This window comes from Lampetra planeri, chromosome 5 (genome assembly GCF_965212315.1).
Source record: "Lampetra planeri chromosome 5, kcLamPlan1.2.h2, whole genome shotgun sequence".
In the NCBI taxonomy this organism is placed as follows: domain Eukaryota; kingdom Metazoa; phylum Chordata; class Hyperoartia; order Petromyzontiformes; family Petromyzontidae; genus Lampetra; species Lampetra planeri.
In genome coordinates, this window is record NC_136111.1 from 1,526,341 (window position 1) to 1,597,470 (window position 71,130).

At 51.0% G+C, this 71,130-nt stretch overlaps 2 protein-coding genes, 2 long non-coding RNA genes and 2 other non-coding genes across 10 annotated transcripts; 1 reads left to right on the plus strand and 5 right to left on the minus strand.

Moving 5' to 3' along the window:
• Positions 1–25,212: 25,212 nt before the first annotated feature.
• On the plus strand, positions 25,213–44,805 carry LOC144718622 (uncharacterized). The gene is made up of 6 exons (XR_013585466.1): positions 25,213–25,371; positions 33,198–33,334; positions 33,830–33,891; positions 34,024–34,159; positions 36,990–43,103; positions 43,457–44,805. It is a non-coding gene; the product is annotated as an uncharacterized LOC144718622 (long non-coding RNA).
• Positions 37,679–47,038, minus strand: LOC144718621 (protein LTV1 homolog). The gene is made up of 11 exons (XM_078594015.1): positions 46,724–47,038; positions 45,638–45,769; positions 44,237–44,404; positions 43,709–43,796; positions 42,919–43,048; positions 42,335–42,551; positions 41,904–42,031; positions 41,018–41,187; positions 40,548–40,600; positions 38,977–39,171; positions 37,679–38,623 (listed from the first exon to the last, which is right to left on the minus strand). The coding sequence occupies exons 1-11, from the start codon at positions 46,724–46,726 to the stop codon at positions 38,510–38,512; spliced, it is 1,398 nt and encodes a 465-aa protein (XP_078450141.1). The 5' UTR covers positions 46,727–47,038; the 3' UTR covers positions 37,679–38,509.
• An 8,823-nt stretch (positions 47,039–55,861) lies between these two features.
• On the minus strand, positions 55,862–65,469 carry LOC144718623 (mitochondrial fission regulator 1-like). 5 transcript variants are annotated; one of them, XM_078594019.1, is made up of 8 exons: positions 65,393–65,469; positions 63,347–63,438; positions 61,970–62,059; positions 61,399–61,496; positions 60,537–60,892; positions 59,689–59,938; positions 59,096–59,282; positions 55,862–58,263 (listed from the first exon to the last, which is right to left on the minus strand). In XM_078594019.1, exons 2-8 carry the CDS (start codon positions 63,359–63,361, stop codon positions 58,189–58,191), a joined length of 1,071 nt encoding a protein of 356 aa, XP_078450145.1. In that variant the 5' UTR covers positions 63,362–63,438; positions 65,393–65,469; the 3' UTR covers positions 55,862–58,188. The 5 variants fall into 5 exon arrangements, with proteins under 5 accessions (XP_078450145.1, XP_078450142.1, XP_078450144.1 ...); XM_078594016.1 differs by having other exon boundaries at positions 65,337–65,440; XM_078594018.1 differs by having other exon boundaries at positions 65,323–65,437.
• Positions 65,470–66,487: 1,018 nt separating this feature from the next.
• Positions 66,488–69,511, minus strand: LOC144718624 (uncharacterized). The gene is made up of 4 exons (XR_013585467.1): positions 69,192–69,511; positions 68,555–68,716; positions 67,831–67,943; positions 66,488–67,275 (listed from the first exon to the last, which is right to left on the minus strand). It is a non-coding gene; the product is annotated as an uncharacterized LOC144718624 (long non-coding RNA).
• Positions 67,687–67,770, minus strand: LOC144719219 (small nucleolar RNA SNORD100). The gene has a single exon (XR_013585568.1). It is a non-coding gene; the product is annotated as a small nucleolar RNA SNORD100 (small nucleolar RNA).
• LOC144719220 (small nucleolar RNA SNORD100) lies at positions 68,399–68,486 on the minus strand. Its single transcript, XR_013585569.1, has one exon. It is a non-coding gene; the product is annotated as a small nucleolar RNA SNORD100 (small nucleolar RNA).
• Positions 69,512–71,130: the final 1,619 nt, after the last annotated feature.

Below are 71,130 nucleotides of genomic sequence, written 5' to 3' on the forward strand. Positions count from 1 at the left end.
TTATAGACTCACAGTGGACATCAGCTCACGATGTGATTCGCTGTTGTGCTGTGCCTCAGTCACATTTGAGCGATTGGTTCCTTGTCCAGCTGCCGTGGCGGTCGTGAGTGCGATGTGCGGGGGCCACGGCTCGCAGGAAGGGCGGGGGGGCAGCTGAGCCCCCTGATGGCTGGGGATGGTGGTGGGGGGATCCACAATAGAGGGGCTCACTCGGGATGGCGCTTTACTTTCTCCCAGTTGATAATTCGACTGTCTCTGACAGCATCAGTTAGCTACGGCCCTTCTTTCATACGAAAGAATAAGAATGAGTGAATTTCGGGATAAATGATGTCGGCGCGCGATGAAAACATGGGAACAATTCCGCAGAAGAGGCCCAATGAAACGAGGCGAGTCGCGCGTGACTCGATTCGTTTCGAAGACGCGGCCAGACAAGTCCATTACCTCTCGCACGGTTGGCTATGTACGGCGCGAGATAAGTTCAACAGACAGGCAGACAGACAGACATTGCGTGTGCACCCTTTGACCGTGCGCGCTTCCACCGCGGGGCCCGCGGATGTGGCCGGGTGGAGACTCCCGCGTGGCCCTGCCGCGTACGGGGGGCGGTCAGTGGGCGAATCGTCGCCCTGCGCGTGTGGGCACGCCGGGCAGCGGTGGCGCTGCTGCCCGCGCTCACGCCGACCAACGCAGGGTGGCCCTTCCCTGCTCTGCATGCCGGGGGGAGGGGGGGGGTAATTACACGCCGGCGCAGGAATGGATCGTCGGCACTTTCGCTGCCTTCTGCTGCCCCCTGCTGCTCCACGCTGCCCAACAAAAAGAGGCCACAAAACCCTGGCGGTCCGGGGGCGTCGTTTGCTCCCCGCGGATTACCACGCGGCGTCTTGCTCGGCGATGGCGGTGTCGTCGTCGTCGTCGAGATGCCACTCTGTGACGTCACACGTCCCATTCATCACCCTCACCATCGTCACGCACGCGCCTCCGTAGCCTCGCCACGCAGGGAAATGAAGAGACGCGCAGAACGTGCGCCCATGTGGTTCGTGATGAAATGACGTCCGTGGGAAAATCACGAAATGCAGCCTCCACAAAGCAGCTCGGGCAACGGACGTGGCTGTATTGGGGGTGGGGGGGAGGGGGGGCGCTGGCACCAGTGGTTATCGCGCCGTGATTTAAGCCTGGCGACCTCAGCATGAGTTTGATTCTCGACCATGGCTGACGCCGCACCGCTGAGAGTAACTCGGCCCTGCGCCTCCCCCCACTCTACCAGCTCACACTGCGGGCAGAGTTCTGCTCGAACGATCCCCGCGACCAGGAGGCGGTGTGGAGGCGGCACTCGCTACTGCACACCTGTGAGGAAAGAGCTTCACAGCTCATCGGGTTTCTCCAGTGTCGATATAAATATTCCGATTCTGATCGAGCAGCGGAATGATACATTGCCAAAGCGGCGTACGTTGTTATTTATTACTTTGATAGATCGATGCAGCGCTTGGCTCGGAACGAGAAGGTTGGGAGTTGAATCCGAAGGAGCTGGACCCGTCTCGGTACCTCCGTCAAAGTAGTTCTGTGCAGAGGGGGCCGAGAGGCTCGCGGGCGGCTCTCGTGTCCGGGGATACTAAAACTAAAACCAGCAGCACGCTTGGAGGGCATGGGTCCAGGCCCTGGGTGAGAGAGGCCGACCCAGGCCCTGGGGGAGGGGGGTCAGCTGTGTGTGCCGGAGTTTGACGGCACCAAGGCTTGCTGCTGCTGCTGCTGATTGCCCAGAATGTGTTTGTGTAAAAGCTGTGGTCTGGTGCGGAGAAGCATGAGCTCGTGTCGAGGTGGCTTAATATGATTCTGCTCAGAGTAGACAATTCCTGAGTTCACGTGATGCGTGGAGTCGTGGTGGTGGTGGTGGTGGTGTGCGCACAAGAGCAGCCCTGCTGCTAGGAGGAGTCTCCACTCGAGCGGGCTCAAGAGGGTCCATCGACACAACGTGCTGGCCAACTCTCCCACGCTGGCCAGACGTCTTGGAAGGCCGGGGAGTCCACACACTTTACCCCAACAAACGTAATCTACCCCTCCGCCGGCGTGCGTGCATACGGACACAGTAAAGTGAACATGCCTGTACAATAGACGTATAAAACGCATCGATTGATCGATTAAAATGAAATATGTTGTTCTCGACGCATATTTTACACTGTGCGTCTGAGAATCTATTATTTGCAATTCATGCAATTGAAGTGCTGGTGTTACGTTCGGTGAAATGAGCGTGCACAACTGTACAGACATAACAAATGGGCACGAACACAAACGAGACAACATAATCAATTAACGACCCTGAATCGTGACAGTTCATCGAATCGCTGCGGTATTGAATGCTTGTGGAATTCTTATCGCGGACGGTGAATCTAGTGATCATGCAACGTTCGGCATCAGGTGAAAAAGAGCTTGAGAGCTCATCGGATTCCTCCAGTCTAAATTTAAAAAAATCAGATTTTAAAAAAACGTGCACCGAGTGAAGAAATGCGTCGCTACAAATCGCCGAAGCAGATCGATGCTTGTGAGTTGGATCTGTCTCGACTGCGAGCAAGCCGCGGCACAACTGCTCGCAACTGGTTGCAGAGACGTCCACATGTAAGCGATTCAGTTGCATGCAACCTCGTTGAGAGGCTCCTCCACTTGGTCTATAAACTTTGGACTGGTCTCTGCCTCGAGCTGGTTGGATGTACATTTCAGTGGTGGTCGGTTGAGAATTATTTGTGGGGCGCGCAAGTCTGTGGGGGTGGAGGATGGGGAGTTGAGTGTGCAGGATCAAAGTAACGCGCGCAGTCTGTGACACGACGCGCGGAGTTGTGGTGCAAGTTCAAAACACATCCTGTTGTGTACACAAATACCCAAGTTCGATTCCGGGCCACGGCGAGACACCAGCGGTGAGCGAAGTGTGAGACTGATCAGGCGCTCATTCAGCGGTGGATTGATTGATCGAGGATTAGTGCCGGTCAATCATGCAAAATGAGACAGACGATCCCTAGTCTCTTGAGTTCACACCTGGTTAAGCAAATAAGTTCGACTGAACTAAAAAGGGCCATCAATCATTACGATGATTATCATTATCGTGATTAGCATCGTGATCGTGATGCCGGGTGGCGTTTCTCGCGTTCGGCGCGGCTTTGCGCTCTCTGCACGGCAGCGGCGCGCGAACTGCAAAGTGATGATATTACGGAAGCCTTCAGTCTCGTTAAATATGAATCCTGGAAATCCCTCAAACGTGTGACGGTTTTCTTTCACAAAACAGAAACCAATCTCGTGCTACTTAGCGAGCACATTACTCTTATCGGCCCTGCGATCCGTCACGCGTCCGTGAAGTGTGCGGCCCCAACGTGGAGAGGTTTCTCTCGTTTTTTTTGGATGCGGCGCGCGCCTGGCCCGGCCGCGGTGCCGCGTTTCGCCGGAGTAGATTCCACATCAGGAGAGGTCAAATGTAATATTGTCTTCTTCTCCTTTTTTTAGGGAAATAAAATAGACTGCCCGGGATAAACCCTCAACATCTCATCACGCCGCTCCCCTTCTAATTTCCATTGGATGAATGGCGCTCGGTGGGAATATCGCGCGCTTACAGCTGCAAATGGACAGTGTGGAAATGAGAAAAGCCTGGAATGGCAGCTCATCTCCCTGGGGGGTGTGGAGGTTTAAAAAGGCGATGGGTTGGCGGGGGCTCCGTGACAGCGGTGAGATACAGCCCGGGCTGTCACCACCCCGTCCTAGCAGCCCCCCCCACCCCCCCCCCCTTACCCCCGGCCTCTGCCATCACCTCGCCGGCGTGCCCCGATCCGGCAAAGACGCAGAGCCTGGGCACGGCGCTGCGACCCTTCCCGTAATACACACAAACTCGCCTGGCCCCATCACCCTAATATCCTCCTTCAATAATTCATGGGAGCGGAGCTGTCTGGCGGCCGCTGATCCGATGCCCATCACCGCTCGGGGTGCGCGGCCACGAGCCCGCGCGTAATTGAGGCGCGGAGCGGTCGCCAATCGCCGCTCCTCGCTGCACCAACATCTGTCCGACAACTGGCACCAGCGCCCTCTCTCTCTCTCGCCTCACCCCCCACCCCAGCCCCATCCCATCCCCCCACCAACCCTGACTCCCCCTCTACCACCACCACCACCATCAGCAGCAGCAGCAGAAGCAGCCGTCCAGAGCTGGGAGCAATCCCAGCTCGCATCGACCAACAAACACGGCGCCCGGGATCAGCTCAGACACCACACCCACCCTCACTCACAGCCGCCTCCTTCGCGGTTAGAATCAATCGCTGAGTTTTCATTTCAATTTTTGTGGTGGGGGGTGGAGGGGCGAGAAAAAAAGCAACAATCGAGCCTCCCTACCGATGTCAGGAGAGAAATAATAATATAAAATATAATATCATAAAAAAGAAGCGATGCTTCTTTGAACCTCATCACCGCCACCACCGCCACCGCCTGGCGGGGCCGGCCCTCCTCGCCAATCTCACGCGGGCAGCCCTGGCCGAGACAGGCGGCCGCGGGCGAGTCGCCTTCAATCAGCTTCGCCGAAGAGCCAGTGGCAGCGGCAGCAGCAGCAGCGGCAGCAGCAGCAGTGGCAGTGGCAGCGGCAGTGGCAGCAGCAGCAGTGGCAGTGGCAGCAGCAGCAGCGGCAGCAACAGCAGCAGCAGCAGCGGCAGCAGCAGCAGTGGCAGTGGCAGCGGCAGTGGCAGCAGCAGCAGTGGCAGTGGCAGCAGCAGCAGCGGCAGCAACAGCAGCAGCAGCAGCAGCAGCGGCAGCAGCAGCAGTGGCAGTGGCAGCGGCAGTGGCAGCAGCAGCAGTGGCAGTGGCAGCAGCAGCAGCGGCAGCAACAGCAGCAGCAGCAGCAGCAGCGGCAGCAACAGCAGCAGCAGCGGCAGTGGCAGCAGCAGTGGCCCTTGTGCGGAACGGCCGCTCCGCTGCTGGCCCCTGGGCCCACGTGGCCTTCCTCCGCCTCGTCGTAGCGGAGCCGCGAGACTTCTCCTGTATCGTGGGATACCCGTTTTGTTGTTGTTGCCGATATCACAGTATCAAAAATAAGAATTGTTTGTACTCGTTCTGGCAATGAAACACGGCGTGTTAAGATGTTCAAACACCTTGCAAAAGATACATTCATCAATGAATCGAGTTCTGCATTAACCACACACAGCACTTGTGAACATGCAAACAAAACATGCTCTGCTATGCGCGTTGTCTTTGAAGCTGATTTCCCTACACCAGAGAAAGCCTTGCTGATGGCCTCGTCTCACCAGCGTCAGACCAAGGAACAACGCCGAAAGGCGAACGGAGAATCCTCTCCCTCAGCCACGTCGAGCGGAGCGCAGCTGCAGAGACGCACGCTGACACCGGTTTGCGCTCCGATGTATTTGCAGTGTTGAAGGCCCTTTGCCCGAAACGTCGCCTATCGTTGTAGATTTGTTTGCGCCTGTTGAGGCCGCATTATTATTATTGATGGATGTGTCGAGTTGTCTGCTTGTTAGTTTGTGCTGCGTTCACCACTGCCAATTCGGCAGCAGCAGCAGCAGCATCGACAAATAATGATTTCCTCCGGTTTGGATGACCGGGTGAGCGGCACTTGGGCCTGCGCTGGCCTCGGGCGCTGCACCACCTAATACCCGCTCTGGTCCCAGCCAGGTTCACTCTCCTTCGCGATACAATTGATGTCACTGTACGTTGAACTTCTTTCACACCGTACGTAGCCCACCCTTCTAAAGGGAGGTGCGTGGGAAGGACAACACGCTAAGCGCAAAAAGCAGCTTTAATGAATACCGTATTCGTTTCCAATGTAAAGTGAGTTTTCAAAGAGTTCCACCAAAACTCCGCCATGATGTATGTAGTTGAACTTCTTTCGCACCGTATGTAGCCAACCGTGATAATAATGGAAGACTTTCCAACATTGGAATCTAGCCCGTAACATATAGATTCTGTGGCAGTATTAGTACTAGTATAAAAACCTGTTTGCCTGCCACTTCAAGTAATAAGGAGTACCACTACCTGCGATGGCATAGAGTCCATAAACACCGTGGTCATTCATAAAAACAAAACATGAAACCAAAACTGAACAGTGCGCAAAGAAACACGGAGAGAGAGAGAGGTGCACGCTTGGAAGAACACATCGAGAATAGGAGCGCGTGACTTAGAGACCACACGCAGTCGAACAACTTTTAATTCAAACTGTTAAGGCAAAGGCTGCGTCACGCCTTGAAGGGACAACGTTCTAGAATAATAACGGAGCGGCAGCCGAGGATTGGATCGCGTCCGGGAGGCACCTTCATCGAGGAGATGGAGCGATGAAATCAGTCTGTGTTCAGGTCATGGGTGGCGTGTTACATCACGGGATCGTGGGAGATGGAGCGGCATGGGGAATCCAACATCCAACAGTGGATTGACCGTGGCTGATGACGATATCATGGTACATTAACGTCGCTGGAGAATAACGTGATTTTTTTCAGCCATTTAAAAACAACGTTTCGAACTTTTTTAATGAGTTAATTAAAAGATATATTTATGTAAAATATGAGCCATGAATATATAGTAACATATTTTTACGGCTTTCAGAAACTGCTCCCATTCCTGCTTGGCTCGATCCCCAGTGTTCAATTATGTCCAGAAATGTTCTCATTTGCCAGTTAAGTGCCTAATAATGTAATTAAATACACATTATATTGGCGTGCATTTAAACTCAAGGTTTTAGCCCCCTGGGGAAAAATCATACGCGGGGGGGGGGGTCTTACATCAGCGCGCGTGGCATGGGGAGGGGGGGGGCTCATAGAACCTTCGTGCGTGTAAACATTCTGAAGTGTAAATACACCGACAGAGGAGTCGGTTGACGAACGCACGTGGCCGGGCCGGTCGCAAGTATTCACACACACGACGCTCACATGCATCATCACGTGCCATGCTGCCGCCGTGTAATGGTCGGCAGCGCGCTGGACTTGCAAATCCAGAACTCGCCGGTTCGATTGGTGCTGCGAGTTTCTTAAATCATCCCGCCTCTGTCCGCCCTAATGCGTGTATGTATGCTGAACTTCTTTCGCAACGTACATAGCCAAACGTGCTACTCGTAAGGTAGGCTCCGGTTGCGGTGGTGGAGTAAAATATGGATACACCCCCACCTCTTACAACACATCTGAACAACGTGAAACAGTCGGCCAAATGCTCTCTCTCTCTCTCTCGAGGGGCTTGCTAGAGCTCCCGTTAGTGGAAAGCCTTCGAGAGTAATTGTCTCACGACAAGCAACGCGTTCACGACGTGCAGTACTCCACGCGTGTGGCTCGGTGCATGTGGCATCACACGTCTCCAGCTCTCTGAGCCGTGTCCTGATTTGGAATAACTCCCGTCCGGTTGTCAGATAAGCTGCAGAGCGGTGAGAGATCCCAGCGAGATCAGCCTGGTCACGGGGCGCGTGCCACTCCAGTCCGGCGAGAGTGACAGTCGTCTTTCTGTAGCCCAGACAGGCATGCTGGTCACTACAGCCGGGTGAGGTATCTGTCCAATATACCCCCTCTGAGACAGCCTGGCCACATGGCATTCAACCCTAGCTCACTGAGACGCGTGTCCAATCTAGCCCGGAGAGAGAGAGAGAGACGGCAAGATGAGATAACCCTTCATCACAGCCCAGTCAGATAGGCATAGCCGTCCAATCTATCCCTCTGAGATAGCCCGGTCGGATGGGTCTGTGAAGCAGCTCTAGCCGTCTCGGTGGGGGTTGCTTTTTTTGGTGCTCAAGCGGACACCAGCTGCTGTTATTACCACTCATAATGTCTCCTTTTTTTTGTTAAGGCTCCCATCACCGGCGCCGGGCTAGAACCCTGCAGGCCTCCCCGGGCGTCTCTGGATGGACAGCCGCGCTTTGCCTTAACTGCCCCGCTGATGTTTGGAAGGAAGCGCCTGTACATTGATGACATTTCACGGGACATTCAGGGGGTTAATGAGCCAGCGTGCCATAAAGCAGACGTGTACGGCGGATTGTAATTTAATAACAAAACTTAAACGCTCGGAGAATAACCCGGGGAGACAGGTTCGATGTCGTTAATACAAAAAATGGTGAGCTCGTTCGTGAACCGCACAGACGTAAATCTCCGTGTGTAACCCTCCTGCCCCCTCCCCTCCGCCGTCCGTGCCTCGTGTCGCACCCGCCGCGCCGCCGACTCGATGATGTCATTCTTACAGCCGCCGCAGCAGTGGCAGTAGCAGCAGCAGCAGCCGACGAAATTGTGATCAGAAGGGGAAAAAAATCCCGCAGCTGTATCCATGGTAAAGCAAAAGATGGGGGCATCTCTAGCCAGCACCACCACTCCCCGCAATCCCCCCCCCTCCCCGATTTTCGTGTTACAGCGGTGCCTCCCCAGACGCCACCACATTGATCACACATCTTGAGGCCTTGTTGCGTACGAAATTTAATACGGGCACCGTTGGTGCTGATGCAATGCCACCCCCTCTAAAATCACCAAATCCCACCGCATGCCCTATCTTATAATACTGATGATGTCATGACGCCTCGCCATATTAAACACCCCCCTTCCCCCCCTACTTCCCATGTCCCATACCCCTTACATTTCCGTACGTGGGGCCAGATTGTCAATTTGACAAAGGTTCAAGTCTGTCAGATATCTCTTCACTTGAACGTGCCACCGTCTCCGTGACCAACAACGGGCTAAATCGCCGGCACGGTGCCGTGCGTTCTCAACGTTGTTGGCGACATCGTGGGACTCTGGGCCACGAACTGTGCTCCCAACGCCCGGCAGTTGTTTGTCTCTCACTGCTCAGCACGTCCCGCATACACAGAGGACTCTGTGAGGCCACGTGACGGCCCACACCACGGCAGAAGAACGGAGGGACAAACCCAGCCATGACCGTATCACCCAGGATGAGCCCAATCTCAGTTTGGAAGCTGATCAGACTGTGTGGAGAGTCTGGTCTGTCGTGTTTGTAGGAGACACTGTCCAGGAATTCCTGGCTATGTAGACGTGAGACGCGAGATGGCTAGGAGATGGCAATACAGAAATGGATTCTTGAATTCTAGATTTGAAGCTTTCGTGACTGCAAGGATTCATATTCTTAGGGTTTTTTCGGTAAAGTCACGTAGGTAAAACATCAAAATTAATAAAAAAAAAATAAAAAAAAATAAAGATCACAACCTAATGACAGAGACTTGTGTTGCCTGCGAAACGTCGTGATCTTTATTTTATTTTATTTTTATTAATTTTGATGTTTTACCTACGTGACTTTACCGAGAAAACCTAAGAATATGGATTCTTGAATCCATCTATGCAGAGCTCAAAATGTTATTCCAACGTACGCATGGGTTTTCTCTGCGTACATTTTCTTCTCCCATTAACTCATTTATTGATTGTGCCAGACATCCCAGTGCAGCAGGAACCCTCCCGGAAATGAATCCTGAGACTCCGACTTTCCCAGGTACATTCTGTATTATCATTACACCGGCCGTGGCTTCTGTAGTGTGGGTGGCCGGCTGGCGTCGTGAGAATCACAGTCGTGGACGGCTGCACGCGGAGAGGAACCAAGCTCACCCCATGCAGGGGGACAACACTTACAGTGGGGTTTTTAAATCGTTTTACAGGGGGGTGGGTGGGGGAGGAGGAGGGTTGTTGTTTTTTCAAGGAAGAGGGTCGGCTGGGCCGGCTCCAGGAAGTCTGGCACGGGAGCTGACGGCATTCGTGTGAACGATTCACGGAGCTCACCCCGGGGAGCATCTCTGGGAAATGAGAGGAGGCCTGCGTATTGATACATGTCCCGCTACGGGTGACCCCCCCCCCCACCACCCCCCTCCAAAAAAACAGTGTGCGATATTGTTCTTGTTATAACTAAGAGTAAGCAGCGCTGTGGATGCTTATATGGAATCTGGTGTAAAGAAAAAAGTTAAAATAATGATAACAAATAATCTAAATAATGGGACCAACCTGCAGCCAAACACGTGCTAATTGTCGCTCGAGCACATTTTGTTTCGGTTTCGGTATGTATATATTTTTAACAAATCAATATTTCAAGAGCCGCGATGCAACGCGGTGAATACGAGACGGGTGGTGGTCCGTGGCAGACAACGCCACGGAGCACCACCGACCCCGAGCGCGCCGGACGCCGCTGCCGCCCTTGCTCCCCCCCCCCCACGCGCGGCGTTCCTTGTCGCGAGATTTCGCCGCGCGCCACTTGCGGACCATTGCCAGCAGTTGAATTAGAACGAAATTTAAACCCCCCACACCCCCGAGTTCAACTCTTGACCGCGTGCCAGGAGAACAGGGCGAAAGCTGGAGAGAGAAACCAATGCTCAACACCAGGACCGAGGGTGAGGCTGGGGTGGGCCCTGCACCACCGCATCTCCCTCGGCCCCCCCCATGTGGGTGCACTCTGTCCCTAGGCGGGACTTGGTTGGCAGGGTGCGACTGTGGTCATCCTAAACAGGCCCTAGCACAGCGGAGTACGATCCACAAATACGACGAAGGAGACATCGCAGCGACACACTCCGCTGCTGCTCCTGGCGCGGTTACCTGCTCTTGACCACCTGAATGTGACCTCGTAAATCGTTGCTCTGCATCTGCATCAGCAGCCGTACGAAAGAATAAGAAGATTGTTAGGGTGCCCCCCCCCCTCGCCCCACTACCACCCACCCCAACCCGAGAGGAGCCGGGTCTGCTCGACACGCAGCTCGACGCGGAGTGCCACGATGTGGACACGCGACGCAGCGCCGCCGATCATCTCCGCGTGGCGCCGTCGAGGGCTGCGTGACAGTGACGGAGGCGGCGCTGGGGACATCAGCGCCAGCGGCACGAATGGGGAAGATCTTTGGGGAGGAGGCGCGCGCCGCGGATCGCGATGTCACCGACGCCGAGACCTCGTCCGCCTCTCTGCGATTTGGAATGCCTGCTTAGCGGAGACGAAGCGGGGCTGACAGCTTCAAAAGAACAATTTTACAAAATCGCTATGGCATCTGCTGTGAAACCGAAATGGGGGTGGGGGGAAGATGATTGTGTGTGTGCTGTGTATACGTATGATGAGCGGTGGCGTAGTGGTTAGCGCACTGTGCTACGATGCCGACTTGAGTTTGCTTCGAGGCCACCGGGTAACATCCGTGGTGAGTGATGGCCGGACTTGTCCTGAGTTTCCCCTCGATTGATTGCTCGTGCGCTTTGTAAACATGAGCACCACGGAGACAACGGCAGCTACGGCATGGCGCTGAGTCGCTGCAGCGTCTCTTGGTGTGCTGCTGTGCCATCAACAGCACGTGCCCCAACAGTCTGCGTCGGCCATACAAGAAAAAAACCGTGTAAATATTTTCTTGATTAATTTTCAAAGCGGACCAGAATGGAATGTTTGCTGTTGTTGTTGGTATTTTGTGTGCAACTCTGGTTCACAAGTCCAACTCATTGCACCGAAGGTAGCGCGTGCGGACGATGATTAATCTTTTATTTTTAAAACAATCCCAGCCCTCGTTGGGTGTCGGGGATTCCGATTGGCGGAGAGGCGGCAGCGCACGCGCGCGCCGCGCGTCCCCGTCGCGCTGCGAGCGCGGTGTTCGCGGGCCCCACCGCGCGCCTGACATTTCGCATTCCCACCGTCCGGAAAGTCCTCCTCCTCCCCTCCACAGTCATCCCAACGCCCCACCTCCCTGTCTCCTCTCTCTATCTCTATCGCCACGCTCCAGAGAGAGAGAGAGATGGGGAGGAGGGCGGTACGGCGGGGAAAGAGTTAACGTTTTCTCTCCCCTATGCGGCGGCAGTCACCTGCTGGTAATAGTTCCCAAATCACCAGCCCCCCCCCCCTGCTGTTTAATGATAATAATTGGAGGATTAACATGTCTGTAGTGGCATGATGGATTCAGTCTAGACTGCACAAGTTGACAATTGTGGGCCGTAAAACAGGCAATTGATGTAACATTTTGCATGTTTGCCTGTCGGAAATAAAATAAAAATAAAATCTAGTGAAAAGCCACAGCACGCTGCGGCTGCTGTTGATCGGTGCAGTGCTGAGTGAGTGCCGCGCTGCTGCTAGGAACGGAGAGAGTGACCCCCCCCTCCTCCTCTTCCCAATCACAGTTCTGTGATTTGGGATTTCAGGGTCATTATTCTATTCCAGAATTGCGTCTTTGATTAACATTGTCGTGAAGAGTAGCACCGCCAGTGGCTGCAAACAACATTTAGGATTTTAAAAAAACAGATGCTTTTTTACGCGCGTGATGCTATGCGCGTACCGAGAGCTTAATAATTAATGTTAAGTTATTAATCAATTACTAATATATTCCCTAGTTATTGCAGTGAGAGAAATTACATTATTTTCTGATTCAAAAACTAATTCTTACATTTAGTCTTTACAGTGCAAGACGCTTATAATTGGAGCGATATCTTTGAGCATAATCACTCATTCGCACGACCACTTACTTCAGTTGTGAAGATTTTAGTCCCTGCCATTGTAATGTGGAATTTCCACCATCAAGGTAGACAAGGGGCCACAAAATAATAGAGTAAACATCTCGGCAAGTGGTCCAAACATCTGACATCATTAACCGTGACATTCATACTAATTTCGCGCAATGATCGTGAAACAACAGTGAGAAATATATAAGAAGAGTAGTGCTGTCATACGTCCAACAGTACATCCAGCTGAGAGACGGAGCGATGCAATCATCTCGCGGGCAGGTGCTGGGTGGATTACGACACCACGGGATCGTGAGAGGTGGCAACGGCTTGGGGAGGGCTTCATCGAGCAGTAGATTCATCTTGGCCAATGATGATAATGATAAAAAAGGCACTACATTTTTTTTATGTAACATTACTTCCAGCAAGAAACACATTTTAGCCGTGGAATATTAGTGTATAGTTCAAAAGCAATTACATTCATACTGGCCGAGGCAAGGAGTCCAATTTTAAATTAAAAACTGGGGTGGGAAGGAATAATTTTTAAACCTAACAGAGGTGCAATATAACAGTGAATAATAGTATATATATGGAGTACATATTTCATACTGGTTTGTGCACACGTGTACAAAACAGAGATGGTTGGGGGAGGGGGTGAAATTACAAACTTTAATTTACAGCGTATCGCAGCGAAGGGCTCACTCGCAAGACCACGACGAGTCCAGCGGGCTCCGGGCGAGACGGCCTTTACAGATGCTGCCCGCTTTAGTGCCACGAATTTGCAGCACCAGCAAAGATGTTTCTGCAATATCACCTCTTTCACAATAAATACCGCGCGTTCTCCGCAACAGGGCATTCATCAAAAACACGTATCCCCGTGCAGGTGTTTGAGAGGAAGGAGGGTCGGAGGAGGAGGAGGAGAGTGGGGGAGCCTCCAGCCACGCGGTTGAGTAATGGGCAATTATATCGCGCGGCGTTTGAACGCCCCTACAGTTGAGAGATGCTTCGTTGGTCGAATTTGTTTGGTTGTGTGACGATCGATATAAACATCGCGGAAATATAACACAGAGATCACTTGCTGGCGCCAACGTAAACAGCAACACAATATGCTGCGCACTCATTCGCAAGCGCGTTTGTGAAACCATCTGTGCGGTCACACAGCTGTTCGTGGCCCCCGCACAGCGAATGTAGAACTTCTTTCGCAACCAGCCGTGCTCATCGGTGAGAAGGGAACAACAAACTTAGCCAAGACCAAATCTCCATGATGAGTGCGTGCGCTTGATCTCCGCGGCTGAGCAGGCTTGAGCCTGGTTCAAATTCGGATCACTGCCTGAGGTTGAAAGCTGTTAGAGGGCTTAGGTTGAGAGATTGCAGGAGAATACCGCAAATGATTCTTGAATCCATCTGTGTGACACCCACCGCCCTCGTTGTCATGATGATTTATCCGGGGTACTGCAGTTTCCTCCGACGATGACGTCAAACGCGAAATCGTGAGTGGGATCGGTTAAACGTCCCAATTGCAGGACCCTCCCGAAAACAGTTTTGAGACTCACTCGATGCAATACGTAGCACACTTGTGATGTATTGAGGCTAATATGGGTACATATAACGGGCATTATTATTATTAAATTACGTAAATTGTGATAATCGACCACTCGACCAAAACATTTCGATCCATCGCAATGAAAACAACCTGCGGAATTTTGCCCGTGAAATGTAGTGAAGGGACCGTGAGATTACTCATAATCGTATTTGCGGATGTGAGGTAGATGTGCCGATCACAGCTGAAACAAACCCACGCAGACCACATACCTCTGGCAGTCCGACTGCTGAATGCGTCGCCTGCGTTCACATTGTTCTTAGCAGGCTGCCAGCATTTTAACAGGAGCTCTTTAAGTCTCTGCACCAATGGTTAAACCCATTACTGCACGGGATAATGTCTTCAAATTCGGGGCGTTAACGATGCACTGAGATGTCAATAAGTGTCTTTCCCAAAGCTTGCGATGCGCGCGCGTAATCGTGAAGGCACGAATACTACAACGCTTCTCGATTCGCCTGCTGTAGGTTCGACGTGACCCCTGCAGCCACTGGAGGCAACCAGCATTCACCGGAGTGTCAACACAATCCATTCTTGAATCGAGTTGTGGGTCGTGAATCAGGAGGAGCATCCGATGAGTTGGTAATTAATAGTTCCACTCTTACCACATGTAAACTTTGAAACGTAAAATTATACATATACATTGTCGTTTAGTTCTCATCTAAACTCACACCGTAACGTTTTATATATAACATTAATATCTAATGGTTTAAGAATTGAATTATCCAAATATTAAATGGTGTTCGCTGGGTTTACAAAATGATAATGATCACGCCATTTATTCATACAGAATACCCTCATTGAGTCGTTAGACTATTATTCAGGAGGGCCCTGCATTGTTTAATAACTGTATCATTATGACTTAATTTTAATTTATTTAAATATATTCCGCTGGGAAATCCCTTGAGATGCGAATCTCGTTAGCACGGGAGTCCAGGGTGACGTCACGTTGTTCAACACGAAGCTCGCTCATCGGGGGAGTTGTCGTCCAATCGTCTTCGTGTGTTTGACTTGCACCACTCCACTCGGAGAGCGGATGCATAAGTATGCGTTCTTCTCATGCAGATGTCCTACGTGTAATTATAGACGTGCACGTTTTAGGCGGTGTAAATAATGTCTGCCGGCCCTGTTTGTCTGAATAATCGATGTTTTACTCACAGAATAGATGCGATCATATTGGCGAGTGTGTGTGTGTATGTGTGCACGCTCACACACACCGTGTGTACACACACACACACACACTGTATGTACACACACACACACCGTGTGTACTCACACATACACCCTGCACCACCGTGTGTGTGTGTGCACTCTCACACACATACCGTGTGTACTCACACATACACCCTGCACCACCGTCTGTGTGTACTCACACACGCACACACTGTGTGTACTCACACACACACACACTGTGTGTACTCACACACGCACACACTGTGTGTACTCACACACACATGGCGCTGTAGTATGCGGAACGGCAGTGTAGCGGTTAGCGCACTGCGCTACGAACCCGGGAACTCGAGTTCGATTCCCACTCACGGTCAACACCAGTAACACTTATCTGAACCTGTCCTTGGGCATCCCCAAGGTTGACTCAGCTCAAATGAGTACCTGGTGCCTTGCGGTGTGTTAACATTGCCACGAGGGAGACAAAGGCGGCCGGACGGGGTTCTGGCCATCCACTCCATCGTGTGTCGTGGCAGTCTTCATAAGTGCTCGCTAACGGCGCTTGCACAAAGAGTCTGTAAAGCCTATACGGGGGATCTTTGTCTTGTGTGGACTGCGCTCACAAAAGTGTGCACATCACCACCCCAACATCGCGCGCACAACACAATTCCATCACACAGCATGGCATTACATTTCACTTTGCCACTTTGCGTCACTTAGTGTCAAATTTTTACTTAGTTTAGATTCTGCATGCTCTGTAAAGTGAAACCTCTATGAAATTAATAAACCTGAGTGACGGTTACGCTGAACGCTTTGTACAAGGCTACCGTGGACATGAATCAAAAGCGCCGTTGGTGAATACATAACATCCTTTATTATCTTGAAAATACATTACACGTCTATTTTTTATAGACAGAAAAGTGTTTTATTCTTGCGAGTGGCAATATTCACAATGTCGAGATGTGCTGGCTACGACGAGAGGGCTTCGGGAGTTAGAGTTCGTGCAGTTTGACTCTCTCCTTCTCCCTCGACCGGTGAAGGAGCGTGGTCCGTAGTTTGAGTTGCATGGCCACGACCGCACTGCTGTGGCTCATGTTTTTATAATTTTCAATTCATGAAGGAGATGTGCGCATCTACCTGTTGATGTTCTGATGCTGTCACGAGTATTTTCAATGAACGTCAAAGCCACGAGGCGCGATGTTTGGGTCTCGAATGGGGAGTTTATTCTGGACCTCTGCGTTGTTCCACTCTGTTTGCAGGCGTTCTTCCGGATCTGAGTGAGATTCTCGGATGGAGCGAGGAAATCAGTTCGTGTTTAGGTGCCAGATTCATTATTTCATCTTGGGTCTTCATCATCCAGCAGTGGATTGAGCGTGGCTGAGGATGATGATGAGACGTTTTAATTGGATGTTGTGCTATCGCTGAGAGAAAAAAAAACGTGAAACACAAATGAAAAAATATAAACGCGGTATAGGACAGACGAGGTAGAAATACATGACGGAGCAAAAAAAAAAACATTTACAAATTCACAAACGTGGTGATATTTTTTATTTAAACCCCTTCTCCACCTCTTTGCTGTTTTCTATTGCGAAAATCGTCTCTATGAATGGCTCCGCGCAATTTGCGGCACGGCGCGAGGGAGGGCCGAGTCACGGAGGGCATCGACAGCCAGCCGAGTGCGCAGTGGCCACGATGCTGCTCTCACCTCTTCTTCTCGTTGATTGGCCTCCAGACAAGAGAATCTGTCTGCCTCCGCATTCCCGTGCCCGACAAACATTCCGTGCTGTCAGCGGATATAATTTTTCATTCTTTAAACCTCGCTTACAATTTGTTGCTCATACCAAATGTTTTGTTGTTGTTATGTTTTTTAAAGGGCAAAGTGCCGCGGCGAGGTCTGGGGGGCCTTGCTCTGGAAGTGGAGGTCCCACCCTTGTTACCTGCGCGTTGAACAAACCCCAGGAGGAAAGGATGTTGTGTTGGGTGACAGGTGCTCACTTCGGGGTTCGTCCCGGAGGTGATGGCGGGAGGCAGTGCTGGCCTTCCGAGATGTAGCCCCGGTCCCCTGCCGGTCCGTTCCTGGGCGGTGTGTGAGCTGCTGTATCGCTGAGGCAGCCGTGGCCAAACTCTACTCTGCTGCGGAAGCACTTTTTGGAGATGCTGTTCATTAAATACGACTCTCAGAATGTTTGAGTATAAAAACATTTAGGTGGGTTGTTATTCTTCTTCTTCTGCTGTCCGCTTAAAAATACTGTCAGAACAACCCAGGTAATGTGTCCTCAATTCCCTGGCTGGACCACCTCTGAACTATTGTTTCGCTATAAACACTGTCTCATAATCAGGTGTATAACCAGGGCCTAATATCTAATTGGATATTTTCCCGGTTGCTGGTAGACTGCAGAAGATGGCCCGTGCCTCCTAGTAGCCACGTCGATAGAGAGATGTGTTCCTGGATGTGGTGGTGCCGGGTGCGGACATCTTTTCTCGAGCAACGACCAAAATAAATCTGGACATACGTATGTACTGTATGTTGAACAAACTAAACAAAAAAGTACGTTATTGAACCAAAACACAAGCAGCTCTTATCGTCTAGCTACATGTGTCTGCGGGGAAGGATTTGATTCACGGACAGCCGGTCATCTCGACAGCTGGACGTGAGTGACAGCACGTGTATTGTGTGCTGTGCTTGTGCACTGTGGTGACATTGCACGGGTACACGTGGGGGGACTTCACCGCTAGCGAGCCGAGTGAGTGACGGTGTCGACTTACTCCCACAAACACTCCTCACCCCGTGCTGCTGTGCATTCTGGGCAAGAATATTAAACCCATTCAGGCTGGTGTTCACATACCAGGCAGACTTTAATCAAAGCCCAAAAAACATAAACGTTTGTTTTACGATGGCGACGCGCCTGAGTATGACTATAACGTCTTTCTTTTCTCATTTAACGAAGATTAACAGCCTGAGACAAATATCCCAGGTACGTGTCTACCAGACTCGAGCCATTTGTGTTTTGGGCTGCATAGCCATCTCGGTAGTGACTCGGCCAGCGGTAGGTAGCGCATTCGCCGTTTGTTGCAGAGGATCACGGTCCGAATGCAGCGGCTGCCCCGGTTATTACTGCGGGCGATTTAACCGTAAAATATCACTACATTTGAGGACTGGTTCAGATAATCGTAAATTCGCGTTGGCCGTGCGCGGGAAGCAAGGTTCGCCGGGTTCGATGCGCAGCGCACAAAGATCCCCCGTATAGCGTGAACAGACTGTTGGGGCAAGTGCTGTTAGCGAGCACCTATGAAGGCCAGGACGGCACACGAGGGAGTGGGTGGCCAGCACCACGCCCGAACGTCTTTGTCTCCCCAGTGGCGATGTTTACACACCGAATCATTTGAGGCTGAGTCGACCTAGGGGAGGCCCAAAACCGGTTCAAATAATCCTCACTGGTGTTGGCCGTGAGCGGGAATCGAACCCGCGTCGCCAGGTTCGTAGCGCAGCGCGCTAACCACTACAATACTGCTCACAAACACACACACACATTTGCACACCCAGACGTACACAATTACACAGATGCACAATGCGTACTAACGCACTCCTCTGTTGAGCAATACACTCCATTGATGCGGATGTGTGAACAATATTTTGCTCCGCGAATGTGGCCGTTTTTTGTTGTTGTTCGATTCAAAGCGTGCGATCGGGTGTCATGTGCCCAGCGAGTGGGGAGTGTAACGCGATACCTGGACGAGTTGTGATTACCAAGCAAGTGCGACTCGGTGAGGTGTCACGAATGAGTGCTTGGTCTGGGTGGGCGGGGGATGAGCGGGAGATGCACCGCAAATTAAACGTCACGCGCGCGAGACCACTCCACGGCCTCAAGCCCCCGGCGATGACACGAGGTGCGTGCGTGCCGCGAGCCTGCACGCACCTCCCTGATCCTCATCCTCTCTGTCTAGACCCCGAGAGGCGAAGCAGCGCTGAACTTGGTTCCTACTTGGATCGGAGACTACCTGGGAATTCCAAGTAGCGTAAGGGCGAGAGGGCATGGCAGCACAGTGGATTCTTGAAGGCATCCGTGCGGAGCTTTCAGTGATTGCTCCTTCGTACGCATTGTGGGTTATTTTTCCGGGTTCTCCGGAATAATAAATAAAGATTCTGATTCGGCCGTCTCCCCGCATGAGGCAACACTTCTGGTGAATGGAATTGGCCAAACACCCTCACTTCTGAAAAAAAATATTGAAGCTCAACGAGGCTTTGTGGGAAAAGAGCACGATTATTATTATGACCATGACTGCATGAACACCCAAACACAATTATACAGCGGCAGCAGCATTACTGTGGCACGTATAATTGTCTCCGAAACTAGAACTCAGTGTGCGCATGAGCGTCCCTGCGAGAGGCAGCAGTATGACAATAGGCAACAGCAACCGCCGCGACTTTCAGCGCCAGTCTCTCATCGCCGAGTGGCAGTGCCAGGCTAGGTGCACGTTGAGACCGGGTAACGAAAGGTGGCGAACGCTCGCTGCTGGCGAGAGGTCACGGGAGAGGCCCATTTGTTACGAGTTCACAAATATCTCCCGTAAATCATTAACAGACTATCGGGGCAAGTGTGGTTAGCGAGCACCTATTAAGGACGGAATGGCGCACCAGCGTGGCCAACACCACGCCTGGCCGCCTTTGTCTCCCGAGTGGCGATGTTGTCACACACCGCACCAGGTACTCATTTCAGGCTGAGTCGATCAAGAGGTAGCCCAGAATCAATTCAAATAATCGTCACTGGTGTTGGCCGTGAGCGGGAATCGAACTCAGGTCACCGGGTTCGTAGTGCAGCGCGTCACCGTTCCCCACACACACATACGCACACACACCCACACACACCCCCACACACACACACCCACACACACCCCCACACACACACACCCACACACACACCCACACACACACCCACACCCACACACCCACACACCCACACACACCCACACACCCACACACACACACCCACACACACCCCCACAAACACACACCCCCACACACACACCCACACACACCCGCACACACACCCCCACACACACACACCCCCACACACACACCCACAGACACCCCCACACCCACACACACACACCCACACACACCCACACACACCCCCACAAACACACACCCCCACACACACACCCACACACACCCCCACACACACCCCCACACACACACACCCCCACACACACACCCACACCCACCCACACACACCCCCACACACACACCCACACACACCCCCACACACACACCCACACACACACCCACACACACCCCCACACACACACCCCCACACACACACCCACACACACCCCCACACACACACCCCCACACACACACCCACACACACACCCACACACACCCCCACACACACACCCCCACAAACACACACCCCCACACACACACCCCCACACACGTGCGCGGTGATTGTTATGGGATTGGAAGCGCTTTCTTGTTTTTCCGCTCCGATGACTTCAGCAGCCTGCACATTAATTCCGGCTCAGCGGGGGGGGGGGGCTGCTTCGGGGGATCGTGGGGAGGGAGTGGGGGGGGGTAGTTGGAAATATAAAGACGGGGGGGAAGGGGGTGGGGGGGAAGGGGGGGGGAGCGGGAGGGGGGCGGGGGGGGAGCGGGAGGGGGGCGGGGGGGGAAGCGGGAGGGGGGCGGGGGGGAAGCGGGAGGGGGGGCGGGGGGGAGGGAAGGGGGCGGGGGGGGAAGGGGGCGGGGGGGGGAAGGGGGGGCGGGGGGGGGGGAAGGGGGCGGGGGGGGGGGGAAGGGGGCGGGGGGGGGAAGGGGGCGGGGGGGGGGAAGGGGGCGGGGGGGGAAGGGGGCGGGGGGGAGGGGGAAGGGGGCGGGGGGGGGAAGGGGGCGGGGGGGGGGAAGGAGGCGGGGGGGGGAAGGGGGCGGGGGGGGGAAGGGGGCGGGGGGGGGAAGGGGGCGGGGGGGGAAGGGGGCGGGGGAAGGGGGAAGGGGGCGGGGGGGGGGAAGGGGGAAGGGGGCGGGGGGGGGGAAGGGGGCGGGGGGGGGGGGAAGGGGGCGGGGGGGGGAAAGGGGGCGGGGGGGGGGAAAGGGGGCGGGGGGGGGGGAAAGGGGGCGGGGGGGGGGGAAAGGGGGCGGGGGGGGGGGGGGAAAGGGGGCGGGGGGGAGTCCGTGGACTGCGCTTTCAACCTGACGAACGGAGTTCGATTCCCCGGCTACAACTAACATCGGTGGCGAGTGGTATCTCGATTTCGGCCTTGGTGCAGATACCCCATCATCTTCACCAGGCCCCGACCTTTGGGGGGCCCCAGGCCCCACAACCCCCCCCCCCCCCCTCATGGAAGGCTCTGCTTGCCATTGTCCAGAACCGAATCCCTGCACATGAACATCCCCACTGCCCACTGTGAGGGGAGGCGATGGTGTGGGGAGGCATTCATACAGCAGTGGATAGACCACGGTTCACGGTGATCGATGACGATGATCAGGCCACTCGTCATCATTCGCCACGTAGCGCAGTTCTCCTTGTAGCTTTAATCACGATCTCACCCAACAACAGACACTGTGAATCTAAACATTGGCCGTGAAAACCTCGACGTATACAATTATATCTCGCCTCATTGCCTGCGAGATAAATGCATATTCTTTGGGTTTTTCGGTAAAGTCACGCAGATAGGTTATTTTCTTTCTATTTTCTTTCAACATATCCACGTGACTTTACCGAAAGACCCAAAGAATATGAATTCCTGCAGTCACAAAAGCTTTAAGTCAAAAGCGTAAAGGAAACTTCAAACTGTTATCTTGACGCCGAGTAGCGCCATGATTTTTCGAAGAGAAGAAGGCATTTACATCCAGCCCTATTGATTTTGTCCCAAAAATGATTCGGGCAAGGCGCAGTTGAGGAGGGGGTGGAGGGGGGTGGTTACGGGAGTTATGATGGGGGAGAGCGAGGCCCTGGCGAAGTGAGAGAGATGAAGTCGAGGTCACACTGCTCCAGAGAGAGACAGCGAGACACGGCGAGAGAGACACGGGGCGAGATACAGAGAGAGATGGGTGGAGACAGAGGGAGACGGAGAAACAAAACGGGAGATAAACACGGGAAAAAAGAATGCAGACACGGACATATATAGAGACGGGCAGGTACAGAAATCGAGAGGGAGATGTGTAGAGCGCTACAGATAGAGGAGAGAGACCGGGACAGAGGGAGATAAAAACAGAGAGGTCTGGACAGCGAGAGGAATAAAGAGAGCGCTGGGCACGCGGCAGCGATGGAGACACGTGGGTAGAGAGAGAGAGAGAAACCGAGATGGTCCACCCAGTGCCATGCACACCGCCCCGCGCTGCCCACAGTCTGTCCATTCAGGTGCGGCTCCCAAAGTGGAGTAACGCGCCTCGCTAGGCGGCGCGTGTTGCTCTGGGGGCGACAACCCGCGACTGCGCGCCGAGTAGCAACGACAGTGGCGGACACTGAGCCTCGTGCCGAGTTCCACGAGCGGCGATGATGTCTCCCGTGCGCCCTGGCAGTGCATTGATATTCACTCCTCCTCGCCTGTCCCCAATCACGCTGGCCTGATGTGATGCATGCTAATTATCTGAGACGTTGTAAACATTTGTAAAATCGGTTGCCGCATGCTCGTAAATACAGAAATGGGCACTTACATCATCCACACTTGACGGCTCTTGGAATTCCGAAGAGAAAATAATTGGCGGCCAACTTTTAAAAAACACCTGCCAACTTGCATTTTTCAAGCAGCTAACTTTGTTTTTCCCCCTCTGTGTAAAGATACCGGACAGCATTGTGACTCTGCAGCACTGTGACTAGTATTGTGACCATCTGTAGCACTGTGACTTGAGCTTTGTGTCTCGCGAATGTTCATGTTCGTATCACAATTTAAACGATTCCTGTGATGATGGGGGCGGGATGGAATGCACTCGACTGCTCCACTCGGGCTGAGTGGGAGCACGGCACCACCACCGCCACCGTCGTCGGCTGTGGAGTGGCTTGGAGTGGCCCTCATCCTCTTTCCTCTCCGCTTCTTGGCCTTCACCGCCTCATCCACTCCGACGACTCATCTCGCTCCATCCGCGAGCCGCGACTGTGCCAAGCGCCGGGTTAATTGGCCACATCCACCGCAGACAATTTGCTCCTTGATTGCGGGGACAAAAATTCAGCCCGGTTAGTTTTATCGTAAAATCTCGAGCGCTTGTGCGATTAATTTGTTTTCGCGTTTGTTCGTTTGATGTTTGGTTTCTTTATTTTGGTGGTGGAATCGCCGTCTCTGTCTGCTTGGGACTCTGTCCGCTCGCTCGCTCGATCATTCATCCGCTCGCTCATTCGTTCGCCCGGCTCCGCTCTGCTCGCTGCTACTGCCGCTCGCTAACAGCAAGTTCCCCAGGCAATCCGGGCCGCATTGAAAATAATGTTCTCATTAAACCATAAATATTAATGAGCGCGCCACATTTTAGCGAGCGGTTTTTTTCCCGCTGCCAATTAGCGTGTAATTTTTCTGAGGAAATATTGCGATTTTGCATTTCATTAGCGCAGAAAACGGTAAGAGCGTGGCGTGGTTTTAGCGGCCGTTGTTTCGAGGAGTGCAAGGCCCTCCCGCTGCTGCTGCTGCCTTTCGGACACTAATTAATTATCTCTCACAGCCCCGAGCCTCCGTGAAGTCGTGTTGTAAATTACACAAATAAAATGTAACGCGCACGTAACACATGGCCGGAACAAATGCGATGCTGCTGCTGCGTATTTGTTCTGTTTCTCCATTAAAAACAAAATGAAAACGTTGTTTTATTACTAAATCACCTCCATAATTTATATTCCTGCATTGTGAAATGATTATTTATTCAGGATGAATGTTGCCATGCATAACGGCACGACATTTGTATGCACCAAATATTACATTTTTAATTTATGCTTTAATTTATTTATATTTAGTGACTTGCTTATCGTTTTCTCTGTTTTACACCCCGATCGTCGTTACTGTGTTGTTTGTTGTTGTAACTCGCTGACCCTCCCATTCTGCTGGACATCCGTGAAAAATAACTTAATAGCTCATCGGATTCCTACAATCTAAATACATATCCTTCTGATATTATTACACAGTGCACATGGCAGTAGGTATATAACTGTGCCCGTCAGAACTGGGAAGCTAAGCTGGTTGTAGACTGGTAGATACTGGATGTGCGTCAAGCCCAGAGCTTGATGGGGACTGCGTGGTGTCCACAACACATGGGGTGGCTGTTCTCCAAGTCTCCTCCAGTTTCCTTCCACAAGAAGCCCAACACTCATTGGTGAATTGGCCAAACATCCCATATATTGAGCCTCATTGAGGCGTTTCTGCATGGGTAACAATGTCACTCGCAATGTCTCGCAATTACCAACGTAACAATACCATCATCGGTTGATATTTAAATGATAATATAAATGAGTGGTTATTCTCAGAGCGCTAAAACAAATATATTTTCCAGCACTGGTCAACCGTAGATGCGAGAACATAGCCATCTGGAGGTCCAAGAGAGAGAACGTTCTTAATAGATGCAATGTGTCATCTAAATATAACCAATGTGACACTGTGAAGTGAGATACTTGATAAAGGGAGTCAAAGTAAATGAAACCAGAGTGGAATAAAAAAAAAGCAATCGGAGAGAGCGCTGTGTGTGTGTGCGTGCGCCTGAGTGGCCTTGGCTTGCCTTAACCGTCACGCAGCCGAAGCTACTCGGGAAAGCTTCCACCAGGTTACACACGTGACGTGGTTTTATTAGTTTTGAATACGTTTCTATTTTGTTAAGACTTTGGGGGTGCGATTTGCTGTGAACAAACAAATACATCGTTTTGTATGAACAAGTTGGGATGCATCTTGACTTAAAGCTTTAGTGACTGCAGGAATTTATATTCTTTGGGTCTTTCGGTAAAGTCACGTAGATGGGTTCAAAGAAAATAACAAAAAAATAACAAAAAAATACGACGATTCGATCGCAACACAAGCAGTCTAAACGTCGTAGTTTTTTTGTTATTTTTTGTTATTTTCTTTGAACCTATCTACGTGACTTTACCGAAAGACCCAAGAATAGGTTGGGATGCCTCAACTGCAGTACAGCAAGGAGGCCACAGTCAATCCGCTAGTCTGACATTACTCTCCACCCTACCCCCCCTGCACAGACCCCGGACCACAACTCACATCAATCTCCTCTCCAGGGATCCCGGTGTGCACCTTCAACAACCGCCCTCGGTAAGCGTGGTGTGTTCACGGAAGGTTTATCGGGATCGGGATTACTCGGAATCTGATGTTTCTTATTTCCCATTGAGCTAAGCCAGTAGACGAGGACTTTTGCTCCCAACGTTGACCCAACGTTGGCCATGTTCACTGGGTATATGGCCTTTTGTTCAAGGGCGACTCGGCAAGCGGACAAACGACGGCAGCAAAGTGTTGTTCTGTACAGAGGCGGACGAGCGTGAGTTGGAGCGCTTTGGTAAAGGTGAACGCGACACTGCAATCTGCCTAAAGAAGAGCGTTTTGTGAATCGTTGCCGTCCCATAAAAAAGCCCACTTCACGACGGCACCGCCGCCACATCCGTACCTCGCGCAGGGCATCGTTAGGATGGCTCGGGCCGTTCTCGTGTCGACTCACAGCCCCTCTCGTGTCGACTCGCAGCCCCGCACGTGTCCCGTGCCTGACAAGCCGTTGCTCGTTTGCCGTCCCCTGCAAGTGTGCGACTGACCCCTTGCCCTTAGCACTGCGGCCCTGTAGCACCAGCCACAGTGGCCGTCATCGGCTTGTCAATAAAACACCTCCCCACCTCCCCCATGCATACGCGGCTCGGGGAATTCAAATGCCAGTCTCGCGATTTCTACCAACGCCTCCGGCTCCGTCTGCGATAACTCTCCGCACCGCGGCTGTTCCGTCGCCGTGCTATATTGGGTATTTCTTGATAGCCTCGCTGTGCTACGAATGTCACCATGTGACCGCGTGTACTTAGATTGCTTGGAATGCTGCCCAAGGAACCAGTGGTGGAGGTGGCTCCTCGGGAGGGGGGGGGGGCTGATACAGAGCCAGCATGGAAGAGATCCGGGGTTCCACTCTGGGTTTCAGCCACTGCCTGTGATTAAACCGGCTTCTCAAGTGTCGTGAGTTGATGGTCTCAGCCTGATTACCAATAGCTGTACAAAAAAAAAACATTGTATTTGGTTTTCCTGCATCATACAACATGTAGAACTCCAAGTACTTGACTTATCCGTTTCGCTGGCATGCAATGCACACCTCGAATAGCAGGCTAAGTGCGGTGCCCCGAGTGTGGAAAAGTGGCATTTGAAGGGAGCTCAGAAGTCGTTCTGTGATGTAATTTTTAGGAGGCAGTTCTGAAAAAGTTCCGATGTGCAGCTTATTTGCCTTGATGAGATGGTATCAAAGACGGAATTGAAATCATCATAATAATCAGCCATTACCTATCCACTGCTGGATGGAGGACACGAAAATAGTCCCAGTTCTTGTCGGTTACGTGTAATCTCGTTCGGTATTGTGTGTAGTCTCGTCCGGTATTGTGATATTTTTCCCATGATAACCGTCACGGCTGTTTCTATCTCGGAGGCGGAAACCCCAGGCACAACTCGGCTGCTGATTTGAAATTGCCTGAGCGTGCGCGCAGGTGGAGACAAGCGTTCTTCACTTGAGTGGGAGAGCGACTGAGAGTGTAATCAAACCTCTCCCTCTCGAAGAGGTTGCAAGCGAGCATGAGACGCGATCGCGTCTAAACTAAACAATATTTATTTTTGCCAGGTAAGGCCCACTGAGCTAGACAGCGCTTTTTTAGACTCAACCTGGCAACAACTGATATTCCAATGAAGTGGCTTATGTGGAATTTTATAGCAGCCAAACACTCTAAGCGCACTTTGTTTCAAAATGTGGAGGGAAACGCTGGAGAACCAGGGGAGAGAGAGAGACGCAAACTCCAAAAATACAGTTGTCAGGGTTGGGATTGAACCGAAGACCTCTTGTATACAAGGCGAGGTAGTTCACATCTCGCCACCACGTCGTCTGCTCCGGCTTGTTGGCCCGGAGCGAGCACCGCAGACCCTTGCCGACGGGCGCTGGGAGCTGAAGTATCGCTCGTGTCAATGGACGCTAATGCAGTTGGCGATGCGGTGGCGGTGGTGGTGGTGATGTGGGGAGCACTAGCGTAGTAGCGGTTATCGCGCTGCACTATAAACCCGGCGACCGGAGTTCCATTCCCAACTCACAGACAACACAAGTCACAATTATCTGAACCGGTCCTGGGCATCACCTAGGTCGACTCGGCCTCAAATCTGTACCTGACGTGGTGTGTGAACATCGCCACTGTGGAGACGAAGGCGGACCGGCGTGCTGCTGTCCGCCCAACTTCTCGTGTGCCGTGCCTCCCTTCAATAGGTCGAGTCGCTAACAGCCCTTGCCCCAGCAGTCTGTTAAGGCTGTACGGGGGGGGGATCTTTGTCTTTGGTGGTGGTTATTGGTGCCGGATTGGCCTCTCCCCCTCCCCCCATGGCCATGCTCACCGCACATACATGAGGATCATTCGTCGTGCTGGCGGTTTTGAGACGCCGCGATTTTCGGTGTTTGGAGTGCGTGTCATTCGGCACGGTGTCAGACGTTTCGCTCCCCACGTGCTGCGAGCTTCTTTAAGGAATGGGATGCAAACCAAAATAAAAACTGCACTACAGTTGGATTGGTAGCATCGCAGAACCGTGAGAGATGTCGACGGCATTGGGATGCCTTCATCCAGCAGTGGATTGAACACGGCTGACGAGAAATGATGTAACTCCTCGCGGTGATGCGAGTGCACCGACCCACGCCCCCCCCCCCCCCACGGTGCCGTCCTCTCTACCGCCTGCCCTCCTCGGGGGTGCTGCAGCGGAGCGAGGCCCCCCGTGAGCGCCGGGGGCCGGTCGATGATACTTCAGCCGATACATTGACGCGCGACCCTCACTGATGGTTCGCGGGAAGTGCCCTTCTCAATTACCACATTGTTCTCGTGGGTTGGGAGGACGTGGAGCGCAGGGAGGGGGTGGTTCGTTGCGAGTGCCCTGTTTCTTCCCTCCCTCCTCCTTCCTCCTCAAGCTGCCACGAACACCTGCAAACGTCGTGGATAAAAGGGGGCCTGCTGGGCTGACATGAATGGAAGCCTCTCATCTCACTGCCCCCACGTCGGGTCTCTTTCTCTAATTGTGACCTAAATCACGGTGAATGCGGCGGATCTCTGTCAGATCTCGGGAGATAATCGGGGGTTGAGCTTTTGTTAGTTGCACAGGTGGAAGGCCACCAGGGCTCGCCAGGTGTTGCAGGCAAGAGGCTGAACATTGCCGAGGAGATTGAGTGGCGAGTGTCACCTCCTCGTACCCGTGGTGATTCTTCCTGCCCCATGCTAAACGGTCATTAATCATCATCGTCGGCCATGATAAATCCACTGCTGGATGGAAGCCACCTCCAGTTACCGCCATCTCTCAATTACTGATGGAACTTCCCAACGCAAAGCAGCACCGTTCTTAAAAAATGTCTTGCGTCTCGGTGAGGCTTTGCAGGGTAAAGAAAGGATGTCGTTATCATCATCATCATCATCCCAGGCGATGGATAAGAGAGGCTGTGGTCCGCTCGATTTAACGTACATCTTCTCTACCGTCCTCCAATGCAGCTCCGGGTCTCGGAGCTGCAGTCCGCACGGGCTGAGCGATGCGATGCAATTTCGTGGGCGTTTACCTGTAAACGCACTCCGGCTCGCCCTCTCGCAAACGGCCCGGACACATCTTGCCGAGCCTCTCCAGAGAGCTCTGACTCCGGATGGTGGTTATTGCCACTTTTGATGCTGCTAAGTCGGCGATTGAACCGATGATGAGCTTCCCTTCAGCCCGACACCCTCCTGACCACGCGTCCCACCCCCCTCCCCCAACGCGTGAGCCCAACAAGAGCTCGTGACGCTCGACGGATGATGAGACGCTCGGAGAGAAATGTTTATTCACGAGTTGCGGTGAAATGAAATTTGAAACCGGTTGGTATTCTCCCGCGCGAGAGTTTGAAGTGGGGTTTGGTGTATTAAGTTGTTATTGTTGTTGGGGCCCCTTTTGGCGGCGGGCTGCCTGCTGGAACGCCCATTAACCTCACCCCTTCCTTGCAAATGGAATCTAAATGTTGGCTAATATGTTTTGCTTGTAATTACGCCCTAATGGCGAAACGTGCATGTTATTGTGTTGTGCGGTTTCGACTGTGATATTTCATTGCAATGATTCGGAATTTGTTCCATTACAGTGGTTTATTTATTATTTCTAACTTTGCATGGCATTCGGTCAAATGAGTTTCCCCTTCACGAAGGTAATTTTACGCAACGTCTGTGATTTTGTTGGGTTTTTTCCATCGCTCTCGTTTTGGTAATGTGCGTGTTGAAAAGCGCTTGACTTTTAAGCTGCAAAGGAGTCGTGCCACTTGGTTTAATTCAGACGAGGTCCGCTGGTGCACTCTCCTCATCTCGTAGTCCCTCTCATGACGTCTCGCTCAGGGTTCATGAAAGCAAAGATCGTTTTGCTAAAAAAAACAGAAGCCTCTCGACGATTTACCGCGAAATCGAGAGTGAGGTTCGGGGCCCACATGTAAAAGAGTCCAACGGGGCAGGGCGCGTGTGCATGCATGTGTGTGTGTGTGCGTGCGTGTGTGTGTGCATGCGTGTGTGTGTGTGTGTGCGTGCATGCGTGTGTGTATGTGTGTGTGCATGCGTGTGCGTGCGTGTGCGGAGTGGTAGTGTAGCGGTTAGCGCTCTGAGCTACGAACCTGGTGACCCGAGTTTATCTGTACCAGTCCTGGGCCTCCCCTCAAATGAGAACCTGGTGCGGTGTGTAAACAACGGCACTAGGGAGACAAAGGCGGCCGGGCGTGGTGTTGGCCACCCACCCCCTCATATACCGTACCGACCTTCACAGGTGCTCGCTAACAGCACTTGCCCCAACAGTCTGTTAAGGCTATAGGGGGGTTCTTTGTCTTTCTGCGTGCACGGCCCCGTCGCACGGCGGAACAGGAGGCCACGGTGAAGTGCGATTCCGAGGGACTTGCGGCTGTCGGGGCTTACAAAAAACACTCGAGTGGGCCCCAGTCAAAGATGCCAGACGCTCGCGTTTGAAGCGTGGCCAGCCTGAGAGGAGGAGGAGGGGGGAGAGATAAAAAAAAATTCGGCGGCGTTTTCTTCCACATCCCCCCTCCGACACACTGCAAGAGGGGCCCGGGAGATGAAAAGAGCGAAAAAAAATAATCAAACGATTGCGCGTTTGTGCAACGGCGCTGCAGTGTCGGAGGGAGACGAGGCGCCTTCTTCGTGAGCAGTCTCCTCGCGTGTGATGTACATTCAAAAGGGAGACACAAGTTATTAAATGCAGATTTGGTGGCGAAATGTCGGCCGGGGGACTAAATTTTTAATGTGATGAAAGCTCCCCCTCAGCCCTCGCCTCCACCAACCTCCTTCAAAACCTTCCTCTTCTTAACCCCGAGCAGTCGGCGGCTTGTCCTGAGTGGGCCGGCGCTTATAGAACCTAAACACACCTAATAATAATAATATCGGCCGAGGCTCCAAAGCCTTTCAGCTGTCAAGAAATCTCATTACACAATGGTTAGCACACCTGCAGGACTGTCAGGGGACCTGCCGCTGATGATGGCCTGCCGCCCGTGCCTTTACCTACCGAAGATTACCTTCCCCGAGTCTCTTCCCCCCCCCCCGTCCCATCTCCTCCTCTCGTGGACGCCCGTTATCTGTTGAATTATTAACGAGATCTGCGCTCCTTAAAAAATAGGACTGGCGTGTGTATGCAAAACCGCAAATCTGATATTAAAATGTAAATTTTCGGCAATCCATTGTCGGCGTGTGAGGTTGGTGTGTGTGGAGGGGGGGCGTGGGGGGTGGTGGCTTCTGTGTTGTGATGGGAGGATGGAGACGGGAGGACGGGAGGGCGGGTGCCTCGCGCAATTGTGCTCAAGATATTTTTTTTATCACTTTAGAAGCGTTATTCGCTTGGTAATAGAATGATGGCTTTCAAAAACACCGCGCCGTGACCAAGTTAAATTAACGATTAAACTTAAGGTGGAATGACACTCCTTATCCGGGTGTTATATCATCTGAAAGTACTTTGCATGGTTTTTTTTTTCAGAGGCTCATCCACAGATTTTGGGTTCATAAAGAAACGATGTTCGAGTGATCTTGGACACCGTGGTCCGTTATCTATTTACACAAACAAAAAAAGCTTGCCAAATGCATGATCTTTTATTTGGACTTTCTGTTTTGGACAATTTCCTTCATAAAAGCAGAGATGTTTTGTACTGTTTTGTTAGGACGCTGCTGCCAATGCTGCCCCTTGCTTAAAAATTACAACAACAAAAAAGTTGTTTCTGCATACCGAGTAATTCCACTGAGAGGCAGGATGAGAACACAGAGCCGGGACTACAAGTGAACCGGGCCTCTCGTTTCAACTTCACAAGAGTCTCGGTGGACTTTGGGCAGGAAGTGCGATGGCTTAGAAGTGGCGACAGGATGAGACTCGTGACGGAATGGCGGCCAAAGGAGAGGACCTGCCCAAGGGAGTGTCGACCGAAGGAGATGGAGCCAATAAGAGTGGCTCAGGTGCAGGAGCAAGATGGGATAAGGCATCACGAGGCCAAGACGGAAGGCGACAGTATAGGGAGGCCTTCATCCAGCTGTGGGTAGACAATGGCTCATGGTGGTGGTCATTATACAGAATGTATGCGTAAATATCAGTATGGTTATGTATGGTCAATCAACCCCCATGGCTGACATGGTGTGTCGGGAGGTCTTCATCCAGCAGTGGATTGACAAAGCGCTGTAGTCGATTATAAAAGTGCAAATTATGGCTCCAAAGGTAAAACACCTTTTGAGTCCCGCAACCTGGTACCTATTTTATCAGCCCTGCAGGGAAGGAAGCTGTATTTGCCAGCAATTGGTAATTGAACCCCCGCCACCACCATAATGTCTCTGAGCTGTACGCTCTGAGCTACGGAACCACTCGGCTCGATTCAAAGGACGACGTTTATTGGAGTAACGGAATTGCACTACGAGAGCAGTTTCACGCGTCGGCTCTCGCGACCGATATCCATAACATAGGTGTGTGTGTGTGTATGTTTTGGGTTAGATCGTGCACGAAAGTTTTGAATATTCCCTGGTAACAGAATTCACTCGAGGTAACAGAATTACAAGCACACTGCAACCCTCTCTTGTACAATACCAACCCCTGCTGTGTCGGATACCTTTGACGCGGTATTGCGAGCTCAAATGACGCCGATGTCACATGTTGTGATCGCTGTATCGGGTTCTCTGTCCCACGCTGCGAATCCGTTCCTCCGGATCAAAGAAAGCAAGCAGTGTGAGCACCCAATGACTCTCCACTCACCAACAATGTGCCCTCGAAAGAGCGCTTGTCCCGTGTCAATTAAACGGATAACGTTGGTTTGTTATCGTCAGAACTAGATTAAGCCACGTTGTTTAACGTAGAGCTGGGTTAAGCCACATTATTTAATGAACCGCACCAACCGGCCCTGACCAAGTATGGGCACGCCACCACCATGGCCGGCATGGGGGGGAGGCCTTCATCAAGCAGTTGATTGACAAAGGTCGATACATATATTTTAATGCAACACACAGCTGTATATGTTCATATCATTAATTTTATTTTATTCGTTTCTATTGCGCTTGTTCATGTATGAAAATCCTCACTGAGTCTTTTTTTCAGGAGGGTCCTGCCAGGTTTCCATCGTAGGAAGGGCAATGATGCTAAACTACTAAACATTTTGTTGGTAAATATCCAAATTTTGGCAAACTTGAACCATGACTCCAGCACACTTGCGAATGTCGCCACGGGATCTTTCACGTTAACTGCGAAGCAGAATGTGTTTTATTTATTAAGACAAATGCACTCACCAGGGTAATAACCAGGCCGGCCGCTGGATTCGAACCGTGAACCTTGCGCTGCAATCTTGTGGGGTTACAGAGTGAGCCTGGTCTCAGTCCTGGCGCAATCCTACCCCGTCCTCTCCCCAGTCTCGTGGCGATTCACCGCCCACGTGGGTTGTGGGCTCCGTGTGTGTGCGTGCGTGTGGTGCCCGCCTTCCGCCTGCCTTCCACGCGAGGAGGAGGGGGTGGATGACGTGCCAAGCGGCTGGCACTGCACGCTCCATGTAAGTAGCAGGACGGAGGCACGGGGACCTGCCACTGGGCAGCAGCGGAAGAGAGAAGCGGGAAGGGAGGCCCAGCGGTGGTCGCTCAAGTTCAATTCCTGGCCACGACTAACATCAGTGGCGAGTGATATCTTAGCTAATTCTGTGCCCTTTGTAATGCATATCTGGTAGTGTGGTGGGTAAGGGGAGGCAAAGGCAGTCTGGCATGGTACTAAACACAACTACCCCCACATGCACCGTGCCGTGTCATGTTTACCAAGCCTGACTTGCTGATGAGACCCATAATGTTGCAACCGGTCGAGCGTTTCTGTGTATTCTTACATTCATCTTGAAGGGCATTAGGGGGGCAAACTGATATATATATTGAAAATGTGGAGCTACATCGCAGGGATAATGTATCATTAGTTTGCCCATCACGCGTAATTACGTTTTGCTCTATAATCACGGCTTGGCATGAGGAGCGGTCCCCGGTCACGTGGCTTCTTTCATTCTCAGCCGGTGCCATGGCAGCTTTCGCTCAATCCACCACCCTCCGAGGAGACACCGCGGCAGGCCTGGTAACTGCGAAACGCAGCAATGCGAGGCTTTGTATTTCAATTGCTCTGTCGTTAATATCGTTTGTTAGTGCTCCGTGATCTATCGTGTGCGTTTGAAGTTGCAGTGCCACGCACGTGTTTGTCTGTGTGTAGCTCGAGGACTTGGGCGTGGATGTGAATGTGGAGGACGGCGCCCTCCACCGCCAGAGCTGTGGTACTGCAGCGATGCACTCGAGGTGGCACGCGACCCAACGCCGATTCCGTGTGGCCAGTGAAGAGCGACTCGATTGTAAGTGATTTAACCGTTCGAAGGGTTTATCCGATAATTGGTTAATTGTAGGAACACCCAACAACTGGCCCACCCACACGCCCACCCACTCGCCCACCCACTCGCCCACCCACACGCCCACCCACTCGCCACACACTCGCCTACCCACTCGCCCCCCCACTCGCCCCCCCACTCGCCCCCCCCACACTCATCCAACTACTCACCCACCCACTTCCCCTCTCGGATATAGGGAAACAATGTCAAATATTAAATAATGTTTGTGACATACTAATTCATTTTCAGGTCATCATCTGGGTTAATGGTCCACATTTTCCAAATTGCAAACAATATCCACAAATGACTCCATTGGGATTATGCCGTTTATTCATCACCGCTTACTACTGCACAAAACTTGGCAGGGACCCTTCTGAAAAAGCATCGTGTGGCTCGCAGTGATGCTTTCCTTGGAAAACTAGCAGAGCGAGTTATAGTTATATTCTTGTAAATGGCAATTTGTTCTGGAGCTTTATTCCAATGTCGAGGTTCGCTAGCCACGACGAGAGGATTGCAGGAGAGAGTTCGTGCTGTGGTCTAACCGTTCCTCCTCCACCTCAAGGAGCGTGTGCAGACTGCAGTGAGACTACAGCACCGTGCGTAGTGTTCGTCATAATAACGTTGTTCTACGGCACTCTCTCTTTCTTAAAGAGCAGCAGCTGCTGCTGGGCAGCAGCTCGCCGCCTCCCCGTGCCGCGGCTCGGACGCCGGGGCGCGTCGCGTGCCAAAGATCGACAATAACCGCACGGAGACGCTCCTGGGACCTCGTGTCTGGAAGAGTGAAATCGCTGACCCTGAACATTGTTCCCCGAGCTACATTGCTCTCATAAAAAATTGAAGCTTTAATTTGTACCCGAGTTGGGAGCAGCAACCCAGTGTTGAGAGAGACAGAAAAGAAATTCAAGGTTGGTCTGACCCCAAAACACATCCGTGAAAGCGACGGGGGCTGAGTGGAGGCAAACGATCGGGTTCGAATAATACGAAGGAAAAATGTCGTAAACGGAAAACGCACAAGCGGATAAATGTAAAGTATTGTGCACGTGTTGCCTGCGAGACCACTTGCCATCTAATTGTGTCGGTATCTGCCAAGAGTGCACGCGTCTGGCCCCCTCTTCTGTTCCGTCTCTGGTGCGTCACAGATTATTGCATCCGTGATGGCGAGTGGGAATTGGAATGTGAAATGTGCAAAAACAGAAGCCCTAATTGGCACCCGGGGAGTCAGAGTTGACGTCCCTGTCATCTTCATCGCCCCCCCCCCCCCGCTTTCCCCCCATTGCTCTGGGTGCCATCGTGGGAGCGACGGTCCTCACCTGACGCCTTCGTATGGGGACGGCTGCGGGGTAACGTCTTTGAAACGCGTTCCTCTGGAATCCACCGCGAGTGGCAGCAGCAGCTCCTCTCTTCCCCCCTTAAGTCGAAAGCGCGCCGAATTTTGCACCAAAAACTAAAATTGGTTTAAAAAGGCCATTGCGATTTTTCCTCTACGATACTGCCAGTCCTCTGCTCATTTCGGCTTTATCTTATAATATTAGTCTATCAGCATTTATAGCATTTGTAATATGTAATTGCCCAGGGGAGGCTGATTTCTCGGCTAAAGGGTGTTAGGCCAATCGTGTTTCCTTTTAAATGATCCCAAGTTTCAACTAAATCTTGCTGCTTTTAAAGCACATCAATCGATGGCCCGAGTTGTACAATTCTGAAGTTAGCGGGTTTTTTATACAATGACGTCATGGCCGTGAGAATGAAGGGGGGGGGGGAAATACTTATTGCAAATTTCAAATTTTAGAGCAATTTTATTTCAGCGTCATTAAATATTCATCACCGTAACCGACCATCTTCATCACCACAAGGGTCCCGGCGACTTGTCGGTGATTTCCGAGTGCTGCCCTGACACCCACCCCCCACCACCCCCCAGTGGCCCTCGTTGCATATCCGCAGAGAACGGTGGCTGCGGTGTGCCGCGGACCGCCCACGGTGTCTAAACGGCCAAGTGTTTCGTTGGCCATAGGATCCATGTATCTTCTCCACCCCCCGCCCACACACCAAGTTTGAAGGCGATCCAAGGAAATCATCTCGGAACCAGCTGGCCCACCCGACGCAACTGCACAAGCCTCGTGGCCACCCACCCCTCCCCTCTAATTCTCTTCTGTCAATCATCAAATGGCAACTGATGATGAGGCTGGATTAAATTATTCCACTCCTTCCTTGCTCTGCTTCCCAACGATCAGTTCCCTATAGACTTGCATTTCTCTCTTCCAAGTCCTCCTCTACGCCATCTGTTCACGGTGGCAAGATGTTTACTACCTCGCCTGGTGTACAAGAGGGTCGTGGGTTCGATCCCACCCCTAATTCCTGTATATTTGTAGTTTGCATGTCCTTTTCTCTCCCCGTGGTGGGGTGGATTTTTCTCCGAGTCCTCTGGTTTTTCCGCATTTTGAAACGTCACGCATTTAAGAGTATTTCGCTGCTCTACATTTCCACACAAGCCACTTCGTTGAGCTCTCATTTGTGATAACTAGAGGTCGCTTCTGAAAAAGAGCTGTGTAGTTCAGTAGGCCTTACCTGGTAAAGTGTAATAAAAAGTGTTAGTGCTTCCCGCTCACAACACAATGGCCATGCAAGGCCACCGATGGTCATTTGGTGGCTTGCGTTTGACAACTACAAATGGCCATGGGAATGTGGAATTTACACTTCTGGCTTCCAGGGCCGCTAAAACGCAGTAGAGGAGCATGCTTGAGCTGGGTAATCAGAATGTCGGTGTTAAAACCAGCTATGCATATATTTTATATACACACAGGATGGAATACAGACACATCAGGCACGGATGTCTTCTCATCCATCCATCACGTTTCAGCAATAAGGTGAGCAGTGGGGAGTCTTGCTGTGCGGGATTATTCACTCGTTATTTATAGCTTAATCATATAAGCGACGCACGTTTAATTGAGCCGTTTATACTACAAATGAAAAACATGTTTCATTATTTTCTCGTGCATCGGTAACTGTGCGTAGGGTGCAGATAGCTTGGCTATCGCAAACCGTCCCGACATCAACTTATCTCCCTCCCGGCTTAGACATTGCAAATGGCTCGCCCCCTTATCTTGCGATGGTTTGATATTTGCCTTGTATGTAAATGTCATCTCTGAATTAGTCGCAGCGCAAAATCGATTAAAAAAAGCAAGCACAAAGCAACCCCCCCATCACAATGCTACAACCTGTTTCAAATGTACAAATGTTTCTTTCATATTTCAAAAAGCCATTAAGCACCACAGAGAAATTGATTTTGTTCAGATGGACATTATCGGAGCCCTCGATTCACGCTAAGAAAGCCCGCATGCAGTCTGCCAACCAAAAACAAAGATGTAAATGTTTCTATAACGCCCTTTAACCTAATACAACGTTTGGGCGAGTATGCCCCTGTTGTACTTGATCAGGCGTTTTAATTAAAATGTACTATTAACATATATCAAGATGCAAGCAAGGATGGTGTTAGGTTTTTTTTTCCCCCTTTAATATTGAAATCAAGTCGACGCAAAGGGTGGGCAACGGAAAAGATCGACAGCCCCACGTGGCGCGTGCCGGGCGCACTCCGCACACGACTCGGATGGCCACGTGGGGGGTTGTCTCTGTGCACACGCTCGCTTGGCAACTCGGATGGCCATGCAGGGGGAGGTCGCGGTGTACACACTCGCTCCACACGAACCATCAGCAACTCGGGTGGCCACGCGGAGGATTGCTGCTCCACTCTATCCACCAAACTCGCTCGAATCGGCACGGCGACAACTGATAAGCAGATACAACGCCCAACTCGGCGTCGCTAGCCTTCTTGCAGGGGTGCGCACGTTGGATCAAGTAAAAATGAATGGCTCCGTGTTTTTGGAGTCGTACCCAACGTTTAGCTCCCCGTGGTTGCAGCTTCTCCAGGAACCGAAGCCCCCAGCTTGAACCGGCGGGGAGCTTCAGTCCTTGCATCTTAATTCACATTTTTTTTAGTTTGCTCTGCACAGATTCAAAGGCCCAATACTGTGTCATCTCATTTCCCTCTACTCCACACATCTCTTTTGCCCTCCAAAAAAATCCCTCTTCTTCAAACTCTTAAAATGCAAATCCACCACCCCCCACCATGTGCACATCATTAACTTGAGATACGGGTGCATATTGCCTACTTTATTATGAATCCGTGTAGTGTGTGTGCGCGTGTATCCGTCCTAATATTCTGAATGTCCGACAGACGAAGGCTTCAGCGGCTGTGCTGCTGCTCCACCGCGGAACACCGTCTCCCCTGGCAGCCAGTGCCGCACGTTCACGTGAGACGCACGTTCACGTGAGACGCACGCCCTGCAGGTTTTGCCTCAGGTTCAGCACGACCTTCTCCTGCCGGGCCTTCTCTTCCTTGAACGCCATTCTGTTGGCCTTCTTCTCCAGACGCCGGTCCTGCGCACACAGACACGCGCGTCATTCGTGGTCACGCACGCAGCCATACGTCCAAAGTTTTTAAGAGGCTGGCTTCGTTATTTTCTTTGCCTTTATGTAAACATCACAGATTCAGTTGAAATTGGTAGAGCTATTCGATTGTATTGAGAGGTGGTGAATTGCAGATACTCTCCACGAGGACATTACGTGTCTGGGCCAATCCGGTTAAGCGGCGCCCACTATATCCACGTAAGATCGACGCCGGGCGGTGGCGTTAGGGGGTGGCTGATCACGGTGTGTGTTGGGCGCTACGCGTGCGAGGGAACAAAACGCCACCAGGACTGGCCGCAGGGCGGGGGACTCTGCGTGCTCACCTTGCGCTCCTCCTTGATGGCGTGCTTGCGCGCGCGCCGCTGCTCCGGGGTCTCCTCCGGCGCCCGGGGAACGGCGGCGGCGCGGGGGAGGTCGGAGGCCGTCACGGTGCCCATGCGCTCCACCTGGCGCGCCGTGGGGCCGCGTTGGGGCAGCACGCCCAGCGGGAGGCCCGTCTTGCGCGATACGCGCATGGGCTGGGTGGGGGGGGGGCGGCACACGCCTTGGTCATCCACAGCAGCTCCGAGGTAAACGCGTCCGTGTGGGGCGCGGTAGCATAGCGGTTAGCGTGCTGTGCTAGGAATCCAGCAACCCGGGTTCGTTTCTTATCTGAACCTGTCCTGGGCATCCGCTAGGTCGACTCGGCTCAAGTGAGTACCTGATGCGTGCGGTGTGTAGACATTCACTGGGGAGACAAAGGTGGCCAGGCGGGGTGCCGTGACGACCTTCATAGGTGCTCGCTAACAGCACTTGCCTCAGTCTGTTAAGGCTATACAGGGGATCTTTGTATTTATTTGTATGCGTACATGCAGTTGAGCGACGCTCGCAACAATGAGCAGAGTGCCTTACAGATGCAACGCAGCAGGGAGGCCAGGTGGTGCATCTGCCAGCCATCTCAGCCAGTCCCACCCATAGCCCCCCTGCCAGCAGCGAGCCTTCCACTATTCACGTGGCCTCAAAGTGCATGCACTTAGCGTGACACAAAGCAGTGGTGATGTGACCATCACTTAGTGGAAAGAGTGGGTTTTGTTGTACACGCGTACAGTGGCTTTGAAAGGCAACTTGAGTTGAGGTGGGTTAAGGTCATTCAGAGGGTCCATGATGGCCAACTGAGAGCACCTGAACCTACAAGGATGAGATCCTTGGATTCACAACTGTGCTTCACCTGCCCAAAATTTAACCGGCAGCAGACAGGTCACGAGTGCCTGCACAAATAACCCAAGTGAAAACATTTGTATTCTTGGGTCTTTCGGTAAAGTCACGTAGATAGGTTCAAAGAAAATAACAAAAAAAAACTAGGATGACGACTGTTTGTGTTGCGATCGAAACGTCGTAGTTTTATGTTATTTTATTTGAGCCTATCTACGTGACTTTACCGAAAGACCCAAGCATATCAATTCCTGCAGTCACGAAAGCTTTAAGTTAAGATTTATAACATTTGGTCTTCGTTTAATTTGATAATTCCACTGTGTAACACATTTTTAAAAAATCCTGGGTAGTAACTTATTTCCTAATTGCTTATGCATCAAAAGTACACTGATTAAACGCGACACTGATTAAACAAATTATTCGGTGATGCTGCTGCTGCGTTGGCAGTGGTGCACAATTAACTAAACTCACATTCGTCAATAACATGTAGTGGGCTTAAAATTAATATGTAGGCAACATTTTGAGCAATGGCCCTTCAGCAGACAATACAATAATTGATTACAAAACAAACCAAAAGATTTTCAGAATCATTGTCAGAAGACATTACAATATCAGAATGCACACAAACTCATACACGACTTATTGATGAAACACATTCACATGACTGCATATTTGTTTTTAACACTGAAGAAAATGAACTCACTTTTGATGGCTCTTCAATCAGCTTTGGGTGGTTGTAGAGGTTGGAATACGTGCCTGAAAGAGAATAAAACAAGTTATCCAGATACCAGATTAATAATAAACACTTTCAATCAAAGGGTTTATTATTAATTTACACCCTGGTGATTATTCACGAAGTGCTTGACTCGGACTGGTTTCACACCAGGCAAGGACGCAGCAATTAATACCTATTCTCACACACGTAGAATCATGTGCATAGGAGAAACAAAGTTGTAATTTACGCTAATTCTGCATTCATGCGAATGGCAAACAAAGTACAAGAGACTCGTATGAGAAACGAAACGGTAAACTTGGGACGAAAATATTCTGATTGGATAATATCGTGACCCGGATCTGTGACAGGCCATCGCGCAGTGGGGAGATGATTGTTAAAGGGCCCCCCACCCCCACTGTGACTGTTAAGGCTGCCAAGTGTTCGTGTGGAGGCCTCACTGATAATCGATTCGCAGTCCCACTTCTCTGCCGGCTTCTCCGTCGCCACCTCCACCATGTCGTCGTCGTCGTCGTCGTCGTCCTCCTCGTCGCTCTCCTCCTGGCCCTGCTCATTGTTCCTCGGCCCACGCTTGTGATGCCCCTCCTGGTTCGCGTCCGGCCTCTGGTGCCTTTTGAGAAAATGGTTTTCGAAATTTTTAAACCGAAGTAAAGTGGCACATGCTTGGCACGCAGTTGCAGGCACACTGCGAGGGACGTTGTGCAAATCAGCATGAAGGAGTCAACGCGTGTAGGAAATTCGCTCCATTCCTGGCGATGGGAGACTAAACCTTTTGGAGTATTTTAAAACGCAAACATTCGCATACAATCCCCCTCCATGGACACTACTCTTAGTTTAATTATAAACATGGCTTCCCACTTTTAAGTACTCTTCAAACACCTTAATTTTACCTTTCGTCAGTAACTTTCAATGTATATTTACAAAGAAGAAAAGAATTAGTTTACTCGAAGACCAAAGCCGATTCAGTGCTTTTGGTATTTGCGGCATTCTTACAGCGCAAGGTTAACACCAAGGGGTGGTGTTTCAATCTGCAGTAGTTTCACAGCACGATGTTGCTTTGCGTGATCCCAATTGAGTACATTTGCAGGTATTTTTTAAATTGGGCAAAGTGTGACTACAACGCCAGCACACAATGGCAGACGCCTGCGAACGGATGACCGTGCATGAATTTTAACATCCACTATTTGTAACTTTGACACTCCTGCAGTATTAACCCCCAAGCAATCCAACAAACTCCCCGCCACTCGGCCGAGTAAGATCCCCAACCCCCAGTTACTGGAAGACGCGCCCCAAAACAACCGGCTTCTCGCTCGCTCGCTCACTCACTCGGCCTGCTCGCGAGCGTGGAAGTCGTCCAGCGCGGCCTGCAGGCGAGTGCTGCCCGCGGGGATGCTGCCCTCCACCTCGCAGTGGTCGAGTGCTCCGATCTCGTCCTCCTCGTACGCCGCAAAGAACTGAGGACGACAACGTGTAGATCGGTCGCGTCGCGATCGGCAGCACCGCTGGGGCGGAATGATAGCCCGGCACCGTTTTAAAGGCGGTCTTGCTTTGGCTGTGCGAGGCGGTACTTGGCCATGTAACGATTAATGTCTTGAAATTTCAAAATGAAATGTCGCGATTCTGGGTGACGATCCGTTGTTTCCTTTTTTACCATCTCGTTTGTATTTACCATCTCATTTGTGTTATTAATTCCACGTTAACCGTGGGCACGACTAAATCTCTGTGGCAACGCCGAGGTGTACCGCGGTGCAAGTCACCTTCTCAAAGCGGTCGTCCAGCAGCGTGAGCTGGTCGTTCCTGCGCATCACCGACGAGGTGAGGGAGTAGTCGGTGAACCTGGTCTTTGTCTCCTCGTCCATGAAGAGGCACTCCTTCCCGCGGCTGCCGTCGTCCGTGCCGGGCCCGTCCGAGTCGTAACTCATGTCGTCCGAGTCGTCCACGTCCTCCCACTCCCCCGCGCCTTCATCGCCCGCTCTGCACAGTGACAGCGCCATTGATCAGTCGTCACCCGTTGGCACCTCGTGTAAACCCCTTGGGGCATTCATTTATAAACAATTTTAATGAAACACATTTCAAAATAAAAAAGGGCTCTTCATTAAGGCTGTCTTATACAATACGCTAACGAGTCAGGCTACGATCAAGTCTAACAGGTTGAAAGTGATTTCCTGCTGAAATTAACTTTGAGGCAGTGCTTGTCTCCTGTGTACAGCCCTGAGCCAGGTGGTGTAAATTCCACATTCATATGACAGGGGATAGTCTATCCATAGTACTGCTGCTGACTTCAGCGCAGTGGTGCCAAGTGGTACAGAATAACGCGCAGTGGAAGAGCATCTCCACTCACCCCTTTGCGTCGCCTCCTTCAGCGTTCGCCTGCATCACAAAATCATCATCGAGTTCCGCATCTGGGTCGTCAAAGTTGAAGTCATCGTCGAGAGCCGCGACAACGTCAGGGTCCCAGTCCGGACGGGGTCCTGCAAAGTGCAACGGGTGGACAGGAGGCAACCTCTACTCAGTAAAGTCACGTAGGTAAAAAAAAATGAAAACAACTAAATTAAATCACGACGTGGGAAAGCATGACCTACTGCTGATGCAGACTATCGGCAGTAGGCCATGCTTTCCCACCTGATGACGGACGCTTGTGTTGCGCCCGAAACGTCGTGATTTAATTTAGTTGTTTTCATTTATTTTATTTTATACCTACGTGACTTTACTGAAAAAACCAAAGAGTATGAATCCTTGCAGTCACGAAAGCTTCAAATCGGGAGGGAACCTACTTGACGCAGCAATTAATCCATTAAAATCTATTGTTTAGCTTGTGATGCACGTGTCGTACGTTAAGACTCGATGTTTTTTTTTTTCCTTTTGTGCATGTTTTGTAGAATAAATGGGTGTTTGCGATACCTGCAGCAGCTGAAGGTAAAATATAATTGAACGAATGGAATCGCAACCCTGAATCTCGGAAATTCCTCGATTCGTATGGAACATGTAGACCTCAGCACTTTCCACCAAAAACAAGCAAAAAGCAACATTCGCCAAACGTAACCTTAATTATCAAGAGCACCGACAGATGTGGACAACCACAAATGCCGGCTCGAGCCAGGAGCACGGCCACGGGGAAGAGGGGACGTTACCGGGAACGGGAGCAGCGCGATTCAGCAAGCCGGTCTTCTCCTCAAACTCCGACGCAAACACGGAGGAGGGCAGCTGCACCTTCGCAGCCTGGAATGCAGCACAGCAGAGAGCGACTCAACACTCAAACATTCATTTCAACTCCAGACCCCAAACACAATTACGTGTGACCAAAATGTTGTATGCATGCAACAACTCATTTCTTTAGAACTGTTTTTTGTATTTAGTTTGTTGTCCTTTCCCCGCACCTCCGATTCGCACAGTTGGCTACGTACGGTGCGAAATAAGTTCAACATACACACACCACCAACACCCAAACTGTGCTCCAATTAACTGTTACGGTACAGTCTAATTTCCACCATTGGCCTAAATATAACCATAACGTTTCAAAGTCGCACAATTTGGAGGTATGTATCATGAATATACGAACCAAGTTTAAATCGATGAATCATAGCAGTGCCCAATATACTTTACGCACCACAAAATGCCAAGGACCGCAGAGCGAGCGGCCCTGGATGTTGGCATCTTACCGGGATGTGCACAATCTCGATGGCTGCATCCTGCGCTCGTTTCGGCGGCGCCGACACCAACTCTGCGGGCCGCGACGCCTCCTGCAGGTGCTGCAGGTAGTTGTAGTCATCGTCGAAGAAGACGCCAAAGTCGCGCTGTTGTTCTTTTCTCTTTTCAAGGTCGCTGTTCTGCGCACGCGCATTAAGAAAAGGCGATGACAATAACGTGATGTTTCGATGGATACAAATGGGAAGGATAAATGTGTACATGTCCTTACAAAAAAAGTTACCGAATTGATTACTTAAGAATGAAAGAGAGAAAATTAAGATTGACTTCGCTGAATTCAGTGAAAATAAAATGCTCTGCGATGCTCTTTTGTGCAGTCATCAGTGACGAAGCTGAAACCATCAACTCACACTTGAGAACAACGCTTAATAACCGGTGGCTGAGACCTAAATTGGAACCCTGGGTCTCAGTGGTGCTGGCTTGGTGCTATCCACGCAGATGTATATCCACAGACCATTTTTTTGTCCTATCACTTTCACTGGGTTTAGGTTGCGAAATATGGACGCCAATTATTTAGATTTCTTTGAATTTAAGGGGTTAGGGTATATGGTTAATAGATTAAGGTTAAGAGTTAGGTTTTTAAGTTCTGGTTTAGTGACTCTGCAGTTATAGTCGTAGCCAATTTACATTTGTATTTCTGCGAATCCTCAATGGAAACTCAGTGAGACTCAGCCCTGTGTTGTGCGCTATACCCCGATCACTTCCAAGTAAAACCATAACAAATCTCTCGAACTTAATATGGACTAAGGATAGAGGAGTGGCGCACACCGTGCTGTCAACGCTGCGTTTGTTCCTGGCCAACAGCGAACATCAGTGGCGACTGATATCCTTCTGCTAACGCACACGTCACTCTTGCAAACCAGGTCACTCGCGAATGAGACTAGTCCTGCAGTGAGTGACGACGGACGAACTAAAAATTGGCCCAGGCATTTGTAAACACAAAGCGCCCCCAAATTGCCGTGCCATCTCATTGGCTGGTGAGGAAAAATCTTTGGGGGCTGCCGAATGTGGGACTCGATTCCAACTGAGAGCATAAATAATCAATCAATTCTACATACATTGGAGGTATTAATTCTAGATTTGAAGCTTTCGTGACTGCAAGGAATCATATTCTTAGGTTTTTTCGGTAAAGTCAAATACGTGACTTTACCGAAAAAAAAACCTAAGAATAACATTGGAGGTAATTAAAATGTTTTAATAAAAAAATACTTGTATTGTTTTTACTCTGATCACATTTGCAATTTCCCCACACAGACCGGACCTGCTGGGCCTGCTCTTTGAAGTTCTCACGCGGTTTAACTTCACAAAGTAGAACTTGGGTGTACGGGGAGGGAGGGGGGGGGGAGTTACTGCACCTTGATCGCGGGTAGCAGCACGCGCTGGGGGGCTGTCTCGTCCGTCAGCAGGGGGTCGTGCTGACTGCGGTGGACCAGGTGGAACTTGACCGAGCTGTGTTTGTCGATGAACGGCTTGGTTTTCCTGTGAGGCTGCGCGCACAGGGCAACAGAGAGAGAGGTCGCGTTGGTGGGGGAGTGAGCCACTGTTTACATGCATCGGAGGTTTTTAAATAGGCGGTTAAATATCACAAGGATGGTCCGCTACATCACCAACAACACCAGTATAAGAATAGGTGTTACTCTTTCTGGCAATCAAACAAGTGTTAAGATTGTTCGATTTAAAGCTTTCGTGACTACAAGAAGAAGTGTTAAGATGTTCAAATATTAAACAGAAACCTTTTTGCAAGGAATCATGTCTGCATTAACCACACATACTTGTGGTGGCCATGCAAACAAAAACATGCTCTGGTAATATATGCATTGTCTGAGACCGATTGGTCTACACCAGCCTTCTTTAGAGCCTGTCAGCCAGTGTTAGACAAGAGAACGCCAAAAGGCGAACACCAACAACACCGTTTGTCATCATCGCATTACGTATCATCGCTATTTACATAATTTGACCATGACAGGGATAGCAAAGCGGCATTCACATAACATCACGGTGACTGGAATATCCATCACCCGAACCCTCCAATGATCACCACGATCATCACCCTCATCATCACATCACAACCACCCCATCATCCTAAAATTCCACCATAACAATCACATTGCCATCATCACCATCACCACCCTCATCATGACAATCACCTTCCCATCATCACGACCACACCATCCATCATCACCACCACCCTCATCATTACAACCACCGACCCATCATCACCGCCTCGTGAACGTTACACGAAGCCGGTGGGTTGCCAACTCGCTTCTAAGGCCGAGCCGACTCTACGAGGAGGCCTACAGGAACCAGCTCTGACAGAAAGCCACCGATGTCGGCCTTGAGCGGGAATCGAGCTCGGGGTCACGGCTTCGTAGCTCGGCACGTAGCCACTCGGGCACCGTTGCCCGACTCACAAAGACATCAAAACCACGACCATCGCTCACCATGTCGGCGCCACGTGCTCCTCCGGCCTACGCGTATCAAGCCGGCCTCTTCCCGCGTCGCGACCCCGCACCTCGTCTACTTGCGACCGACGAACGTATCACTACGTGCGCGCCGCTGATTCTGGCCCCCGTTCACGACGCCGACGAAGCAAACTCGTGGAGGCGACTTTAGTCGAAATTGACGCCGAGACGAAGCAAGGACGGTCCACAGACGCGGTGGGTTACACGGCGAGCATGGAGCCGCGGGCCGCTCTCGTCTTGAAACTCACAAACGCCCCTAGGGCAGATCACCGTCAAAGAGAAAACCGAGGCCACGATCCGCATCTACCCTCGGGGCAGCAAGAAATATGCAAAGAAAAGGGGTGAAGGCGTGGGTACGGGAAGCGATGGGGAGGCCGAACGCGAACTGCGATTTACGAAACGCGCGCGGCGACGTCACGCACGCGCGAGGTAGAGGCGCAGGCCGTGCAACGTCCCTCCTCACGCGAACTGCCGGCAGAAGGTTTCCCGCAGCTGGAGGGCGCTCTGGGCTCGAGAGCAAGCGGCCTCGCAGCCGGGGGGGGGGGGCCTGGCGGGAACGTGGCAACGTCCCAAGGAGGCGGGGGGGGGGTTACGTGAGGCGATTTATAAAGGGGCCGTCCATAAATGACGTCACGCGATTTTGGACGATTTTTGACCCCCCCCCCTCGTCACACGGCGTCACAAAAAGTCAGACCCCCCCCCTCAAATATGACGTCACAAAGCTCTGCCCCACCCCCCCAAAAAACATATTTCCATTTATAAAATAAAACATGCTTCATATCGCTTTAAACTATTGTCATTGTAGTGCGTATTTAATGTGGCGCTTGTGAGGATCTGCCAATATAAAATAACCGCGATAAAATATGAATCAATATGAAGCTTTAACGATGTAAAATACCTTTCTGAACTCTATGATCGTGAACAATGCGGGTTTCCAAGAGAAATCAGCGAGCGCTGACTAATTACGCGGCGCATAGAGAGCGTCTATTTAATTAGTTTTTTATTATTCGTAATGAAGGTTTTTGGGTTAGATCGCGTAAGTATAAATAAATGTGTCGTAACCCTCTCCATCACCCGACCCGCCAATTAGTGTACTACTACTACTGTAGGGTTGTTACGGGAGGGCTGTAGGTGCATGGGATCCAACGGGGAATAAACACAGTGGGCGGAGCTCCGGGAGTACACGGGGGGGGGTGCCCGCAGCGACGTCCGCATCAGGCAGCCTGGGGGGTTGTGATCCTGACGGGGGGTATAAAGGGGGAGGACAGAGAGAGCTCGTGGCTGAGTCTGGGAACGAAGGAGGAAGAAGGAAGATCTTCTAGTTAGAAGCCCTGGACTCCCCTCGACGCCGCCCTTGTAAGGGCTGCGGAGGATCGAGCCAGAGGCGTGGTTCCGTGAACCAGGGTCAGTACCCTGGGACTCCGGAGACCGTAGCCCGACTCACCAGTGTCGGGCCAGTTAGCCTCCCCTAGCCCGTTAGTGGAGGACTTGGGAGTAGGTCAGGACTAGCTAGGGTGTATCCCCAGTTATCCGGGTGAGGGGGCCGCTACCCCCTCTAGTGCTGTCCTGTACCGACAAGCTTGAATAAACATACGTGTGCCTCAACCTGGGTGTCCAGCGTACTTACCGGTACTTCATCTGGTGTCAGAAGAACTACGGACATGGAAACACGCCAGACAGCTCGAGCCAGAGTACCGGAGGAGGACACTGCTGAAGTCATTGAGCCCGAGACGGCTCACCAAGACATGGCGCAGCCGGGGGCCGACGCGTTCCTACCGGGGCATCGGCATGAGGAGGGGCCGCAGCCAGACGCGCTACGGCTGGCTCACGAGAGACTGGCGGAGCTACTGTACGCCGCTGCCGCCACGCTGGAAAACATCACGCGGCTGGGGGCTGGTGGTCCACCACGGGGCGAGGGGAGTCGTCGACCTGAGCGCCTTCCCGCCATTTCTGAAGACTCCAACTTTGAATTTCCCGCCATCGTTACGGCAGCTGCAGAGGGCGTGGCCGGGCTCAACCTTGGGTCCGACACCGCTCTCGCTGGGACAGCTGCGTCATCACCAGCGGAGGGAGCGTCATCACATCGGCGACAGGCGATTCCATCTGCCATTCGCGCCGACGCACAGCCGAGTCCCGGGAATAACAGCCTGCAGACTTCCAAGGCGAACGCTGCGCTGCAACAACGGCTGCCTCCGCTGAAAGAATTTGTTGGTGCAGAGGGCGACTGGGGCGGCTTCCAGCGACGCTTCATCGCCCACCAAGAAATGGCAAGGTGGTCCGACGATGAAGCCCTCTGCGCGCTGCCGGCGCTCCTCGACGCAGACGCGCTCGCCGCCCTCACATCGGCGCCGAAAGAGAAGCGGTCTACTCTGCCGAAGGCGCTACAACTGCTGGCCGGGGTCTATGGACCTTCAGCAGAATGCAGAGAGCAGTTCTACGAGCGCAAGCGGGGTGAAAAGGAGTCGCCCCTGGCATACAGGACGAGCCTCCTAGCGCTGGCTAAGACGGCTTTTCCCCGTATGGACGACGACGGCGTGGACGCGATGGTCACGGAGAAAATACTCCTACTGGCAGACGACCTGGACATCGCTGTCGTCGCACAGGAGGACGCTGAGATGACCTCTCTTCAGGCGGCGCGCCTCCTTCACGCCAACCTTCTGTCCCTGCGGCGGAAAGCCAGCAGGGCATCGGCAGGGCGTGCGGTGGCTGCAGCCACCCTTCCGACGGAGGAGCTCTTCGCCGTCGACCATCGACGGCAACAGGCGCAAGAAGTACGGTCGGCCCGGGACGGGTCAAGCCGTTTCAACCGCCCATCGTCTCCACCGGGGCTCCCGCGGTGTTTCAACTGCGGCGTCCGGGGCCACGTCGCCTCGGGGTGCCGCTCTCCGCGACAGCGCGGGACGACGCCTCGACGGGACGCCGGCCCTCCTCTTCCCAAGCTCCAGCAACATGATCCGGCGAGTCGCGGCACCACACATGCTTGGCCAAAGCACCCACCCGTTGCACACTCTCGCACCACAACAAACGGGGGGCCGATGTCGCGTTGCAAGGGGCCAACGCGGATCACTGCGGGGACTCAAATCGAGCCCAAACAGTGGTCCGTGTTGGCCCATCGCGTGGTAGCCGCGTCATCAGGGTCGTCGGCCGTGGTCGGACACATTGACGGGGTAGAAGTACGCATCTTGGTCGATACGGGGGCATCGGCGACAATCATTTCGGAATTAATTTACAATATTCTGCCCGTACAAAGCCGGCCTTTAATGCCGGTTAACGTCCCATTCTATGCCGCTAACGGGGGCTCTCTCGGCATCATGGGACAGATTCGAGCGCAAATTTCTATTGGGGACATCAAATTGTCGGGGCCGATTTTCGTTTCCTCCTCGCTGGCGGTTCCGTGCCTGCTGGGGACGGATTTCTTAGGCAAAATGCCCATTCGTATTTTGATCGACCAAGGATGCATTGAGCTTCCGTCGGGGCGGCGCATGGCGTTCCTGCCATCCCCTGCGGCGGCTCCGACGGCGTTCGCAACGGTACCGGCGTTCGTTGTTAAGACTGTTCGTGTGCCGCCGGGAGCTCAAATGCTAGTGCCTCTGAAACTTCGTAAGCCCTTCGCTAAGGGCATAGGGGATCAGGGTGTTTTGCTGGGACCGTCTAGGGCCGGGGTTAATGGACCTCATTTGATTCCGGCCCAGACCGTTGTAAGAGGGGACGGGGACCCTTTCATCGCGGTCCTCAATGTGGGATCGCAGACGGTGGTGGTTCCTCAAGGGACGGTGCTCGCGCATGCGACGCCGATGCCCTGCGAGGTACCTGTCGCGAACCACGTTGGCTCTGCTTCCCGGATGCTCCCACATTCGGACAGCGATGAAGGGTGGCTCGACGCGCTTTGTGCGGAATCGACGGACCTGACAAATTCAGAGCGCCAACAGCTTAGAAGGCTACTGAGGGAATTTTCCGACGTTTTCAGTCGTGATAAATATGATTTGGGTTGCACTCACCTGCTGCGTCACCATATTGACACGGGTGACAGCGCGCCAATTCGCCAAAATCCGTTTCGGTTAAGTCCCGCCGAAAAGGACCATGTCAAATCGGCTGTTGATGACATGTTAGCCGCCGACATCATTTCTCCCTCCACCAGCCCGTGGGGAGCGCCGATCGTCCTGGTTAAAAAGCAGGACGGCTCGTTGCGGTTTTGCGTGGATTTTCGGCGCCTTAATAAAATTTCGGTTGCCGACGCATACCCGCTCCCACGGATGGACGAATCGCTGGACGCTTTGGCGGGAGCGCGATTCTTCTCCACGCTAGATTTACTTTCGGGATTCTGGCAGCTTCCTCTGGACGATGATTCTAAGCCTAAAACTGCTTTCCGTACACCGCACGGCCTGTTCCAATTCAACCGGTTGCCGATGGGCTTACACTCAGCGCCGGCAACTTTCCAGCGATTGATGGAATTGGTTTTGGCTGGGTTGCAATGGGAGTCGTGCCTGATTTATTTGGATGACGTTATTGTCTTTGGTAAAACTTTTGACGAACATCTCCAGAGGTTGCGGGCGGTTTTCCTAAAGATGCGGGCTGCTAATTTGAAATTTAAGCCCCAGAAATGCCATTTGTTACGCGAGTCGGTGCGTTATTTGGGGCACATCGTAGGGCGCTCGGGTATTGCTACCGATCCCGCCAAAACGCAGTGTGTCAGCTCCTGGCCGACTCCAACCACGGTGGGAGAGGTCAGGAGTTTTATTGGCTTCGCATCATATTACCGACGCTTCGTCGCTAATTTTGCAACGATTGCAAAACCCCTACACGCGTTAACATCTAAAGGGGTCCGGTTCCACTGGGGTCAGGATGAGGAAGCTGCTTTCTGCTCCCTTCGGGACGCGCTGGTGAAGGCTCCTCCCTTGATTTACCCAGATTTTTTGAGGCCGTTTTTGCTCGACACCGACGCGAGCAACACGGGTATTGGAGGCGTGCTTTCCCAGGTGGTTGACGGCGTGGAACGGGTGGTCGCGTACGGCAGTCGGGTGTTGTCTCCAACGGAGCAAAGATATTGTGTCACCCGTAGGGAACTGTTGGCAATTGTCTATTTCATCCAACAGTATCGCCCATATCTGTACGGTCGGCATTTCACCGTCCGCACAGATCATGCGGCACTGCAGTACGCCCTGAAGGTTCAACAGCCATCGGGACAATTGTCCCGATGGCTGGAGGTCCTCCAGGATTTCAGTTTTGAAACCACTTATCGTAAGGGCGTTCGCCACACCAACGCTGACGCTCTGTCACGGATGCCAACCGCCTCCGAATGCGCATGCCTCCTGGGGTCGGGGCGTTGCAAGCCAGTAGGGGACATGATGGTTCCGGTCCTGGCGGCGGCCGCCGACGATGAAACGGTAGTCCCCATTGATATCGCCGAACAGGGGAGAGATTCCCTGCTTGGATTGCCCGTTGATGAATGGGGGCGCCTCCAGTTGGAGGATGCCTCCCTCCTCGCGTTGCGTCGTCGCGCCGGGGAGAGGGGGCGTGTGACGGGTCATGCCGACGCATGGGAAACCCATGCGGGCTTGCTTATGCATTGGGACGGGAAATCCCAGCGTCACCGGCTGGTGGTCCCTTCTGGCCTACGGGGTAAGGTGGTGTGGGCTGCTCATGAGCGCCTCCTCCACCTAGGTACCCAGAAAACACTCGCCTTGCTCCAGCTGAATTATTTTTGGCCGGGCATGACTAGGGATGTCGCTGATCTGTTGGCGGCATGCCCTCAGTGTGCGCAGCGCAAACCACCAGCACGGGAGTCGAACCCGCCCTTGCAGTCCATCCAGGTCTCCAGAATAAATGAACTGGTCGCACTGGACATTCTGGGGCCATTCCCCGCCACCCCCAGGGGGAATAAATATTTGCTTACTGGGGTCGAATATTTTACGCGCTGGCCTATGGCCTGGCCCCTGGCGAATCAGTCGGCAGCAGCCATCGTCGACGCCTTTGTCCAAGGTTATGTCATGGACAAAGGTGCCCCGGAGCGGTTGTTGACCGACCAGGGTAGAAATTTTTCCGGGAAACTCCTAAAACAAGTCTGTGATCTCCTAGGAACGAAAAAAATTCGAACCTCTCCTTATCACCCGCAAACGGACGGGATGGTCGAGCGTCTGCATCGCACCATCTCGTCTATGTTGTCGCAGCAAGTCTCGGACTCACAGACTGATTGGGACTTACAAATTCAAGGGGTTCTAGCGGCATACAGATTGGCTCCCCATGCTGCGACGGGATTTTCACCATTCTTTCTTATGTATGGCCGCGAACCCGACCCACCTGTTCCGGCACAGCTGCAGATCCCCGCGCCGCTGGGTAAAATTAAATTGGATGAACACGTTAAATTTAACCTTGACAAACTGACTGAGGCGCGGGATGCTGCGAGGCTAAATTCTGACAGGCGTCAAAAGGCGAACGAGCGCCTCAGGCGGGCTCGCGCGCACGTGCTGCAGTGGAAGCCGGGGGACAGGGCATGGCTGCACTGTCCCCAGGTACCACTCGCGACCTCCTCTAAACTCGTGCGCCCGTGGCGGGGCCCCGTCGAGGTTGTCGAGGTTTTGAGGCCTCAGTGCGTTCGAATCAAATGGGACAGGCGCCGGTGGTTTGTACACCCCTCTAGGCTAAAACCGTTTGTTGCGGTGCGAGGGCCCACTCCACACGCGCGGGGCCAAGCATGTGGGGGGTCGACCGACTCGGAGGGTCCGTCGCTGCTCTCGCCTGATGTGTTGCCGGCTGTCCCACCCACAGGTGCACCGGGAATGACGGGCTCACGCCCTAGAACCCACACGGGTGATGCCGACAGTCGCGCGACTTCAATCGCGACCTCACCTCGAATGGGACAGCCGCCACCGGATGGTCCGCCGTCCGGGGTTGCCCCGTGTGATGGGCCTGCGGCAAGGACGCGCGCTAAAATGCGCAGACTCTTATAATATACAGAAGGAAGAAAAAGAAAAATTTGTTTTTTTATTTATTTTCCTTCACGTGTCATGGTTACTGTATGCTGCGTCGGTGGTGTGCTCCTTGCACACTGTGTGTGTTGTGTTGTGTGGGCGCGGTGTGTGTGTGTGGGTGCGTTGTGTGTCGTGGGTGTGCTGTGTGTGCTGGGGGAGTTCCTGGCTAGTTGTATATACGCGCTTTTACGGATTTCGTATTTATACGGGGGGGGGGTGCGTCGGACATTCCCTTCGGGGGTGTGCTTGTTCTTCTTGTTGTTCTTGTTGTTGTTGTTCAATTTGCATTTTGTTGAAAAAAAATGAGGCACACACGGGGTTGAGGGGTAAATGTTCCTTTATTGGAATTGTTGCAGCCGGGACGGCTGCGAGCTGTAATGGGGGGAGTGATGTAGGGTTGTTACGGGAGGGCTGTAGGTGCATGGGATCCAACGGGGAATAAACACAGTGGGCGGAGCTCCGGGAGTACACGGGGGGGGTGCCCGCAGCGACGTCCGCATCAGGCAGCCTGGGGGGTTGTGATCCTGACGGGGGGTATAAAGGGGGAGGACAGAGAGAGCTCGTGGCTGAGTCTGGGAACGAAGGAGGAAGAAGGAAGATCTTCTAGTTAGAAGCCCTGGACTCCCCTCGACGCCGCCCTTGTAAGGGCTGCGGAGGATCGAGCCAGAGGCGTGGTTCCGTGAACCAGGGTCAGTACCCTGGGACTCCGGAGACCGTAGCCCGACTCACCAGTGTCGGGCCAGTTAGCCTCCCCTAGCCCGTTAGTGGAGGACTTGGGAGTAGGTCAGGACTAGCTAGGGTGTATCCCCAGTTATCCGGGTGAGGGGGCCGCTACCCCCTCTAGTGCTGTCCTGTACCGACAAGCTTGAATAAACATACGTGTGCCTCAACCTGGGTGTCCAGCGTACTTACCGGTACTTCACTACTACTGCAGCCCACCGGTTTGTTGGAGTGTCAATCCACAACATTTTCATTTTGACAATGGCCCGCTGATGCTGGGTGTAGATCAGTGGCGGCTCCTGCAAAATCTCTCAGGGGGGGCAAATGTCTGGATGATTGATAAGGATAAGGTCCACCCATGCAATGGATAAATTAACAGCTTAAGCATGTAAAGGCAACTTCACTTCTTTAATATTAATGAAAAATAAAGTGACTCTTACAATACATCTTGTTTGTTTCTATACTAACTATTAAAACAAACCACTCAAGTTTATTTTATTAAAGATTCCACTAGGTGGCGACAAATTATATTACTGGGTGAAACGTGCTTACGTATGATGACGTAAGCACGTATGATGACGTAAGCACGTTAGGGCGAGCCCTCCCGGAAGCCATAGAGAATGCATTGCAGCGCCCCCGTTCGAAAAAAAACATCTTTGAATGTAAGTCTATGGGACCACTCGGGGCGATTCTCAGCTGGAGGGAAATCGCCCAAAAAGAGGCGGTACTCCACAGAACGTAGCATGACGCTGATTGGACTATATCCAGAGGCACAGTGACGGCTAGCGTGACTCTGTGGTTGAATGACATTGGTGGTGCGTCGCCCAATCGCCCTAATGAAGAAACCGCCCCTGGTGTAGATGTTGTGGATTTTCTCTCCAGCACACCGGTGGGCTGAAATAGTAGTAGTACACTAATTGGCGCGTTGTTTACGTGGCAAACCTCACTGGCTGGGTCGGGTGGTGGAGGGTTACGACACATACTTACGCGATCTAACCCAAAAACCTTTATTATTATTACGAATATTGGTCGCGAAATCCTACGTGTTAAACTCGTTCTTATTCGCTTTCAATAACTTAGCTAGTTAAGATATACCTCACAAAATGGACAATTAGTTAAAATATTGATGGTCATTATTCATACATTTATTTTTCACAACCATGTTGGGTCAGGAAACTGGGGAGGGGAGGGGGGGTACTCATTTGAAACAACATTCAACAATAGTAGTAGCCAAACAAATGTTGAGAACCACTGCTCGAGTATATTGTGCTGTGCTATTCCCCGCCGACCAAACGTCTTGCAAGACAACCCATAAAGACACGCAGAGCGACAAGACACACCCCAATAACATGCACGCACAGTGCACGCAGAATCAGATGCCAGCAGACAAGCTTGTTTTAGCAAAAGTGAACAGAATTACAGCACTCGGTTCATTCGTCACGGTGTTTTTATTATTCGCTTAAAATGTCAAGACATTGCCGACACATTAGTCAACACTTACACCGATAACTATTCAGCAAGCGACATTCATTGTCCAATTGATTAAGTGCTCAGTCACTGGAATGAATCACTGATTCTCATTAACCGGCGAAGTATGAGTGTTCATTTAAACCCTGACACAAGGCTTGCATCATTGCTTGACTTTTGTGACGTGAGGAGTGAAAAGGGACTTTGGAGGGATGGAATGCCACGAAACTTTAACAATTCACAACTTGTTTTTCACTTGTGATGTCCGCTACTGTGTTAGTGTATCTGCTTTCAATACATTTACATTGATTATTTCCAGCTCTGATGATACAATATTTTTAGTTTTTGACTGCACATGGTAGAAGATGGAACATCAAGTGGGGATAAAACACAAGTTGTGATATCATATCCCACACAGCATTCTGTTAACGTGGGGGTAATCATTAATTATTGCAATAATTCCTGGTGTAAATGTATTTCTCTTACGCCATTATATTAACAGTTTAATTAGAGTACTTGGTAACAAAAAAACGATCTGCAGATAACCACACCTGCACTCACAAAACACAGCAATGGAGTCACCAACAATGTCATGCAGAAACCTCGACGGAAAGTTCCTGAGAATACCAGGTTACCGTAGGCTTTGGCTGCGAGGTGGCCAAGACATATCAATATGGCCACGGATTCTTGAATCTTGAAAAATTAGTCATTGATCTGACAAAGCTGGTATTATGGACACAATATGAATGAATTATGAGTCTATTTGTGTGAAGCTTAACGTGTTACTGCTCCCTCACTTCCGTGGGTTTTCTCCAGGCCATCTTCCCATATGCCAAGCACATTGTAATGGAATTGGCCAAACATCCTGGAGCAGCACTATCCTCCTGAAAATGAATCTTGAGACTCGGCAAGGCTTTCCCTGGTCAGTAAAAGGCATTATCATGAACACAGGCTGACCGACGCATTATGGCAGCAAAACCATTGTTTTGTTTAACATACATTCAGAATACAAATGGCAAGATCAGTAGAACAAAATGTGAATGGCAAGTACTTTACACTATATATTAGCTTAGACATTACATGTTTTCATATCGTGTGGTATTTCTACAACATTTGCATTCAAGGCAATACAAGGTTACATTGGCAATTAACGATTCCATGAAATTGGTTTTGACTGATATGATAAAGCGTGTTGAACATTTATATAGAGGTATGTAAAATAAAATCCAAATGCAATGTAAAATGCATGCTAGTTAAAATGTAACTTTGCCGCACACATATCCTTCAGAATTAGTTTACCCAGAGAGGCATTCTGTGTTGAACAGATATAAAATCGGCACGAATTCTGTGGAGGCAGTAATACTTTCACACCTCCGGTGACTAAATGCCAAACTTCAGAGGCAGGTTGAGAGTTTACTCAGCACATCACCCTTGAAGGATCAATATATTGAATAACAATAGTCGACCTTGGTAGGACTTCACCATTGTTTGTGAGATTGGTCCCCTGCTAAATTAATTAACTGATCCCTGCCTTAGAAATGTGGAGTTTACACCACTGGATCAGGGCTGCGAAAGGAGATGAGTATCACCACCCTGTGCTGACTTGGGCCAGGAGACAAGGGCATGGTTTTATGAAACTGCTTGTGGTGCCTCTGTGCACCATTATGGTTACTTCGCAAGCGATGTCATAAACAATACTGTTCCCGTACAATGCCTGGGCAACAAGAGATAAAAGCAAAGAGCTAAAACGTGGAAATGGAATGCAAGGACAGTGTCATATTCAACAGTCAATGTGCTACTTAAGCATACGTGGAAAACTGAAATGATAAAGTACTTTGGAGTTGTTGGTGAAATGTGCATCTTTGGTCATAAATATGAATACTGTTATTCGGCTCCGATAATGTAATGCAAATGATCAAAAGTGTCTTGATATGCTTACAATTAAATTCGCCGTTTTAGTGTTAAACAAACTTACTACAAATATAAATATCAACGATTTAGTGTGCGTAAATATTATGGCAGTTGAAAAATGCTACTTTGTGGACTGAATATGCACACTGCTTCCCGTAGAGGCGATGATCCCACAAAGAGGCAATTTACGGTGTGGCGGATTGTTTTTTAAAGATAAGGCACTCTTTTGCACGACTCGTCCAGCAATTAAAATAAGGACAATACACATTTGTGTGCACGACATGGTCATTTTTGCGTACCAAAATTCAACGTGAAAGCACCTGCAGAACCAACTCGGTACGTCGATGCGAGGCGTTGTGTTTCTCCAACGCTGGTTTCTCAGTGTCGGAGTTGGCGGGCACCGTTCTCTACAGACTTCCTCTGGCCAGTGGCTCTCAGCATGTGCTGCCCAAACTGTGGAGTTTCAACACGACAAACGTGATCAGCATGGCACTGACAAACGTGAATGAAACAGCTCCCCTTGTTGAAAAGCACACTCACTTCCAACTAGGCATCTAATGTTTGCATAAAATCAAATATGCTCACAATACATGCATGTTGATTATTTGCAGTGTATGCAAGTTATATACTAATATGTGATGGCCAAGTGATTATTGCTCTGCGCAATGAGCCTGAAAACTTTATTTCAATTGCCGGCCGTGGCTAATATGAGAACAGGTCCAGTGAGGTGTGTATGGTCAATATGGTCAGAAAATCCTCCATGACCGACTCAGCATGGGGAGGCTCTTATCCAGCGGTGGATTGATAAAGGACCGTAAATAGTAAATATGAAATATGCAAATGTTAATTTAGGCTCACGGAAAGAACAAAAGAGAACGAGATGGTATATATAAAATATTTTTAAAACATGATCTTCACTTTAACTGTGACTATTTGTCGAATCGCTGGGGAGTGGTGAATCATTGCATGCCTACTCATTGCACGACTGTTAGGGCAAGTGCTGTTCATGAGCACCTATGAAGGCCGGCACAGCACACGAGAGGGTGGGTGGTCTACACCATGCCTGGCTGCCTTTGTCTCCACAGTGGTGATGTTTACACACCATACCAGGGACTAATTTGAGGCTGAGTCGACCTAGGGGAGGCCCAATACCGGTTCAGATATTTGTCACTGGTGTTGGTCGAGAGCTGGTCGCCGGATTTATAGTAAAGTGCACTAACCACTACATTACCGCTCCCCACTGCGTTCATACACACAGATGCGCGCGCACGTGCACCCTTCTCACCTTGGGCTGCTCAGGGCCAGTGTGCGGCAGTGGTCGGCTACGCCCGGCTGCTCTCTCCTTCTCTGGCGACGCGTCCCGGTTGTAGCGGTGCGCGAACTTGCGTTTGAGCGCAGCCGCGATCATGGCCACGGGGTCATCCTCGTCCACCTCGCCCTGCTTCCCCTTGGCTGGCGTTCCTCCCGGTGACCTGCATCCCCAGAGCCACGCCAAGCACACAGTAGTCGCACGACGGCTCTCACCTCTGTTAACATCCTACAAATTACACATTAATACAGGCACGTGCGATGATTCATGGATTAAAAATGGCGGGTTTACCAATCAATTGTAAGGCACGTGCAGCTTGTAACAAATAATTTTTTTGCCAAGTTTGGCAACGTCTCGCCAATGCAGCTGTGCATGCAGGGTACATCAATACCTGGTAGTATAATAATGTGGTACAAGTAATGTTAAAATGTGTATAGGATTCAATAATGCTAATTATATGCTCATCTTCCTTTACAAACATGATAGAAAAGAGGCGATGAAACACCCCTCGACGGTAGCAGCGGTGGAACGCGTCGCGACGGCGATGAAACGTGTCACGACAGCCTCACCTGTCCACGGTGCGCAGCTTCACTTTGTCGATGCCCTTGAGCACGTCCATCATGTTGGGGACGCACGCGGTCGCCGCTTTCTCCGCTCCCCCTTCCCCTCCTCCCTTCTCCGCACGCCGCTGCTTGATGAGGGCGAGCGTCGACATCCGGGAGGATTCATCGGCCCCGGTGGGGGGCAGGGGCGGGGGTGGTGGAGGGGGGCCTGGGGGTGGTGGAGGGGGTGCAGCGGGGCCATCGGGAGAGGTGGAGCCTGCGGGGTGCAAGCGACGTGAGGGTGGCGGCGCACAGGGAGACAGGTGGCGACAGTTGGGCACGGTGCTTGGACAATACGAATAAATAATTACAATTTTCCCAGAAAAGACTGATTTGAGTCTTAACTTTTTCAGGAGGATGAATTGTTACATGCATAACAGACAAGAAACTAGGATGACAAATCATGCATGGATTGCGAACATGGATTTTGTAACGTTTACAAAATGCATGTTTTCAGAAATATTTACCTAAGATATAACGTCATCTTCAAAGCCACGCAACGAGATGACATCAGCCGTTATGACGTCACCAAGAGGTGAGCTGCACACGTAGAGTGTGACATCATCATCTTGGCTGAAAATTGGGTTTTCTATTAATCGCTAGGTTTTTTTTTAGCCAAGCCTTTTTTTTTGCTTCATGGTAATTTTCTAATCACAATACACATTAACACTACAATTGTGTTCACATTGCTTCACCTCAAGCATATTTGTAAACCGTAAAAAGTACCACAAAAAAATATATTCCGTGATATTATACAATAGAAATAAAGTAAAGACAACAACTACCGGCTGGGAGCAATTCCGCTTGAAACTCACAAGAAGCCTGCTGTTCGTGCACAGCAACGATCATGGCAATCTGTATGCGCAGCCGAGCCAGCTCCTCCTCCAGCGCGGATATCTTGCGCATGGCATCATCGCTAGGCACTGGTGGGTCCGGGGCAGCCTCGCTCAACGCAGCCTCGCTCGACGCACTCTCAACTCCACAGTCGCATTCTCCCGGCTCAGCCGCTTCCAGCAGGGTGGCCAGACCCCGCGCGCCCCCGTCGCCCTGTGGCTTGCGCACCCCCGCAGAGCCCGACTCTTTCCCCCCGCACCCCATCAGCATCATTGCCGCCGCGGCAAGTTGGCTGCCGAGCGAACCATGATCACAGGCTTCCGGCCGCACCTCTGTCCTGAGAGGAGAGGGGAGGGAAAACGCCAAGTGAATATTATGACCCGGCACTAAGCGGCGGTCAACGTTTGAAGGATGGCAAGACTGCTTTCATCCCGCGCTTGCTGGATACGAGCCTGATTGAAGCTATTCACGTCTTTACGCCAGGGACTCAAAAAGAGGGATCCTAAATTGAATCGGCACATTTTCACATAATCTGCGACAAGTTTACCAATGATAAGGCATGTGCAGCACGTACGAAATTAAAGTACCATTTCGACACTCTGGCCGTCTGCAGAGGAAGGTGAACGTGTACATGGACGGTCACAGTTGTAATACTTCTGCTTCTCAAGTTAAAAGCAGAGGGACGTACAAAGATATTTCAATAAATCAATCGGAATATGGTGATTCTTTTTTTACAAATATTGCAATTCATCTGTTCTTTAATAAGTGTCTCTCGGGAGCGAACACAACCATTTCTCCAGGTCAGGTCCTGCCCTCTACAAACTGCATTGTGTAAAGAGTTACCGGAGTCTGGTGAAGGATTCCCCTTCATCGTCTACGACCCACACGATGTCAGCAAGGGTCAGCTCCCTGGCTCCTTCACCCAGCCGCCATGCACCCAACTGCATGCACAGACCCACGCAGACACCCACACCGGCGCTCTTTACCGAGTAAAAATGCCGATGTCTGAAGAAAATTAAAAGGTGACTGAAAATGCATAAAAAGTTTTCCGTCCATCGCTATTGTTAGCAATCATAGTCCTTAAGTCTCACTGGATACCTACATGTAACGCAGACTTATATGAACCCACGTGGATTTACACAGCTGTACCAATGTTGATACTGGCTTTCTCAGTTGGGGCAATAACATTGAACCATAAAAATCACGACGAACCCTTCTTCTGCCTCTCTGTACACTTTCATAAATTGGTGTACGTGCGTAAGAATAGATCATTGTGGTGCTCATATATATACACGTGTTGTCTATTTTAAAAAAAACTAAACATTTAGACACAAATGGATCTGTACTGAAAACCGCTTGCCCTTCATGAATGACTGTGGCTGGAGGACCAAGTGTTGAACGAGCTCTCCCTCACCTGCACGTTGGCTCGCACGCACGGCTTGAGAGGAAGATGGGACGCGATGCGGCGCACGAGGCTACGAGAGCTACCGCAGGGCTTCCCATCCTGCAAACAAAGACCCCCCGTATAGCCTTTAACAGACTGTTGGGGCAAGTGCTACTATTGAGCACCTGTGAAGGCCGGCACGGCACGAGAGTAGGTGGGTGGGCAACACCAACAGGTACTCAATTGTTTACACATCAGGTAGTCAACTGAGGCTGAGTCAACCTAGATGAGTACTACTCTTAGGTTTTTTCGGTAAAGTCACGTAGGTAAAAATAAATAATAAAATAAAAATAATAGAAATAAAATTATAAATCACGACGTTTCTGAGGCAACACAAGTCTCCGTCATCAGGTGGGACCGTCACAGCTAGATTTACTGTATCAAGTGAGGCAAAAATTCCAAGATACAAGTTCTTAAATACAAGTTGAGGGGGGGAGGAGGGGAGGAGGGGGGGAGGGGCTTATCTGAATGTGGTAGCCAATGAATGGAACGTATTGGGGGGGGGGCGGGGCTAAAAGAGAACGACAGGTGCACATGCTATAAGAGAACGACAATGCACATGTTGTTTAACCCAGTGTTGGTTGACAATCCAAATACAAAAAAAGGAGAGTACTGTTAAACGCTGGGGATGTCAACACTCGGTAAAGTAGAATAGTACCTGTCAAATAAGATGGTCAAAAAATGTGTAGTCAAATCTTTTTTACTTATTTTTACCTACGTGACTTTACCGAAAAAACCTAAGTAGTATGAATCCTTGCAGTCACGAAAGCTTCAAATCTAGAAACCTAGATGAGGCCCAGGTCCGATTCAGATATTCGTCACTGGTGTTGGCCGTGAACGGGAATCGAACTCGGGTCTCCGGGTTTGTCGTGCAGCGTGCTAACCGCCACACCAGCGCTCCCATTCTGCCCACACACTCACACACTCATACCACCCTCGCGTCACCATCATTCCCTACCCACAGACGTTACACCCGAACAGGCAGCGTCTCACTCGCAACGGTGGGTTGTGGCTCTACTTTGAGAAGGAAATGTGCTCCAAATTGGGTTATGCTGGCTTCCAAACTACAGCTGGTTACCCAGCAGCATTTGTTTAGCGACTCTGACCACTCGTGAGACCCAGAAGGTTGAAACCAGCATAGAGTTTGCGCACTGAGACAAATTCAGCTGGGCGATGCTGGTCTTGACAGCCCCATGGACCTTTGTGTGTGTGTAAATTACATATACAGTCTATGGGGACACACTGGAAGCAGCTCGGTTTATGGATGCAAACACTGGTTAATTTCAAGAGCGTGTTAACCGTTAACGCAACATGGAAACATTCCTGGCTGTCAAGTGGTTTTCGTACCTGAGGTGTGCTCATTCTGAGTTGGGTCACGGCAAATTCTTCGTCCCGTCCCTTCACCGCCACATTCTCTCCACTACCACGGCGTTCCGCAGCTGAAAACAGATACATGTAACACAGGATCGTTGACATGAACTAGAACACGATGACACCCGTAGCAAGACACCACACAATATGTATTGCACAATGTGAACAAAAAGACTTTGTCCCAGTGAATTGATTGAACCAACTGTGGGTGGAAATGTAATCGCAACAAATGCCACCACAGCTCGCCATCTCTTCCTTCCATGTGCCAGAACCCATCTGCTATCGTACAGCATGTCCTGCAATCTCATCACCATTATCCAACTTAATGCCTTTCACTTTGCTACGTGGTCTCGCACACGTCCGACAAGACCCACTCTTAAACTGTAATCACCATCACCTGCCTGCAGGTCACACGATTCCCCCCCTCCACGGAAAACACGTGGGGAAAAAGAATGTCCCCTCTATCTTGTGCGTTCTCGCCGGTGCCGATGTGAAATTCGTGCCCCCGAGAGGCTCCAATGACCACGAGGGGGGGGGGGGCGTGGTGGTGTCGTACCGAGGCTGTCAGTCAGACAGCCACACGGAACGTTGTCATCATCATCGGCCACGCACGCATGCCTGCCGCGATGTCGTAACACAACAGCCTCGGAAGCTTTGGAACCCGAGGCCACATCGCCACGCCATCGCCACGCACGGTCTGACCTCTAGTGCAAGGTCAGCATGGTGAGTCAGCGCTGCAATGTTCACAGAGTCACAAAGTTTATTCGCACATCCAGCGGCGCGGATCTTCTGCTTTGTGTGTGTTTTTCCATTCCCGCCCGCTGATTTTCCAATCTCTTCGCCCATCCTCTCTGCGTGCCCATGACCCCAGGCGGGAAAGAATCGCTTTCGTGTGGCAACTAGCGCAGGATGTCCCGCAGTAATGTAGCGTGGTGATACGGGGTGATACGGGGTGGACGCGGCGTGATGGTGATGGGATGCAGTGCTGTGATTGCGTACGACTGGTGGTGATGTCGTGTGTGTGCACAAGTGGGGTTTGGAGTTTGGTGATGTTGGTGATGTTGGTGGTGGGCTGTGTCCGTGATGGTTGTTGATGCGATGGTGATTTGATGCGGGATTATGGGTGATGTAGTGCGGTGCGAGAGACGTGCTGTGTGATGGGGAGTGATGTGTGATGTGGAGTGGTGTGTGATGTGGAGTGGTGTGTAATGTGGTGTGTGATGGGGAGTGATGTGTGATGTGGAGTGTGTGAGGAGTGATGTGGAGTGGTGTGGAGTGTGATGTGGAGTGGAGTGTGATGTGGAGTGGAGTGTGATGTGGAGTGGAGTGTAATGTGGAGTGGAGTGTAATGTGGTGTGTGATGGGGAGTGGTGTGTGATGTGGAGTGGTGTGAGGAGTGATGTGGAGTGGTGTGAGGAGTGATGTGGAGTGGTGTGGAGTGTGATGTGGAGTAGAGTGTGATGTGGAGTGGTGTGAGGAGTGATGTGGAGTGTGTGAGGAGTGATGTGGAGTGGTGTGGAGTGTGATGTGGAGTGGAGTGTGATGGGGAGTGGTGTGTGATGTGGAGTGGTGTGAGGAGTGATGTGGAGTGGTGTGATGTGGCGGTGCCGCGAGATTCTCTATCTCCCCCCGTGTCTCTCAACCTCTCCGTATTCGTCTCCTGGTGCCCCCTCCCATCCCCGTGTCTGTCTCTCCGTGTCTCTGTGTATCTGTGTCAGTGTCTCCCTGTGTCTTCGTCTCTACCCGTGTCTCCCCGTGTCTCCCCTTGTCTGCGTGTCTCTCTCCCCGTGTCTGTCTCCCCTTGTCTCCGTCTCTCCCCGTGTCTCCCGGTGTCTGTCTCCCCGTGTCTGTCTCTCCCCGTGTGTCTCTCCCCGTGTCTCTGTCTCTCCCCGTGTCTGTCTCCCCGTGTCTGTCTCTCCCCGTGTCTCTGTCTCTCCCCGTGTCTCTCTCACCGTGTCTGTCTCACCGTGTCTGTCTCCCTTTGTCTCTCTCTCCCCCGTGTCTCCGTTTCTCTCCACTCACCGCCACCTCCACGCGTTCTCCAAGCGATTACATTTCCCAGACCGCACGCGCGTGGGGGGGGGGTCCCAGATTCCACGCGCGTGGGGGGGGGTCCCAGACCGCCCTCCCCAGACCGCCTATTGGTCGGTGCGCGCGCGCGCCTCAGCAGCGCGTCCCCCGATTGGCTCGACCGCGTTGAGGTAGCCCAATGAGAAGACGAGGCGGCACAGACCGCGCGTATCCCAAGTGGGAAATACAAAGGGCGAATCCAGCCGGCTTGCCAACTCCGATAAGCGGCTTCCCGTTAAGTCAACACGTGTGCTAAGAATCTTGATTTAAAGCTTTCGTTACTGCAGGAATTCATACTCTTTGGTTCTTTCGGTATTTTATTTCTACCTACGCAACTTAACCGAAATAACCAAAGAGTATGTGCTAAGAAATTAAATATATATACTACTGCATTACCAAACTTATTTTATTTTACCCGGTAAGGCATACCGAGCTATTTAAACTTTTTATTTCAGAAGCGACCTGGCCACAAATGACAGCTCAAGCAAGTGCTTATCGTCTTGGAAACGTATAGCAGCAAAAGACTTGATGCTAAATACGAGGGGGCAAAACGGAGGACACGGAGGGGAAAAAATCCACGTGGAATCCATGGGGAGTTAAGACATGAAAATTCCAAATATACAGTAGCAGGCGTCAGGGTGGAGATCGAACCCACCACGATCTCTTGTAAACCAGGCGAGGTAGTTAACGTCTCACCATCTCGGTGCTCGAGAATTCGGGACACTGCCCGAAACGCCGCGCCTTTTCAACTCCCCCACCCCATCTGAAGGCCACATTGACGAATGTTAAGTTTTATGAAAGAGCCCGATTGGTTATAAAAGGATGGGTGGTGGTGAAGCCAATCACGGTCGTTGGTCGACAAATAACGTGGTGCGGGTCACAGCCAAACCACGTGTCGATTCGTCCATTACTTCCAATGCATGCGTTCGATTGGACCAAGTCAACCCTGCAGTCACCGCTTTGGTTTCTCCATTCGCAAAGAAAAAACTGAATTATGACAAAGTCCAAAAGAACGCTTCTGAAATATTACAATGTAGAAGACAAAAGTTTGAATACGAATTTTTTAATTAAAACTTTCAATCCATATAGATTTATATTTCATACATTTGTAACAACTCATTTGTGGCATTAGCATTGTCTTGGGCTGGTAGGATAAAAATGAGATATACAAATTTTGTGGATGCCAAAATGTTCTAACATTGGCCTGATGCAACAGTTTACCAAGCAGAACAGTATGCTATATCGAAATATTTTTAAATGAGGGGCCGTTACACTCAACCATTCATCCAACACCACTTCACAATGAACAAAAATTAAACAGTTGCTCATTGCCTTATCAATACTTTAAGGGCCATTGCCCCATATTAGCCCATTCTTTTTTCTGGTCAGTGGTTGAAACGCAAATACAGAAGTGCCGGTACGAAACTTGATCCTGCAGCCCACGGCCATTTCCAAATATTGGTGATGTTAGGTTCAAATGTTAAGTGTGCCAGTATACACATTTGGTGTTCCAAGTGGTGCATACAGCCGTGCACCAGCCCATTTCATACACTGCTTAATGTTATAAGGCAGTGTTCACAACTTAGCAAGTGTTACATAAAAAAATGCATAACACGGGGGGGGGGGCAATAATCAACTTTTTTAAAAATCAATTATGCTCCATGATATTACAATTAATTCGTTCAACCACAGTGGTTATTCCCATGGGCAATGCCGTTTATAGGAATAGTTAAGTTCTTGTTTTTCAGCCCAATCTTCAGTTCTGATTTTCAGCAAATGGCCATGATGATCTCTTTTCTTCTCTGCTTAAACCTCGACAAACTCTTCTGGTCACTCTGCAAGGTAAAACAAAACACTATTGGGTCAACAAATTAAATACTGCACAAACGTATCACCACATAGAACTAAAAACATTTTGGCCAACACAACCTTGTTAAGCCAACACAATTGGGATAAAACAGAGATATGCATTTTTACCAGCATAACCGTGAAAAGTAGGCAATTGTTCGCAAATAATTTCATTTAAATTATACCAACCTGCAACATCTTACAGGAACCATAAGGTAAGCATTATATACATTCACTGAAATAGATGTTTAAGTTCACTATGCCCTAACAATTTGTGCAACTAGATATCCAAAACGTTGTATGAAATTCTAAGTATCGTTTGTAAAATATAATTTTCACGCAGATTTGGATGCATTTTTCTAAGCCCATGTGTTACAATATTGTCATGAATGTACAGCTGTGCCTCAGTAAATTGGGTAACGGATATGGCAGTTTTCCTCATGAATATCAGTAGAGGGAGCCAGGTAATCATCATCAGCACAACTACAGACCTCAACCCTGGCCACCACATAGACCCCTGCACAAAACCTCAAGAGTTTTACCTGGGCACAGAGCAGTCGCCCCAGATCCCAACCTCCTCTGCTCTTTGGGTCAGGAACACCAGGCTTCATCCATCCACGCTGCTGGCCGATTCCCACAGCAAAACACACGCCTGCTAGGAAACAAAACAATTGCCCAAGTCTTATTCAAGGACTCTAACCTCTCAAATGATACTCAAGAGACTGTCAGGTGCAATTGACGTTTACGTCTTACATGATTCGATGACAAACGTGACATGTATACCGTATGTACAATATGTGCGGCCTATTACAAACCAATTGCAAATTGCTGGTTATGTTTAAGCGTGTATGAAATACACTTCTTTACTCTTAAGTCACCATCATTCATAAGCTGTTATGCTGCAGTATATTACATTAGTGTATATAAAAAATGATACACGTGCATTCAATACTACGATTATTTTTATTATATTAACCTTTCTTAAGTCTGCACAAGGCATAAACAATTTATAAATTCAAATCAATACAATCGTTCAGGATGTCTGCATCAACTCGCATTCTCTTTATTCTTTACATCGTCTGGAGGTGCAATTGCATTTTGATGAAAATCTGTGCCTCAGTGGAAATGGGTAACGGTTATGGCAGTCGTCCTCATGAACAAACTCAGTAGAGGGAGCCAGGTAATCATCATAGGCACAGCTACGGACCGACACGGACCACCACACGGATCCTACACACACACACCACCTCACACGAGTTGTATTACCTGGGCACGTGCATCAGAGGCAACCTCTCTTCACACCAGGCACCGGACTCTTGTTCACTGGGCCAGATCCCAAAACTGGTGCAGCTCCCACAATCTTTGCTGGACCATGAACACCGGCTTCGTTCATCCACTCTGCTGGCCGATGCCCACAGCAAACACACACTTCAGATAGGAAACACAAAACGATAATTGTATACGAGACTTGTGAAACGATTACAACTATATATTAGTGTCTCAAGATACTGCCGGACGGAATTGACGTTTGCATTCTTCACGAGTTCGATAAGATTAAGATGGTATGTACTAGAATATACATTTGTGGGGCTCAAACTGCCTGGAAATTTCTGGTTATATTTTAACCATCGCTGGTTATATTTAACCAGCAATGTCGATGGGTCACCAGTCTTAAGCAGTTGTGCTGAACAGATAATTAAGCGTAAACTTAAGACCCAAAAGCTTCCATACGAATTATACTTTGCAAAACTAATATAATTAAATCCATCGTATAGCTTTATATTTAGATACAATACGCAATTAGGTGGTTATTTATAATTAGTAATGTACTCGAGTTATTACTTGAACTGGGATACTTCTAAAAAAAATGTTACAACAGACCTAGCTTCAAATGGTTCCTTACCTGCTCGCGAAGGTTCTGCCAAGGCCTCAACCACCGTCTCGACCATCGGGTCGGGCCCGGGCACGTGGAGTGCGTGGGTCACGCCATTGGGTGGAGGCGTGGACGCGAAACACCACGCTGCGTTCCGTGTGCATTCTTTGCTATTTAAAACGCGCCGCTAAGACAAATGTGTTTGCAGCGAAGCTGTAAAGACGAGGCCGATGATCGGAGTCGTGGGTGAAACGGGAGAAGGCTGGCGAGAGATGCCTTTGGATGGGTTTGGGCTGCGAGGGAGCGCCGCGAGATCGAGAGACGCGATGGGCGCGCGCCCTCGGCTCTTATAGCCGAGACGACGTCACTACGGGTCCCCGCCCGCATTCAACTTCAACAAAGTTGAACCAAATAATAAACAAACGCGGCAGCTGTGTTACGGTACCAGTACGTGTCGCCCGCAGATTGCAGAATGAGATAAGACTGAAATCCGTGGAGCTGCAAAACTTTTTTCTCATTTAAGCAGCAACAACAATTACAACAAAACACAACGCAAAGGTTTTGATTGATCTGCAGCTCGTCAGCAGGGTGTAGCCTATGGGTCGTTGGTTTAAAAATCATCTTCAGTGCAATTTGCCCTTATTACCACTTTGCAAAAATTAATAGGCCGTCCATAAATGACGTTACGCGACTTTGGACGATTTTTGACCCCCCCCCCCCATCGTCACACGGCGTCACAAAAGTCAGACCCCCCCCCCTCAAATATGACGTCACAAAGCTCTGCCACCCCCCCCCCCCCCCAAAAAAATAAAACATGCTTCAAATCGCTTTAAACTATTGTCATTGTAGTGCTTATTTAATGTGGCGCTGCACTCTGATGTTGTAGGAGAAAACATTTATTAAAAAGTCTATTTAATTAAGTAGAACGTGTTGTCTATATTTATTTAAAGTTGCGCATTTTGATGTGACGTCACATTTCTCAACCCCCCCCCCCCCCCCGTCACACATCGTCACATAGGTCTGACCCCCCCCCCCCCATAGGTGCGTGACGTCATTTATGGACGACCACTAATAAAATGTAAATCTTAAATTGAGCCGAGTCTGTTTGGGGTTTATTGCCCGGAAAATACCTCCGCGCGCGGCACACCGCATCAAGTATGCCCGTCGCATGCGACTGTTGCTCCTACGGCTCGCGTGAAACCCACCGCGGTCTCGCAACGTGTTGAGTTGACGAATGGAGCTCAGGATCGAGAAGAGAGTGGTGATTCCGGGCCACGGCGAGTGAGTCTGAGACCAATCCCTCTCGCCAGCGACCCGCACGAACCCGTGCGGGGAAGTATGGTCAAGCAGCCCACGTGATCGACGACACGCATTCATCCAGCAGTGGATTGACCAGGGCCCTGTGCACAATCACAGCATGATAAAGTGATGGGTGAACGTGAACGCTGTACAGTACTTGTGTTTTGCGTTGCGCATTAAGGTCAACCCATTTGTAAACTTTGGTTTAACACGTAGGCTTTCGAGACCAATATCATCCATATGACCACAAAAAAACCTCTATTATGCATTTGTAACCTCAATGTCTTGGCGAACGCTGAGCCGCCGCATTCACCAGTCGACAGGTCGTCACCCGCGATGATTCTGCTGCTGCCGCTCACCAGCGAAACGTCACGGTCCCCATCGACTTGTCAACGTCGTGAGATGGAGCTCTCCAACACAGCGGTGTGCTGAAGGAGTAGTAACTCATTGCCACATTTTGTGTACTTGACAAATCTTACTAATTGGCTGTGTCGGATGGTGGCGGGTATAACGACGCATTGATATTTACGCGATCTAACCCCGAACACCTTTTTTATTGATAATATACATAATTATATTGGTCGTGAAAGCTTACGTGTTAAGCTGCTGCTGTATTTGCAGTGGTATACAACCATAATTAACTACAAAAAACATAAACTCAACACATTCC

Excerpts from the sequence above, each read along its gene's own strand:
- LOC144718623 (XM_078594019.1), bottom strand. Across the intron at positions 59,939-60,536 it reads GCACGAACAGCAGGCTTCTT|GCTCCACCTCTCCCGATGGC; the intron begins GTGAGTTTCAAG and ends TGCACCCCGCAG. Across the intron at positions 59,283-59,688 it reads AAGCTGCGCACCGTGGACAG|GTCACCGGGAGGAACGCCAG; the intron begins GTGAGGCTGTCG and ends CTGGGGATGCAG.
- LOC144718621 (XM_078594015.1), bottom strand. Across the intron at positions 42,032-42,334 it reads TGGACGACCGCTTTGAGAAG|TTCTTTGCGGCGTACGAGGA; the intron begins GTGACTTGCACC and ends TGTCGTCCTCAG. Across the intron at positions 39,172-40,547 it reads TGATTGAAGAGCCATCAAAA|CCCATGCGCGTATCGCGCAA; the intron begins GTGAGTTCATTT and ends CCCCCCACCCAG.